Source organism: Mytilus edulis, chromosome 12 (genome assembly GCF_963676685.1).
Source record: "Mytilus edulis chromosome 12, xbMytEdul2.2, whole genome shotgun sequence".
Taxonomy (NCBI): domain Eukaryota; kingdom Metazoa; phylum Mollusca; class Bivalvia; order Mytilida; family Mytilidae; genus Mytilus; species Mytilus edulis.
In genome coordinates this window covers 67,269,553-67,341,641 of record NC_092355.1, presented here as the reverse complement: position 1 = coordinate 67,341,641, position 72,089 = coordinate 67,269,553, and the positions used below count along the sequence as shown (strand labels likewise).

The following is a 72,089-nucleotide window of genomic DNA, read 5'->3' as shown; positions in this document are numbered from 1 at the left end:
TAAGGTAGCACAATACAAAGATTTTATAACTCCAACTCCCAAGTTTTAAAATGCTGTAACTTTCTTAATAATGCTTGAAAATTTATAAAAGTGGTAGTTTTGGATAGCTAACAGATTACTCTTTCAAATTAATGCAATGTTAGTATTATGCAACAATTATGTAACCAATTATAATGTTAATTGTGTCTAAAATATTTTTCACCAAATTTCCACTTTCAAATGAAATTAGCTTCTGCATAGGTATCCCTAGAGGGTTGATTTTATTATATGTTGTTCCTATGGCCATTATCTTCAAAAGGGTGTCTCAGATTTCAGATAGAATGTATAGAACAAATTTTACACCTAATTAAACATTATCTTCTTTTATGTGGTTAGGATGTTTACACTAATTAGAGATTTATGAGAGAATGGAATACCATAGAGACAATCTGAGACACCCTTTTGAAGCCCATGATGTGTTGATTAAGATTTCGTTAAAATTTTCTGTATAGTTAAAGAGATGATAGAGCTAAATTCATTCAAGTGAACTTACCCAGATTTTGCCACTAATTACATAATAATTGATTACATAATGATTGCATAATAAAAATATTGCATTTATTTAAAAGATTAATCTTTTATCTTTGTATATATACCTCTTCTATTATTTTCTATGCATTCATAAGAAAGTTACAGCATTTCAAAGGTTAGTGATTGAAAGTAAAAAAATCTTTGTATTGTGCTACCTTAAATAATCGTCTTAACAAACATCCGTCCCATTCTTCATGTCGGGGCTTTTGAGCTATAATTAGTATACCATTATTTCATAGGCAATTAGATTATTTCCTATATACATTTACTTCGTACATGCAGATAATTTTCACTCGGAATTTTAAAGTAAGAGTTCCGTGATTCAGCTTGAACTTTGTCTGCATGATAAATCGCTGCTAAAGTTAAGCTGAGAACAGTATATATATCTGATATATAGGGTTTTAGAAAACTATACTAGTCAACAAAAGAAACAATACAAGTTAATGTATTTTCCGTACATAGTGAAATTGGATACACTGCCTGATTGGTCAAATATTTACAAAGTGTTATTGTCTTATCAAAACCCAGATCTCAGATCAAAACCAATTGATTTGAAGGAAATAAGCCAATTTTTAGGGCAATTTTGTTATTTCAAAAAATCGTCCGGCAATTCAAAAATTGATATTAGTACTCAATTAAATCTTTAACTTAAACAATATCTGCTTAAAATTTTGATAGTCTTTGCAAATATTTCAATACTTATTTCTCATCTGCAAAATGAATTAAGTGCCGACGGTCGTCATCATGTTTCCACAAAAATAGATTTTACCCTAATGGTATACAATGACATAATACTGTTTCACTTTCCAATTTGGTCAGATTCTTCTAATCTTTTAATTATAGTTCATAATAAATTGGGCTTTAATCTTGTGTACCGTTACTTTTGTTGATTAGTATATTTACCAAATATAGCGATATTGTTCCAGTACATGGATGTCCCATCCGCACTATCGATCATGTTCTATGTTCAGTGGACCGTGAAAATAGGGTAAAATCTCTAATTTGGCATTTAAATTAGAAAAATCATATCATATAAAACATGTGTACTAAGTTTCAAGTTGATTGGATTTTAACTTCATCAAAAATATCTCGACCAACAACTTTAATCTGAAGCTACACAGACGGACGAACGAACGGACGCACAGACCAGAAAAAATAATGCCCATAAATGGGGCCTAAAAATGGGACATAAATATGGGGCAGAAAAAAACAGTAAGACTAGTCCTAGAGTATACGACATCTTGCATGAGCGTTTAAATAAGAAACCCTGATAAAAATATACTGCAATTAGTTCTGTAATATATTCAATCATTTGACTGATATACACAGGAGACATATATACGTCTCTCTGTATATCCATATGTACGATTCACAAACTGCATGTATGCCACTCCCGTTAATATGTTCATAGTGTTAACTACAGTATGCACATAGATATAGGAAGATGTAGTATGAGTGCTAATGAGACAACTATCCATCCAAATCACAATTCATAAAAGAAAAATTTAGCAAATCCTTCATATTTAAGTAGCATTCCTTTGCGGATATGAGAGCAAAAACAAGTTGAAAGTAATTGCTGACACCCATGTATCGAGAACAGTTGATAAAATTTAAAAAAACTTTTGATAATACTTGAAAGTTCCGTCGATAAAAATATCCTCCATTTCACTACAAAGACATTCTAAATTAACTGAACATGAAAAATTAATGATACCAGTTTCTTGACTATATATCATTATTAAAATTTTAAAGGGGGAGGGGGGAGGGTTTACAGGTATAATTGCGGAAAAGTGGTATCTATTTATTTCGGAAAAGTATAATGCACGAAATTGCGGAAACGTGAAACTTGTTTTTTTGCTAAAATTGCGGAAACGTTATTACGCCCGCCTGGTGCAATATTTTCAATCTTTGGTTGAAACCTTTTTTCTACGAACTTCTCCTAACCTCTATATATTTAGATTAATATTCCCAAACAGTTACAGATATCTAAATTTTCTGGTGTAATTTCATGAAAACGGATAAAGGAGGGTGTTAAAGGGGGATACTGAACACAGAAACAAGTGAAATAAAAATCGCACAAAAGTTGCAAGAAAAATTAAAAATCGGGAAAAAACGAAGCCGACCAGAAATAAAATCGTAAATGTTCTTTAACTTGGAAAAAAGTACCAAAAGTTATTACTCAGTCGTTCATGGAGATCATGGGGTCAACTTTTAGCATTAGCTGCTTGCATCTTATTTGAACAAAAAATATTATTCATAGTAATTTGTAACTCGAATAATTCAAGCCCTTTCCGTGTCCGATTTTCTCCCACACGAGGGCTTGAACTCCTTGTGATCATTGGCCGCGTCGCCTGCTCTCTGTGAGAGAGAGCCAATCAGCGGCGATCAGGATAATGAGTCTGCGCAACTCTCTTGTAATTGTCTTACCAAACACGTGTGTTCAATTAACACAAATCCGATAATAATTAATTAACATCAATTAACATCAGTTTACATCATTTAACATCAATTAACATCCGGAACTCCTCCTTCTTTTGCTGCCAATTTAAATCAAAATTCCCATATTGCAAATCGGTGTGAAAATTCCGGTTGACGGTCTTGATCGAGGAAGACGTTCAGGCGTTAATGTAGCCTTCGTAGATCAGTGGAATATAACGACTGAATTATTCGGGTTAAGTAATTTGATGGACTTCATTGATATAATACATGTTGCAAATGTAGAATGATAACAACATACACGAATTACAATTAACTATTAGATTACACAAATTTTAGAAGGTATTATAACACACTGACTTTTTAATCAAATGCTGGATATGCACGAGAAATTAAGAGCACAGACACGAAACACGGAAAATAAATAAGGGGAAACACGAAGCTCGCAAATCGAGCCAAACACGCGAAAACAAGAAATAAAAGGTAAAAACACGAAAATATGGGAAATAAAAAAGGTCAAAAACGATGAACGAAAATAACCAGTTAACCAACCTCTTTAAACAACGAAACATTCAAAATGGATCAACAATGATTACTCAGTGCTGGTTTTAAATGAAATTATAGTAAAATCTCATTTTTAATATCAACATTGTCACAGTTGAAATGGTAAGCTATGAAATTCCTGTATGTATTTACGTCAATATTTGTTGAGAAAGCGACTCATGCCGACTTAGTCTGTCTCTCCGTTTCCGATTTTTATTTTACACACGTAACGTCAGACCACTGATACACATCGTCAGAAAACGACAGGTCAGCATATGGGTGGTTAACATAAAAAGGTATGATCGAATATTTCTAAAGAGCTCTCATTTAAGTTCAAAACCCAAAAAGTCTATAAATATCTATCTGTGACTCAAAATGCACTGAAATTAACAATTTAAATGAGAATCTCGATCTGTTTTCATTGATTAATTGATGATATTTATATTTTGCTCGGCACCGGAAAATAGATGATACTATGGATTGATTGATTGTTGATTACTTAATGTCCAGAGGCAAATATTTCATGCATGTCCAGGACGTTGATACATTGTGTACTATGGATATTGTTAGAATAGGCAGTGGCGGATCCAGAACTTTTCCTAAGGGACCAGTCATGCTTCAATGATTCCCTATATAATCAACCAAATTTTTCCGACGAAAGGAGGGCCCGGGCCCCCCAGCCCCCCCCCCCCCCCTGGATCCGCCTATGATAGAAGCAGGAGGGCAAATTAAAGGTACAAGACAAAATGACATACAATTAAAACAAGCATAACACAAACATCTTTAAAGATCAGGCAACATGATGATATAACAATGTAGGAAAACTATAAACATGTTTTCTAAATTTGTGTTTTCCTTGAACAGGTCACCGTCCTAAGCACTGCAGGCCACATTTAGGTAAAGCTTCTCTTTCTTCAAACAACTAGGTTTGATCCAAACTGTCAAATTTAAATAAAATTCCCCTATTATTTAAGTCAATTACTGATTCATGGTGCTTGTTTTTTTGTAAAGGAGAGTTGTATATCAATTTTTGGAAAGATTAGAACTTGTTCTAAATCTTTACTTAGGCACCGGCCTCCCTTACAACACGGCAGGTTAGCTACTGTTACTAAATGTATTCACACTGAAATATAGTGCCCTATAGTTCTCATGTATGTTCACAATATACACACATAAACTGAAAAAATGGGTATATTTTTTTAGCAGTTCATTCAAGAATAATTGTATGTCATTAATTAATGTGTGTTGATGTGCAGCTTATTTTACAACATTTTGATTAGGTAATCGGGTAATGATATCAGGCGATATCTTTTTGCGCCAAAAAGTAACTCAATTGCGCCACAACTTAATTGCGCCATTACTTCTTTTGCGCCACCTTATTTTCAAAACTGTAGGTATCATTTGCGCCAATAAAATAATCATCTAATTGCGCCAATTTTATCTATTTTTATATATTATATATAACAACTAAATGATTGACTTTCCTCCTCCATTCCGGGCGTGGGATAAAGTTGTTTGAAATATTTTGGACAAATTTATAAGTACTATCAACAAATAATTCCTCTGACATTGTACACAGAAATTTTAAATTAGCCGCGCATCCTAATAAACTTATCCTCTTTTCTGGATCGTTAAACAATACAAAGTCATCATCTTTATTTGTAACAACTCCAATATCATCCAATATTCTGTTTTTAAATCTTTCTTTTCTAAATGAGTTATGCCCTCTACAAATGAAAAATTACACTGAATGTTTGGTTTTCTTTTTTAAAATTAAGTTTACCTCAACCTAATTTACAGTTGAAACTTATTGTAAACCAACTTATTGTTGCAGGAAAGCTCTTTCTATGCCCCAGCTGTTCAGGATTTGACCTCTCACTCTGTGGTCGTATCAGTCATTATAAATCAGGCAATGTTACAGGAAGCATTTTATTGTTACATATATTTCTATTTGTATCCTTCTGATGAGTTAGGCCAGGAGTCAGTAATTCAGTGGTTGTTGTTTGTTTCTGTGATACATATTAGGTTTTGTTTATCATTTTGTATATATTAAATTAGGCCATTTAAGTTTTTGAGTTTGAATTTCAGGGCCTTTTATAGCTGTATGGGCTTTGTTCATTGTTAAAGGCTGAACAGTGACCTATAGTTGTAAATTACTGTGTCATTTGGTCTCATGGAAAATTGTCTCATACCACATATTCTGTTTTTATTTAAAGTTGGAGAGTTGCCTGATTGTGTAAGATATTTGTGTTAAAGCATTTTGTGACTCTTTAAAACCTCTTGAATAATATATCTATATACATGTATATTTTTTGGTTACACAGCAGGAACAATATAAACCTGATACACAAGATGTAAGCTCCTGTACGAAAAAATCCAGGCGTATTTTACACGGATTCCAGGCGGATATTTTAGAGGGAATCCGTTTAAAGTCCACTTTTACACGAAGAATCTTTCTTACATGGATTCCAGGCGGGTTACGGGCGGAATAGAGCCGAAATATGTAAATTTATCCGCCTGTCTTAGGAGGAAAAATTTCCGTCTGATTAAAAGGAAAAATGTTTTTCTCAAAAATATATCCGCCTAAAGAGACAGAAAATATATCCGCCTAAAGAGACGGAAAATATATCCGCCTAATGAAACGGAAAATATATCCGCCTTCGAAAAAAAATCCGCCTTAGAATATGAAAAAAAATCCGCCTTAAGAATATGAAAAAATTCTGTCTTCAATGAAAGAATTTTTTCATTCCAAAGATTCAGGTTTTTACCACTGCCATGCCTTCTTGCGAAGAAAAACTAGGCCTTCATACAATAAAATGCAAAAAATGTTATCAAACTTGATCGAATTTATTTAAGCAACTACAAATTGTTATACATGTATGTATAATTTTGACATTTTTAGTTCTTCACAATTTCTTCATTTTCAGTTATTAGTCATATTTTTAAGGTTTTTTCAGTGTTCTTTGAATATAAATTATTATCACAAGTTCCTGAATTTATTTCGTGCATAACTGATTTGCTCTGTAACAGCATCATTGATATGACCATCTTGCATGGATCTGTTGTGTTTTGTGCACCAAGCAGTAACATAACCTGAAAAAAAGAGGACATAATTAAAATTACCATGCATTATTGTTTTAACTAAATATATTATACAGGTAAATTGTGAGCTGCCTAAGTAGGTGGGGTTTTCCTTCATTTTGACATATTGACTTGAATTTACTATTTTTACCATATATCATTCAATATACATTGTACAACAGAAACATCTAAAACTTGAAATTATAAGATTAAACTATGATTAATAAGATGTTAAGCATGTTTTAAAGAGTAATTATATTTTAAGAAAAAAATCCTTGTAAAATCAAGGGCAGATAATTATAATGAATTTACTATGACCTGTTTTGGGGATTTTCTCAATAAAATAAGACCTGTGGGCTGTAACCCCTGTTTTCAATTTGCTAATTTTAAAGATATATGTCATGTTTATATCAAAAAAATATAACAGATGGTTTTACAACTTTTGATTTTTTTCAAAATGTTTTAAAAGTCCAATATGTGCAAAAGTTACTTAAAAAGCATTCATAAGGATTTCTTTCATATAAAACTACTTACTCCAAGTCTGATTGAATGTGTCCATTCTTCAGTCCTATCAGAAAACAATTTTCTTTTGTTTCACCAGTTCTGAAATATAAAAAAAAATTGTCTCATTACAATTAAACAAAATAATTATTACATATTCTGTGCATGAAGTGTATAGGTTATTCTTTACTTTGATTAGTACATGTAGTATTGGTCTTTTATTTTACTTTAACATCATAGGCCCGCATTTACATGTACAAAATGTTTGTCTTGCCATTTTAAAAATCTTAAATTTGATCCATAATCATGATAATTGAGTACATATGTACTAAATTTTAAAAGATAACACTTTTTGATTTTTCGGAATAGATGTCTATTATACATATTTAATTATTACAGTCATACAACAGATCTCCAATTTTGCCAAAACTTAACTATTAAATAATATCATATAAAAGAGATTGTCTTAAAGATATAAGTCTTGTGTCATACACAATACCACAGTAATTATGTACATGATGTAATTATGCAAAAATTGTATGGTCTTATATAGTTATTTTCTTGATCCTACATGGTACTTATATATATATGTCACAAGTTATTTGAAGGAAATAGCAGTTTCATAATATTCAAAAAGGTTGAAATACTTATATTCATAATTTCAACTTACCAGAAGATTCAATCCAAAATATATGAAAACATAAATCTTCACAAATCCAATAGTCATGTCATCAGAAGAATACATCTGCACTTTTTAATGTTAATAGAATACTTTGGCTCTTTTTAGTCCACAACTCTACATCCATGGTAAAATTCATATTTTGGTCAAGATAAATAAGACATCTTTTCTTGTAATGTCTGCAAGTTCAAATTTTGAATCTGACCTGAGTGTTGGGGTTATTTTGGGAGTTGTTTGATTCCTTGAAATGTTTCCCTAATCATACTATTAATTACCTAAATCTTAAATATTTGATAAATATAATAATAAATAAATAATATTCACCAATTTTTATATATTATTTTTATATTTTGGACTGTAGCAATTTAAGAGAAATGTACAAAGCAATGTGGTCTCCTTCATAAGGCCCCAACTCTTGAGTGTGTACATATCATTTCCTGTCCATTTCACAGAGGCAAATGGAAAACAGATGGGGGACTTACATAACATTTCTATCACTAACTGATAAGAAAGAGACTGCATGGAAATACTATTTGTGTATTATCATGATTATAACTTAATTAAATAGAGATACACTTAATAATTAATTGTACTTGAAAATAGATTAATTTTAACCTGCAATTCCTATGTTGGAAAATTCAAAAACAAATTATTGTCTTAAATACTGTTAGTGAAATATTAGTATAATTGTATTCTAGTCACTTTTTATATGTTTAAATGTATATAAATAGCAACACATAACATAAAGTTATAAATTACCTAACAATGCTATCACAATTTAAATTTAATTGAATTTAATATGCCATCTTTAAGACTCTTTAAATATAAAATTATTAAATATGTTGGATTTCAGGGGGGTACAAATACTGGCTTTATGGCCCAAATAATCACCATGCACTCTCTCATCAGTAATGATACATTTTCATTTGAAAAAAAAATTAAAAGAACAATTCTGCCTCAAAAGTAAGAAAAAATTTCTAAGTACAATTCCCGCCAGATAAATTTGAACAAAATCTTTTAAGTCCAATTTCCTCCTAACAAACTTGAACAAATATACTAAGTCCAGCATTCCGTCTATGATATTTCTTTTACTAAAGAAATCCTGTTAACTCAACAGGAAAGTAGTAAATATTTCGCCTAAGGTCTTTGATACTTCAGGCGGATTTTTTTCAATATTCCATGTCCGCCTTAATTCCGTCTATAAGTCTTAATTTTTAGGTGGATTCCGCCTGGGTTCCTGCTATTTTTAAGCGGAATCCTCCTAATATTCTCATACGGGAGTGAGCTTGGAACATCATTGAATACTGAAAACTCCATTGAACATGAATTGGGAACATCATTGAGGCTTGACAGCTCATTGTCAGTTGTAGGAGAATTGGGAACATCATTGCAATTCCTTATTCAAGACTTAAATGTGACATTATTTGATGAGACAGAAGATTGTCTTGGAATGTCTTTAGATCGAACTGTTTCCAATGGCTTAATGGTAAGAAATTTAAATTTGGACATGCAAGCTTTAAAATCAAATTATTAGTGGACAAATTATTGATGACCTAAATAGGATATAATGTATCTCAATAGAAACAATTTTAAGCTTACATATATACAATATTCTAACAACAGTTAAGGTACTGCATTGAACTTTTAAAGTTGTAAAAGATAGAAAAAATCTATTATAATAAAAAAAATCTATTATAATAAAAAAAATCTATTATAATCAGAGATTTTTTATAAATGATGAAAAATATTATGAGTTCTCACTGAAAAAATGACTGAGCTTAAATATAAGCCTTTTAAGGAGACATGTTTAAATGAAAAATGTAAAAAAAAGAATATTTTATACTGACATTTTCTAAGTGTTTTACTAATCTCAATAATTTTTTGGATTTTTTTTTCATTAAATAGTCGGCATGTGAACATGAAGAATATGACCGAGATGAAAATTTACCAACTTTGAAGCGACCAAAGAAAGTTAGAATATTATGCAGTCTGAATTCAAAAGATCCATTCAGTTTTTCTGAAAAGGAAGATCAGGTTAAGTATTTTTATACATTTGATGGAAGTAAATATATCTGTGATGATATCCTGAAACTCCTTTAATAGGTTTCATTTATGAAAGAAACAATCAGATGTGAATTAAGGGATAGTAATATTTAACATGTGTAAATAAGTGAAAAATCTTATTGAATCATTTTTTTATCATTTTTTTTTAAATTTAAATTTTCAATCGGGTCGATCTGAACATACAAATTTGGGTACAGACATCTGACTGGAGGTGTGTAAATAAAAGGGTCCAATTTTAATATTGAATATTAATGCAAAAAATCCTACCCATAGTTGAAATTTCATATTTCATAGCCTATAGGGACATCATAAATCATTTAGATGTTTCTTAGCTTCAAACTTATATATGTGATAAATTTAACTGAACATGAAAGTTTGTGATCTATTGATATATAAATTTCTGCAAATTTTTTTTTTTTATATATTTTTAAAATACCTTCATGGTTTTGCACCCCATTGATATAACTAATTTTCTCCCAAAAATTGTGTATATTAGAGGTAAGTCTGTGTATATATTTATACATGTATATCATAGGAAGAGGACCCCCTTACGACCCTTCCCCAATGAATATATAATCTAAAACAAGCGCTTTTTTTACATTTTAATATTTTATGATGTATTTAAATGAGTAGTTATTGTTGCAAACTTCATTAGAAATTTGAATTGAGATCAGTTTTGGGAAAAGGGAAAGGGGGAAGTGAAATAAAAAGGGGGGGGGGGGGTTAAATTTTTCTCATTTCAGATTTCATAAATAAAAAGAAAATTTCTTCAAACATTTTTTTGAGAGGATTAATATTGAAAAGCATAGTGGATTGCTCAAAGGCAAAACAAATATTTTAAGTTCATTAGACCACATTCATTCTGTGTCAGAAACCTATGCAGTGTCAACTATTTAATCACAATCCAAATTTAGAGCTGAATCCAGCTTGAATGTTGTGTCCATACTTGCCCCAACTGTTCAGGGTTCAACCTCTGCGGTCGTATAAAGCTGCGCCCTGCGGAGCATCTGGTTCGTAAATTTTATAAAAACATTGCAATAATTTCTGAATTTACAGTAGTTATGAGCTTGAAGAGTCCTCCTTATCTTAATAATATGTTTGAGTGTTTTTCTCATTAAATAGACATTTGAACATGAAGAATTTGACAGAGATCATCCACCAAATAAAGTTAGAATATTATCCAGTCTGAATTCAAAAGATCCATTCAGTTTTTCTGATAATGAAGATCAGGTAAGGTATTTATATACATTTGACTCTCTATATGAACAAATTATGTACAATGTTTTGTTTTTTGTTTGCTTAAATACAGTGCATTCTGATTCCTAAATACAACTTGCAGACACATCATTTTATATTAAGTAGAGTACATGCACTATACACCAACAAAAGTGTTAACATATGTACCTGTAGGCTGTATTTTAAAGCAAGTGCCTCATTTACAGGTAACAGACAAGGTTTCTTATAAGAAAATCTGAATGATGTACAAATTGGTATTTTGATTACCCTTGGGTCAGGATACCATATGAAAATGTTAAATTTGGCTCAAAATAACAATGGAAAACTGGCCCTGCTATTTTTTTTCTTACTGTAATTTGACACCCCTTCCATTGAATATTGATCTCCATGTATTAGCTTCATGCAATAAAAGATGTTTAACCCTCTGTCTAAGAATTGTATAAATTGGTTCATTTATCCAAATCTCTAAACAATATCCATGTTTTTCTAATTATAAAATTCAGGCCAGCTCGTCCTTTCTCATTTCAGAATGATTTAACTTTCAATACAAGGATAATAAGACCTTATTTCTCATCTACACCAAGGAAAGAGAGTCACATAAATCAGGATTACATAGAACATTCAGAAGAACAGGTATAACATTTAGTTAATGTGTACAAGAAAAAATAAATAATCAAAAGTTAAAAAAATAGATTTAATGAGTGATATATACATGCAGATAACACTAAGATATACAGACATATAAGATGCCCGTGCATTTAAGTTTATCACAATTTTTTTGATCCTTTGGCAGATACAAATAGTATATCATTTTGATTTTTGTTACCTAGATTTTATGGTTCCAGTATCCTTGAATACGCATAGTTGTATATATTAAATAAATCCCTTAGAGTATCAAATAAAAGGATGAATAACTTGTTAATATAAAAAAGAATATGTGGCATGATTGCTTATGTGACAACTATCCACAAAAGACCAAAATGACACAGACATTTTAAACAACTATAGGTCACTGTACGGCCTTTAACAATGAGCAAAACCCATACCGCATAGTCAGCTATAAAATGTTTGTTTCAAATATGCATCTCTCATTTCACATCTTTATGAGTTAAAGCAATGGTCATCCAAGATTACAGACTAGCATCATTGTAACATGTATTTCTGTTTGCCTCAGTGTCACATGATAAATTTTATCAGTGAAATTAATTTCTGTAGGATGGAGTAAATGGGATCCTATATTTTCTTCTAAGGTGTTGTTTTAATAATGAATTTAGAGGTTTAATAATGTATATATATGGAAAAGAAATTTAACATGTGATTCTGATTCCTAACAGTTACAGGACAATTTATTTAACAACTTAAGTATTAAAAACATTAATATTTTTATTTGATTTACTGTTGTTTGGCTGCTGTTACTTTAAGCGAGGTTAACTTATTCATAGTTTTAATAACTATTTAAAATAGCATAAAATTTCATCTTTCTTTTGCAGAATTCATTTTTACCAGATGTATTATACATCCAAGCGGATAACTGTTTTCGTGAAAATAAAAACAGATATATGCTTGCTTTTTGTGAGCTGCTGGTCAGAACAAATGTCTTCAAAGAGGTGAGATATAAGGTTAAATCTTTCATTTCATTTTCATGGCGTTGTAAGTTTATTTTCGATTTATAAGTTTGACTGTCCTCGGGTATCTTTTTTCCCTCTTTTGAGTATAAAGAGATAAACTTTACAAATGAAGCACATCAGTAACACATGTATATTTCAAGACTTCCACAAGGTACGGTATTCAGACACATTCCCAATGACAAAAGCCCTACATTAATTTTCCATAATTTTAGGAGCAAATAATATTCCAAAACAATCACAAAACTTATTTTCTTCTTTATTATTTTTGACAGTGATGTTTATTTTGTTCAACCGCTAGGTTAATGTTAAAAATTGCCAAAAAGAAACATGTAAAACATATCTGACTGACAAAACTACAAACAGTGGCAGCCATAAACTGAAATGTGGATAAATGTTCAATACAGATCAAAATCTGAGAGCGAAAAAAGCTTGTTTCCGGGTTTGCTGATGAAATACAATAAATGAATATAAACAAAACTAGGCAGGTGACAACAGCTATGATTTTGCTTGTTGTCTTATATCAGGTATGAAATTACATGAAATGGTCAGATTGTTGGCATTCCCATAATATCCCATCATTATTTTCTATTCATAATGACATTTATTTTTATACATGGATATACTAGTATACAAAATATTGCCATGTTTTATTACTTTATTTAAGAGAATTGTAAATTATCTAATATATATGTAACTTTCTCATTGCAGGTCCATCTTAGTTTTTTGTATGTGGGTCATACCCATGAAGACATTGATGCGGCATTTAGTCGCGTTTCAGAAAAACTCAGGAAAACAGAAGCAGAAACTCTGGTAGGATTGATTGATTTGCTTCCTAATTCAAAGCAGACAGGTGGATTGTATGATATAAAAGGATGGTTGGAGAAGCACATCAATCCAATTAAAGGTCACACAGTTCCATTACATTTTAAATTTTCTTTGGATGCAACTGGGAAAATATGTGTTCAATATAAAGGAAACAATCATCGTCCATGGAAACAATTGAAAAACACACTGTTAAAGAAAATTCCACCTGGCATTCCTTCAATATCAGTTCCTGATAACTTTAATAAAAAATTTAATTTTGATGCATTGGAGAAAAACATAGAAAGGAGTAAATATTTATTTTCGGACATACTTCAAAATACTCAATATAGATGGTGGAAAAGATACATTACTTTTTTGAGAGAAACATCAGAGAATGAAAATAAGCAAATATTATATGCAAAAAAAGATGCCAGGTGGTTATTACCTCTCCTACCAAAGAGCACACTCCATTCTCAAGAAGAATACCTACTGCCGCAAGAAATACAGGAAATGGTAGATCGGGAAATAGATGACCCAGAGGTAAGTCTCATTTTAAATTCTTAAACATTGTGGATAAATAGAAGGTAACCATTGATAACAAAGATAACAAGAAAAAGTGCAATATATATAGATTCCTACACTGCAACAAGTGTATTACAATATTTCTCCACTTGAGACAGTTAAATTTTATTATTTAAAGCGTGAGGCTTGCCAAGCATTTTAAATAATTAAATTTAACTGTCAAGAGTGGAGAAATATCGTAATACACAAATTATAGTGTCGGAATCTGTTTCTCTGATAACATTAATCATTCTTTTTCAAAGATTTTCAGAAATTTGAGTTCTTTATATGCGACGTCATCAGGCAAGTTCACCTTTTTCATGATGTCATAATTAAATTTTGACTGATCATTTGCCGAGAACTGATTTTTCACTACTGAGGAGAAATATTTTTCTCACACCAGTCAGGAAAAATGAAAAAAGCACAAAAATTAGAGAAAAAAGCATTCTAAATGGTGATGCCTATTATATAGTTAACTATCAATTAAATGATTGCAAACATTTTAATTATTAAACAAACATGTTTTTTATTTTTTGTGTTAGGTGGAAATGCCAGAAGAAAAGAAAAAGAAAAAGACAAACCCAAATTCACAAGTAAGACGGAGATCAACAACCCAAAATGGCCCACCAGACTCATCTGGGAAGAAAAAATCACAAAAAACCTCCAGTAAGGATAAAACCAAGAAAAACAGTGCTGCTAAAGTTAACAAAAATGGTGGAAAGAAACCAACACTTCAGCAAAGGAAAAACCTTTCTAAATCAAAAAGAAGTGGAAAAACAAGAGCAGCTCAAAGAAAGACAAATGTTAATGCAAAACATTCTGGTAGGTCTATTCTTTCTTTAATTTTATATTATAATCTGATTTTTATATGCCCGTTTAAATTTTATTTTAGTGATATTTAGTTTTTTTGAAGAAAAAAAAGAGGGGGGGTTTCAAATGTCCCTCCGTATCTCAAAAACAATATATGGTTATTGCTTATAACTTTCGAAGAAACTATTTATGATTATTGCTTAAAACTTTCACACAAGACAACGGACATATCATGCATTCATGGCGCAGCTGTTCATTCTTTCTTACAATCAACTTTTACTTAATATTTTGAGAGACTGAACTGCAGCCATCTGGTTGAGTTCGATCCCTCAATAGATGTCCTCTATACTGTCATTTACTCACCATAGAAAACTTTTGTAATGATACTTCAAAGAAACTGGTCCCTAATGCAAATTCACACTTTATTGGACACCTAAAATGCAGGTTTACCCAATACATTCTACATTTACAAACAAAATTCATGTAAATTGATAACCCTCGAAATCTACAGTTGTTGTTATTGTACAAAAGAGGCACAAAAGATACCAGAGGGACAGTCAAACTCATAGATTGAAAATAAACTGACAACCTAAAACTAGGGGTGATCTCAGGTGCTCCGAAAGGGTAAGCTGATCCTGCTCCAGATGTTGCTTATGTTATTACAAATCCCATAAATCGTCTAATTCGGTAGGTTATGCTTGGTTTCATGACTGTGTTATTAAAGATTCGATCCATTAGCTGAACAAAAGAGGACTGATCATATAAGTTTAAAAAAAAATTTGTATTTTTGAATTTTGGTATTAGCTAAATTCATGCTTTTGATACATCTTTTTTTGGCCAGAGAAAATAATTCTGTGGTACTTTACTTTTTTCAGATAAAAAGAAAAGGCAACAAAGAACCAGAAACATAGTACATTCTTATGTGTACTATTACCAGAGAACTGAAGGAGGAGACAAACTAAAAAATTTCTTGGAACTACTTTTGATTTTTGAACTTATTATATTTTTTTGTGGATATTGTATTGCAATGCATTTATCTATTGTAGAATTATTATCTGTGTTCAATGAATTGATCAGATTACATCTTGAAATGACTTTACATAGTCCCGTTAAGTCTGTTATTATTGGAGAAATTAATTGCTGTGTTGCACAATGTGCAAAACCGGCTAATAGCATGGTGATGTTAAGGAGTCTGGTTAGTGGTTGTAGTGCATAATGTAACAATTAGTTTCTTTTTTGTTATATCACTTTCTCTTAGTCTCCAACCCTCTATGTTAAAAAATGTAAGATGTATGTGCTAGCCAGTTATAATTAATTGAATTTACTTCAGCTTTCAACAAGTCTAACATGAGTTCATAGACACATAGTATCATGTATGTAATACTTGTTTTTAATGTACTTCATTTTTACTAAATTTCTTCAACAATCTTAAATGACTTACTTTTGTTGCAATAAAAGTTGATCATGATTTGTAAGTAAATAATATCTTTTTATGCCCCACCTACGATAGTAGAGGGGCATTATGTTTTCTGGTCTATGGCTCCGTTCGTCCGTCCGACAATACATGTAAAACTGTAAAATGCAATGCCTTTCTGTAATAAAGGTGATAATTTCTTCCAAACAGTGCTGGAAATTGTTCTCATTTATTTTCTTTTGGCTATTTTTTATGAATTTCTTAAGAAATTTCTTTCAAGACGTGATAGAGCATTTAAATAAAAGGAAGTTGAATAACATTTCATACTTAGACAATTTTTTTTTTAGCTAAATTAAATAAGAGAAAATGCAGCAGTGGAAAGATTATCTTTTTTTAAATTTAAGGAAAATTTCTTACTTTTGTAAAAGTAATTGGAAGAAATTTCTTCCAAGGAGTAACTTTAAATGAATTGAACTATCTGTGTTGAACAAATGAACAATAATTGTTTTAGATTTATGAGTTTGACTGTCGCTTTGGTATCTTTCGTCCCTCTTTTATAACATATTACATATTTCTATATTTGTTGGAACAAATTTTGAATAATTTGATGATACTTTTTTTAACAAAATAAACTTATTTTTCCATATGGCTGTAAATTTTTTCCTAAAATTATCAGTGGCAAATTGTAGTAGAAAAAAAAATCAAAATCTAAGGGCTGTAAAGTGTAAATACTTGGAAGAAATTTCTTCCAACCAGTATCAGTGACAAAAAATTATTATAACAAAATAAAATGATTTTTTTTCTTGTGGCTGTAAATACTTAGAAGAAATTTCTTCCAACCTGAGTGATAAAAATTTATTAGAATAAAATAAAATGATTTTTTTTTCCTGTGGCTGTAAATACTTGGAAGAAATTTCTTCCAACCTGAGTGACAAAAATTTATTAGAATAAAATGAAATGATTTTTTTTTCCTGTGGCTGTAAATACTTGGAAGAAATTTCTTCCAACCAGTATCAGTGACAAAAAAATATTAGAACAAAATAAAATGATTTTTTTTCTTGTGCCTGTAATTACATGGATGAAATTTCTTCCAACCAGTATCAGTGACAAAAAATTATTATAACAAAATAAAATGATTTTTTTTCTTGTGGCTGTAAATACTTGGAAGAAATTTCTTCCAACCTGAGTGACAAAAATTTATTAGAATAAAATAAAATGATTTTTTTTTCCTGTGGCTGTAAATACTTGGAAGAAATTTCTTCCAACCAGTATCAGTGACAAAAAATTAGAACAAAATAAAATGATATTTTTTTCTTGTATCTGTAATTACTTGGAAGAAATTTCTTCCAACCAGTATCAGTGACAAAAAATTATTAGAACAAAATAAAATGATTTTTTTTCTTGTGGCTGTAAATACTTGGAAGAAATTTCTTCCAAGGAGGAACATCAAATGAAGTGAACTATCTATGTTGAACAAATTGAAAATAATTTGTAAATATATTATGTTTCTATATTTGTTGGAAGAAATTTCTTCCAACTTGAGAGAGGATACAAAATGAAGTTAGCACCTGAGTGTATTAACTATTATTGTATACCCTATTGAAAACGAAATAATGTTTTTAATTTGTTGGAAGAAATTTCTTCCAAAGAGACGGGAATTTTTTATGAACAAAATGTATGGAATAAATTATTGCTTTCCATTTTATTAATTTAAAGGTTACTGTTTCTTCAATTCATTGTGATTGAAATGTTTTGTAAAATATGAAATTCATGTAAATTTAATATATATATCCAATAAAATTGTCATATTAATGGTGTTATTTTTCCATGTGTTCCCTTTGCCAGAGAAGAAATTTCTTCTAACACTTTTTTTTTTACAAAAAATACCTATCAAAAGCAGAGTTTTAGCATATGAATTTGCAAAATTCGGTATATTCGCCAAAACAGCAAATTTCGACCTCTAAAAAGGACATTCTTGGATTTTCCTTTTTTATTTTGGACTCTCTTGCCAAGACAATTCATCGAAAGACTTAACGGATTTTTTTTTACTTTTACGCTCAACCTTTTTAAAATTTATTTCTATATGCACTGTATGCATAAAGGGGCACTGCAAAAAAAGTCAAGTTAAGTTTCAATAAATATTTTGTAAATATTTTAGAATGTCAATTGAATTGCAACAAACGAAGCATGCCAACTTGTAACAGTTTTTGGCAAAACGTTTCGGAATTTGGATCCTCAATCACGTTTTCTTCTTCGTACTTTATTCAGCATTTACCAATAGTTGATGAAACTTTGACCATAAAAGTTGAGTTATGGTTCTTTGCCAGTATAAATGTTTGATACAATAGACCACTTTCGAGTTCATCCGTCACCGGAAAAAACTCGTCAATTAGGTGCGCCTTTGTGACGTCATTTACCAGGTAGAGGGGATCGCCTGTATTCCTGCACTATTAACGTTCATCAAGCGTCTTAGTGATCGTCATTGTACAGGGTAAACTAGACATAATTTTTGTTTTGTAAGTACTTAATCACAATTTCCCAATGACAGCAGTGCTGATTGTCAATTATGAGAATTTAGTTTGCCGAAAAGATCGTGCAAAACAGTATTGTAATTTTCCAACCACTCGCTCAACATTGGAATGGAAGTGACGATGCACGAATGCTGTTCACTAAAACCAGAGTTTTTGACGGAACTGAAAAGGTGTCTATTAGAAATGTGTTAATATACCTACCATGAATTGTATTAGGAAAAAACCCGCGACTTATCAAAATCGTATTAAGCAGAAAAATACAAAAATGTAGTATTTGTTTAAATCAATACATTTGTTATTGATTAATTCCGTTCTTGAACTTTTTTATTTACTACAATAAGTGATAAGTGACATGCAGATCGAAGCTGGAAATGCAGGGTAGTTTTAAGAGTGGCAAATGATGCATAAAGACATTCAAACTCATAGATCGAAAATAAATCACACTGCCCAGGCTAAAAAAGAAAAAGACAAACAGACAAATAATAGTAGACAATACACAACATAGAAAACTAAAGACTAAGCAACACCAACCCTACCAAAAACTAGATGTGATCTCAGTTGCTCCATTTGATATTTTTTAAATTCTATTGCCAACTGTAAATGAATTTGCAGATGAAGGAACCGCCATTGCTATTTCATATAATATTTTACCGATGTCCAAATCTTATTAATCAACAAAGAAAAGACAACTCAAGAAAAAAAGATATTATTTAATTGATTCCTAATTGATATTAAAATCTTAAAGTGTACAATTAAGAGCTTGTTGGATTTTGTGCAGTTTCCCTTAACAAACAGACAGGGATTGGTCGTAAAAGTATCTTAAAATAAATTCACAACTTCTAAAAATTATGGTTTTTAATGCTCTTTACTATGTGTTTGATATGTTTTTCCAACTGACGTACCGTAGTATAGATATGATATCTTCGAAAGATCCAATAAAATGGAAAAAATAATAAAACATTTTAAACATCAAGCACCGAGAAAAAAAGATTCAAAACGGAAATTTAAAGTCCCTTTAAGTTATTAAATAGCAAAACCAAAAACTCAAAAACGTAAAAAAAAAATGGACAACTGTCATATTCCTGACATCATGCATGCATATTTTTTATGTAGAAATTGCGAGTTAACCCTGGTTTTGTAGCTAGCTTAAATTCTCACTTACTAGGGTACAACAATCAATATTGTGTTATAATCTAAATCTCAAAAAAACAAAACAAAAATATCAACAAAGAAAAACAAAAATGGCATATAGACACTCTGAATAAAAATGAAACACAAGAATACAAAAAATAACCAAAGCACAATACCAAAATGGCAAAATGTATGAATTGATCTATATACGATGTATTGTTTATAATAATACAGTAGAAGACAGATTGACAATGACTGACAAGACTGTGAACTACTCTGCCACATGCATATATTATGAATTATTAATTTTAGACAGATATGAAGTAAGACCCCTTTTAACATTGAATTACACTGGTTCGGTGACAATGTTAGTCAAGTAATCAGTCTTAATTGATGATTGGTTAGGTGAGTAAAGGGTATAACTCAAACATAAGGTCATAAAGAAATTCATGCTTCGTCGAGTTGCCTAAATCAAATTTTGTATAGTCAAAGTACTGTTAACTTTACGGTACTTGTAACTCTATGACTTCCTTTTGATATTAACGGTTAATGTGAAACCAGTGTAAGCGGATCTTAATATACCAAAAGTACATTCAAATTCATAAGTCATAAACTGACAATGTCATTGCAAAAAAGAAGGATCTACAGATCCTCCTCCACTTCTGGCACCCGTATTGGTGCTTGTTTATAAGCTGTTCAAGAGCATCTATGAACTTGATTCTACCCATTGATACAGCATGTTACTTTGGGTCAAGGCAAGGTTAACTATTTTTTTTTTAAAGAGGCATACTTGCATATAATTACATTAGATGTATGTTTCATTATAATATTTTATTCTGATTGGCTAACTGCACATCACGTGTTATTCTGTAAGCAGTTGCAATGCTCAATACAACTTTTCACTCATGATAACACGTGCTCCAACAATAAAGTGCACAGGCTTCCGCGCTTCATACACAATGTACTTCGGTCAACGCTTTTACACCCCAATAAATTTACAAAAAGAAGCATTCAATTCTTAAATAAAATTGTTCATAAAAAAGCCCATACTATTTGGTGATAACTTGGCTAATATACAGAAGTAAATGGGCTATAGCAAAAACCAGAAAAAAATAAAAACTATTAATGTCGAATACGTTAAATTTTAAATTAATGACATGTTCAGTCAGGTTGCATATTTGGTTTAACATGCTATCGACCATATATGTGATAAATTTAATTTTAAGAAATTTTATATTTTTGTATATTATGTAAGTATCGGTTAGTGTAAAAGTATATACTATGAATATTAGAGCGAGGGGCCTGCCTCAAGCTCTTATTTTCATAGTATATACCTTTCTACACACTGTCCAATTTAGCACATATTTACAACTTGAGTAATCCTGTAATTAGTCTATTGATATGTTTTGGCTGACTAGGTGTAGCTCATTTACGTAGTTTTGTAAATCTCTATTATCATTGTAAGATTTGACTCCAAAATGAAAAGATTGTAGTTGCTGGTGTAGGTATGTTTATTGATATATTTGTATAAAGCTGTGTTTTACTTTACATGATAAATTTTGAAACATATAGATAGTTTGCAGTGGTAGATCCAAAAAGAGGGCGCTGGAAAACGCCTTTTTTGGGGGATGATCAATGTTTTGAATATTAAGAACATACAGTTGGACCCCTCCCCCTTAATTTTGGGTTGGAACCCAAAAAAATCCTTTTAAAATGGATGGATCTGCCCCTGGTATGTACCCATAGGCAGTCTAGTGAATAGTTTACGTGCATGAAATATCTGTCACTGGACATTAAGCAACCATTAATCAATCAATTCATGACGAAATAGCATCAATGGATCACATGATCACATTGCTCAGTGGCGGATCCAGAACTTTTCCTAAAGGGGGGGGGGGGGGGGGGGGGCTGACTGACCTAAGGGGGGCCCCGCTCCAGTCATGCTTCAATGATTCCCTATATAATCAACCAAATTTTTCCCACGAAAGGGGGGGCCCGGGCCCGCCAGCCCCCCCCCCCCCCCCTGGATCCGCCTATGTTGCTTTAATTTCCCTTCACAAGGTTTCATGGTTTACTCTACTTTTTGGTACAAAGTAATTACATGGAAGATAAATGATTCCAATTTTAGATGGCATTGTACTCTAATCAAGTTATAAATAACTATATTTGTTACTCTTGAAAGAAACTTTTAATTGTCAAAAACATTTTTAGATCCAAAGATTAAATAGTGGGATGTTTAAAAATTAATTTGAAAATTATTTACAGATGTTTAAAAATTAATTTGGAAACTATTTACAAACTATTTAGTTTAATTTTGAACACATTTTTTTTTCTTCAAAATAGCCAAACTGAGTAGCAATTTTTATTTCAATATCTTGATTACGATACAATGAAATCTTACCCTTGTGGTCCTTCATGCGTAGTTACCAAGTACACGGAAAAAATATGTACTATGCAAGAAAAGGCAAATTTAAGCAATTTGATTGGACGAAAAGTTGTAAGTAAATGTATGTGCTAAATGATTTAATGAGTACGTTGATGGATTATGACTAGATTTTGTTGTGCTTTGTTCAATGTTGAAATATTCAGTAACCATCTGACGTAGAAAAGTACAACATCATTATTCGTTTTCTGAACAAAGTTATCGTACTAGACTTGGCAATTGCGTAGTGGCATACAGAACATTAATTATTATTTTATTATATCCGGGTTTTTATTTATTTTTGTGAATACCACAATTCTAAAGTTTTTTTCGTATCGACAACATATTTTATGCGTTTATAGGACTGATATTTCAGTATTCGGTCAGGTATTTAAATTGTTACTATTTGTACACCACTACACTACATTTGTATTTGACGACTTATTTTGTTTTGTTTTCAAATGAAGCAAAATTTCATATAAACACGTTAAAAAAAAAAGAACACATTATCTAAATTTTCAAATAAAAACGGGAATAAAATCAGGACTGATATATATGATTAAATCACATGCTCAGTGTTATTAAAAAGAAGAAAAGAAACTTCTTCGGATTAACAAACCATTGGTAATCTGTGTTATTATACTAGTTCTATCTACATGATAAAGTCGATATGGAGGGTTGAGATCTCATAAACATGTTTAACCCCGCCGCTTTTTTGCGCCTGTCCCAAGTCAGGAGCCTCTGGCCTTTGTTAGTCTTGTATTATTTTTAAATTTAGTTTCTTGTGTACAATTTGGAGTTTAGTATGGCGTTCATTATTACTGAACTAGTATATATATTTGTTAAGAGGGCAGCTGTATGACGCCTCCGGGTGCGGGAATTTCTCGCTGCATTGGAGACCTATTGGTGACCTTCTACTGTTGTCTGTTCTATGGTCGGGTTGTTATCTCTTTGACACATTCCCCATTTCAATTCTTATTTCTATAATTCCCTTTGATGAGTTAGAATTTGTAACTTGACATCTTCCTCTCTTTCTCAGAATAATAGATGATTTATAAGTCTGTTGCTTTTGCAGAATTGTTCATTAAAAGAACATACTAATCAACACAAATACACATACACACATAATCACAAAATTCATAAAAACAGTAAACCTGTCGAATATCGGCGTGGCATATAAAAAAGATAACAAAACATCAGTTTAATCGAACGGTAAATCAATTATGCATGGGCATTGATATTTTTTTTGTCTTTTTATGGTTTTCATCTAATATTTTCTGTGTATCATGTGATTGTTTTTTCTTACTTATATTAATAATAATATATGTATGAATAATTAAAAATGATTTAAATCTTCAATTTTCAAAATCATTTTTAGTATATAAAATATCAAGCACTGAATTTTGAATGTCATCAATTCATACAATTAAACATGCACTTGTTACAAGCGTCTCCAATAAAACCTACTTGATAAACTTTTCAACTAGTTTGTAAATTTACCGTAATGGTACGTACAACAGTAATTTAATACAACCTTATTTTTAGATCATACAACTTTCCCTTGATACTATTTTCATTGATATAAATATCATGCGATAAATTTTATCAGAAGACAAACTAACATCTACGCCAAAAACAAAATGTATGTCTCAGGTGGAGCTTCAGTCATCTTTTTAATGGTAATTACGGTAAGTTGGATATTGAACATTTTACATACATATACACTGAACTAGTACACAGTTTTGTTTAGGGGCAAGCTCAGGCCTTCTTCGATGCGGGAGTTTTTTTTAAATTTCTTAATACCCATTGGTGGCCTTCGGATGTTGTCTGCTCATTGGTCGGGTTGTTGTCTCTTTGACATATTCCAAATTCTCATTCTCAATGTTATGTAGATGACAATTTTATCTGAACAAATGCATTGGCATGTGATAGATAACGGCTATAACAGTAGTATACCGATGTTCAAATTCACAAATCGCTTGAGAGAAACCAAATGCGGGTAACAAACTAAAACCGAGGGATAAGTCTTTGATGGGAAAACAGAACAATAGAAACGTTATAATAAATTAATGCTGTGCTGACGAGGTCATAAATATTTCGACTAACACATATCTTAATCCATAGACTTTCATTTATATTTACAGAACACAAATATATATACAATAAACCAAGTTATTTTCGCGGATACTTTATTTCGCGTTTAGCCCTTTCTAGTCCACTTCGCGGAGATTTAATTTCGCGATTATCTAACTTACTTGATGTATTTAAATAAGAAAAGATCCAATTTATACATATTCGCGACTATTTAGATTCGCGTTATTTTTCTTCTCGCGAATTAAAGTCTCGAAAATGAATCGATCGCGAAAAGTAGTTGGTTTACAGTATACAATAAAAGCTATAACCCAAATATAACAATGCAATTCATGACTTTTTATTATAATTTTCAGATCGGATCTCAACCTCTGTGTGAATCAGGAAGTAAAAGGAAATCATGCTGTTTTCCATCTGTTCAACCAGACTGTACATTGCAATGCCCTAGCCAATATTTGCTACTCGTAAATAGCTCAAACGTGTTATGCTCTAAACATGGAGAACTACAAACAATACAAGTGATCGATCCAACTTTTCCAAGAGAACCATTTTGCACCCGAACTTGTCCTTTAGGCTTTCAAGTTTCAGTTCTCAAGTCAACTCTCACTTGTTCTAAATGCATAACAACATGCAATATACAAAATCTTATGAAGATGGACTACACTTCTGAAACCAATACAAATTATAAAGCTAAAAGATCCGAAATGCCAACAATTGCAACTGTACTTTCAACTGCTGCCATAACGGGATGCAGTATAACATTGGCTATAATTATTCATTTTCTGAGGAAAAGGCGTCGATTGGCAAACAGTAGTTACAATAATTACAGGCAGGGAAATGAAAGAAATGTAAGTGAATGATTTTTTAAAAAATATATCAAATCTTCAATAATGTTACAATTGCTGTTTATTGACCATTAGTAAATTTCAATTATTATCAACATTTCCAGGGCGGGGGAAGAACAGAAATACGTAGGTTAATGATTTTAAATATGCTCTTCATTTACCATAAGTTCATTTTAATAATAACCAACGTGTCAATGACAGAATAGCTTGAAAATATCTTTGGTTGATATTTTATCTCGTTCATACGCATTCTTATATTAAGTGATGGAGTAAAAACTTTTTTTTATGATCCTCATTGATCCATACATTCTCAATAAATGTTCAGACGTCTTTACACTAATAAATTTATTGGAGGTGTATTGATTAAGTATTTGTATAAGATTTTGTTTTTACATTGTATCATAGATCAAATTTATTTGTTTAGTGTATGTTTACTTGTGTTAATATGTCTTTTGATTGAATTAAGCCATCTCAATTTATATTTTAAAGTGTGTCTTTCAATGTTGTGATGTAACACTATTGCTTCAGGGTAGGTTGAAGGTTGGTGCACATATATCGTTTGAACCGCTGCATTTGTTTGCAGATGTTCGAAGTCAGCAACCCGATGTTTGTCGTTTGTTGGTGTGGTTCATAATTGTTTCTCGTTTCTTGTTTTTTATATATTTTAGACCATTGGTTTACCCGTTTGAATGGTTTTACACTCGTCATTTTGGGAGCCTTTATAGCTTGCTGTTTGGAATGCGCCAAGACTCTGCGTTGAAGACCGTACTTTGACCTATAATGGTTTACTTAAATTTTGACTTGCATGCATAGTTGTCTCATTGGTACTCATACCACAGCTTCTTATATATATTTGAACAAGATTTAAGTAACAATAAGACCTGTTTAATCAGTATTTTGTTTTATTTCGTCCGCTGTTTTTTTCCGTACATCATAGCTTGATGTTCGGTGTGAGCCAAGGCTCCGTGTTGAAAGCCGTACATTGACCTATAATGGTTTACTTTTTAAATTGTTTTTTGGATGGAGAGTTGTCTCATTGGCACTCACACCACATCTTCCTATATCTATCATGTCGTTTTAATGGATGGAGACCTCTTCTTATTTGTACATGTTTTACTTACATTGCACTTTTCAATATTATAGGGAGGGTTAAGCCTGCGAACATAGTAACCTTCACTGGTGAAATTTTGAAGGAGCCTTCAATTCAGTGATTGTCACTGGCTGTTTTCTGTGATGTTTGTTTATCATTTATATTTTTTTCATTAATCCGGCCGTTGTTTTTCTCGTTTAAATTATTTTAGAAATAATTCGTACGGATTGAATTTATCCTGATTTTACCACTTCATGCAAAATATTTTACCGCGTGCGATAGCGAGGGGTAATATATGGGCATAAATGGCAAGTGACATGTTGAATTAGGTATCAAAGGTACCAGGATTATAAATTATAGAGCCAGACGCGCGTTTCGTCTTTTGACTCATCAGTGACGCTCAGATTTAAATAGTTATAAAGCCAGATAAAGTAAAAAGTTGAAAAGCATTGGGGACCCAAAATTCCAAAACGTTGTGCCAAATACGGCTTGGGTAATCTATTCTTGGAATAAGAAAATCCTTAGTTTTACGGAAAATTTAAAGTATTGCCAACAAGTTAATTTACTAAAATGATATATTTGATATTCATGTCAACACCGAAGTGCTGTGGCATCGACCCAGTGGTGTAAATAGTTTTCAAAGGTACCAGGATTACAATTTAAACCGTCAGACGTGCGTTTCGTTTTCATTAAACTTATCACTGACGCCCAGATCTAAATAGTTATAAAGGCAAACAAATACAAAATTGAAGAGCATTGAGGACCCAAAATTTCAAAATATTGTGCCAAATACGGCTAAGGTAATCTATTCCTGGGATAAGAAAATCCATAGATTACGAAAAATTTAAAGTTTTGTCAACAGGAAATTTACTAAAATGACCGTATGATTGATATTTATGTCAACACCGAAGTACTGACTAATGGGCTGGTGATACCCTCGGGGACAAAACGTCCACCAGTATCGAACCAATTTAAACTATCTACAATAACGTATTTGGATATGTTTACTTGACTTTTATGTTAAAAAAATAGTTTCACGTTCGTGCATTTTGTGCATTTTCCCGTAAAATGCTTACTTTGTAGGTCATTATTTAATGACGTCAGGTAGTTTATTCATTAAAAAGCATATGACATGGGAGTAGGATCGGAACAGCCAAAACAATACATTCATATTCAATCACGGGTGTGTACTCAAAGCGTTTGAAGAACGTCATATTAGAATTCACATTTTTGCATGTAAGGGCTTTTTATAGTAACACCAATAACGGTACCAACTGTGGAACGGCATTTACGCATCGTATGCGCATTCCGACACTAGATAATATCTTTAATATTGCTCAAGGCTAAAATAGCCGACTGCACGGTAAGGATGTATACCTTAATTGAAGTATGTATTGTGATCTAAAGTTTCGTAAAAGCTACTAATGTATTAGTTTATGTTGCAGTATAAAAAAATATTAGGTCAATGTCATAACAATATAAACTTTTTTGTACTCGGCCTAAAACTGATGAAGGGCTCGGTAAAACCTCACTCTTCCCCAGTTTCTCAGCCTAATACAAAAAAGTTAATATTTTTCTTTCATTGACCTAATATTGTATATTTATAAAGTCAATCATACACCATTTTGTGTTTCTCCGTATAACTTTAAACGATAGCAAAAAGGTTCAAATAACAAAAACGAAAAAATCGAACTCTTAATGGAATTTAAAACGGAATCGCAAAATCAAAACCTAAAACACATCTAACGTAAGGAAACAACTGTCATTTTTCTGACTTGGTATAGACATATTTTTTGCAGTAAATGGTGAATTAAACCTCTAATTTGTATGACATTTCTTTTTTTTACAGTCTGTTTTCTTCAAGATCGTCAATTCAATGAAAAGAATGAATTATAGTTATTAATCATTTAAGGCAATGCTATATTTATCAAAAAATCAGACTGAGTGTTCAATGGGGTGTACTTTTAGAACTCTAAAAGGTGAAATAAAAGACCAGAGAAGGTCATATTTACTGAGTCGCACTTAAAACTATGGCCATACATTTTTGTATAAAATATAATACAAATGAATATTCTAATAATTAAAAAAATTTAAAAATTTCATCAATAAAATAAGAATACATGTATTTGAAAATGGCCGTTAAATACAAATTGACCAACACGTTTTACCAGATTCAAAGAAGTTGGGGCACCAATAATATAAATGTTACTTTGCTTTAACAATATTTTTAGTACTCTTCATTTTCTTTTGATTTTTAATTCAGTATAGTATATTTTGCCTTCATTATATGTAGAGGACAATTATTGACTAATGTCCGTATTCAATACGTGTATTTTTACGAAACTGCATGCTAGCATGCGTTATTTTTGTACCCTTTGTTTTCCAATGAATCGACATGAAATTGGGAGGAGTGAAAGTTACACTCTGTACATGATGTGCAAAATACAGTGCATATTACTGCGAAACACCCGTGACCTGCTTCCGTAAAAAGGAGGAAGTTCTTAAAGTGTGACGTTTGACACTATTAAAGTTCAAAATATTTTGGACATCCTGTAATAACCTTTATTAAATCGTGAATCTAATAAAGATTAGTAGGACACAAATTGGCATGATTGTACCTTGCAGTGATGCTCACTGTGAATTGCATTAATTTCAGTCCTTCTGTTTTTCCTTTAATGAGTTATTTTTTGCATTGAAAAATCTTTAAAAGTGTCTTTAAACACCTATACGAACCACGAGTAAACCGTATTATTGACCGTAGCCGAAGAGCGTACTATGATATCTTCATTACCATGATACGATGTAAATGCGAGATCGTGCATTTTAACTGATAGTGAAGATTGAAAATATTGTGGTACTAAATACGAAAATAACTCATACAGGAACACATGTTTGACAAAATAAAAGTTGCAGATAGAATTTGAGTATTCTTACATTCCATTATTAGTTGTGCTATAGGTTCATATCTATCTGCTTTACGTGAAGTTAAAAGAGAGGGGCGAAAGATACCAGAGGGACAGTCAAACTCAAAGATCGAAAATGAACTGATAACGTAATGGCTAAAAAATAATAAAAAGACAAACAGACAAATAATAGTACAAAATACACAAAATAAAAAAAGTCTAATGCAAGTATAGGACGAAAAAAAATACGATTAGTGAACAGCTAGAGTGTAATCACCTGTGATTCGAAACAAAATTAGCCTGAAGTATTATAGCATGTTGTACGTCACTGAATCGATACCTCTGGTAGTAGACTTTTAGTTCCCGAGCGTATCATCACCACGGAGGTCAGTCCTTTTTTACTGACATTATTTATAACAAACCTTTTTAGAATTGTCCGTTTATGAATTAACTGTTTAGATTCTAATACATCCTTGGTTTTTAAATATTCGGCTTTGAGCGCTCCCGATGTAAAAAAATCAAGAAAAGTGCTTCCGACGCATAACATTTATAACCTGTTGTTTTCATTTTTTATACATCAAAGTGGTGTATCAAATAAAAGTTTTTCAATAAGCGGAGGTAGGGTATTAGTCCGGCTTATCGGTGAAAAAATTGCTCAAATAATAAGGAAAGCACCAATTTTTGCATGATGGTACATTTTTGTGTACTGTGCAATATAAGCTATGGACCCACCCTCAAAATTCAATATGGCGGCTTATTTCAAGATGCCCGCATTAAGTTCTAAAATATCTTCCAGTATTGCACAAACCACAGTGGATTTGATGCTGGAAGCACAAAAATCAACATATTTGAATGACTTGGTGTACAAGATTTTGTTTTGATCTATCTTTGAAATACAAAATGGCGGCTATTTTCCAAATGGCCGCCTTGAAAAATAAGCAAATATTCATTGTTGAGAATTGACCTGAATATAAGCATTTTATTGATGTAAAATGTCATTTAGTATCTGTCCTAGTTCTGTCCTTTATGATTTTGCCTTGCTTGTCATTTCATACACAAAGTAGTAGCTTTCATAAAAAGCTGTAGTAGTTGCTTTCATTAAAAACTGCACTATTTGTTGTCTTGGGTCACACATAAAAGCTGTGATTTGGGATTTATCTGCCTTAAGATATTATTCAGTGCATATCTTATTTCTTAGGTCGCAATACTTTGCAATTTGAGATATTAAACTGTGAATTGAGAATCATTTAAACACATATCAGTGAAATGGCAGGAATTGAGGACAACAAGGACAAGAACATTGAAATTCAGAAACTAAATCACTTAGGAATATGGAGAAAACCACAGACGAAGACGCTTTAACAGAGGAGAGCTCAGAAATGACTATTAAACAATTGTACCAAGAATTTTGAGCAAATAGAAAATCTAATGCTCAAAGAACAGCTGAGATTTACCGCAATATAAAATAGAGCGAAGCACGAATTGATAAAATATGTGTTGGTCTCATTACGTTTGAAGCTGAACATAAAGAGGCAATGAATATTAATAACGAACAGATGAGAACAATATATCAGCAACTTCAGAAGTCGGAATACAGGATAGACCACAAGACTAGTAAATCTTTGTGTTATAGAAATAACCAAATTATTTTTTTTATATTTTAAAATTAATTGATATTAAATTCAAAAACATGAAGTCCATTTCTAAAGAATCATCACTTTAATTTCCTAAATTATATAGAATACCTTTAGGACAATCTTGATATTTATACCTTTTTTCCGCCATCTTGAAAATGGTAGCCATATTGGATTTTTCAGAGTGGGTCCAAAGTTGGGTATATAACCAAGAACTACTAAGTTTCATGCTTTCCTCATCAAGTGAGCAATTCTGCTCTATATCTGCACCAATCGGGCGGACTATATACGTTGGACAAAATGTCCTTATTTCAAAAGAATGTGGTTACGCATTTTACAACCTTTTAAGCATAACAGAGACCCTTACCAACTCATCGTAGGTGCTCGAATCAAAACAGTTGGTAATCTTAATCAAATACTTGGGATTTATCATTATTCGTAAACGAAACAAAAACAAATGAACAACATTTGGCCAAGAGTGAAAGGTGTAATAGAATCAGTAACAATGGTTGTTTCTTTCGATTTCAAATATTTTAAGACCTTTTCTGAATAGTGACTATTTTACTCACATTGCATTTGACTTCAAAATCCTCATATGAATGTTGATTTTTTTTATTTTTGTTTTGTTAAGATAGTTGGTTTTATGTGTTTTTAAAGTCCTGATCAGTCAATTATATAAATGTTTTGAATATTAATTTTTGATTCAATTATTTGAAAATTTACTGCATAGTTATCAACTTTGAGAACCAATTACGATGAGTGTTTAATACCAATACCTTATGTCGAATTTGTACATATCAGATTCCTTTTAGCCGAATTTTGTACTGTTACAATGTGTTACACTTAAAAAAGAAATGAGCTTGATCAATCAAAAACTAATGTACGACAAATTGTATTATAGAGCTTTGAATTATCTTTTTTTCAATCGAGATCTTCAATCTTTATTTTTTTTGTCTAAATTAACAATTATGCCTGTTAAGATCATGACAACACCTACCTCATTATTAATTTCCGTTTGAAATACTTAACCCATATAACTAATAGTTTTTGGAATTTTGGATCCTCAATGCTCTTCAATTTTGTACTTGTTTGGCTTTATAAATATTTTGATATGAGCGTCACTGATGAGTCTTATGTAGACGAAACGCGCGCCTGGCGTACTAAACTATAATCCTTGTACCTTTGAAAACTAATTACACTACGGTCAAAGTATAGTCATTTATACTGCTGTATTTTTATTTTTGACATTTCTGCCTATTATATCTATTTGTTTTGTACACACCTTATTTTCAATAAAAGGGAATTTTTATGCGAGTGTAATGATATTTGAATATCATAACATAAGATAAAAATATATTAACAAATATACCGAACTATAAGGTAACTTTAAAAAAAAGCCTATAAAACATGCCAAAATCAAATGCTTGACCATATAAACCAACGGAACGCATGTAAAACAATTGTAATTGTGTAATACCACCAAATCATGGTAAGTCACATCCGGTTGTAGGTCGAAAAAAAATATTCCCTTGAATTTGACAGTTGTAGGTAATTAAACTTACATTTTATTTCAGTAAAAACAATTCTGTGGCATAAACATATGTCTAAGGTATTTCAAAACACACTTATTTTTATTTGGGATTTCTATAGACATTTTTGTAATTTTGAGGTTACATGGTGACTAAACCTTGTACCTAGATAAAATAAGGGGAGAATATTTTGATTGGTTAACTTCCAATGATGATTATTTTCTTATATGCAATGACATATTATGTGAATTTTTTTCTATAGTACAGGACAGGATAAAACTTACTCATGCCAAGTATTTCTTTATTTGAAACGAAGATAAATTCTGCACATTTTTTTTGAAAAATGCAAATTTAACAAAGATTAATAGTGAAAAATCAATGGTGGTATTACACCTAAAGTAATTTTTCAAAGAAAATTATCTTTTGAAACCTGTTTAATATTATTCATTGTATTCTTTATTTCTGTTGTTCGTTAGCGATCAAACAATAATATAGGTCTGAATTGCTAAACAATAGTTTTATTCGTAAAGGGAAGATTATAGTATCGTCAAATTATCAGAATTGTTAATAGTTAGATACAAGAGGATGTGGTAGGAGTGACAATGAGACAACTCTCCATCAAGGTCATAATTTGGAAAAGTAAACCACTATAAGTCAAATTACAGCCTTTAACACTGAGCTTTGGAGCACACCGAACATCAAGCTATAAAGAGCTCCAAACAATAACTAGTGTAAAACCATTCGATCAGGATATACAACGGTCTAATCTATGTAAAACCTCAATTTAAATTAAATCAAAAGACATATTAACCAAAAACAATTGAACATACAATGAACGAATGCATTTAAATTTATGACATAGTGGAAATGTAACATTAATAAAACTTTAGTATTAAATGTAAAACAAAAACCAGAAAGACAACCATTTACTTGGACAAACTTCCACCAGATAAAATAACGTAAATAAAAATAATTTGATAGTAGGATCTCTTGTTGAACAATTTCCATAGTTGTTAGATATGCGAGATATATTTATTCAAAATTACATACTATGAGTGAAGCTAATAATTGAGCCTTGATCGAAAGGTGTGATAGACTCAGTAACAATGGTTGTTTCTTTCAATTTAAAATACTTTGAGGCTTTCCTGACTAGTGACTATTTTTATTACGTTTCAGTTGAGTTCTAAATCCTAACATAAATGTTGCTTTTGATTTATTTTAATTTTTGTTGTTGTTTTTTTTTTAAGGAAAATATCAAACCAACATTTCTAGCAACGAATACGTAGTTACATATAGCTTAATTTACTTGTTAGTGGCCATTTTATTGGCGAATATGAATTGCCTTTTTTTATTATTTGAATACTTTTACGACCAATGGTCTAAATTAGCAAATTGAAAGGATGCTCATACCTGTAAGATACTTTGTTCATTGTTTGTATGTCTCTTTGTTTTGTGTTGGTGATTGATGATGTCTGTTGTGCTCTGTGTTTATGTGCTTCATGTTATACATTTTTTATATGCTATACTAATGTATGTATGCATTGTTTTAATCGATCCTTCTTGTATCGTTCCTAAAAAAAGCTAGGCAAAAATGGTAAGTTTCAAGTTTTGAAAAAGAAGTCCCACTCAGCCTATTATTCTCAAATATCTACTTTTGTATCAATTATTTGAAAATTTACAACAAAGTTGTCAACTACTTACGATGAGTATGATATACTTGATCTCAAATTCATACAGATCAGCTTCCGCTTGTCCAAATTTTGTACTGTTACAATGATTTACACGGAAAAAGGAAATGAGCTTAATCAATCAAAAACTGATGTAGAAGTTTTTTTTCCAATCGAGACCTTCAATCTATATTTCTATCTAAATTTAATAAGAAATAGCATTTATCAGTGTTTTCCGGTTCAGATCTTGACAACACCTACTTTATTAGTAATTTCCGTTTAAAATGCTTAACCCATATACCTAAGTGCTTATACAACGGTCGAAGTTTAACAAGACTTAAACCTGTATTTTCGTTTATACTGCTGTACCCCTATTTTTGACATTTTTACCTATTGTGTCTGTTTGTATTGTCCAAACAAAGAGGCAACAGTATTGTCCAAACAAAGAGGCAACAGTTAACAACAGATAATTCATGCTAATAATTTCCTACGCTCGAAGTGCGTGTTTTTTTTCAAAATAAGACACATCTTAGATGCCCAATCAAAACAGTTGGAAATCCAAATCAAATACTAGGGATTTCCCATTTTAGAGTTTTGACCATAGTTGTGACCAAGCCAGGGGTACGGTGTGTGAAGTTGTTATTCACAAATAGTTCCGGTCTTTTATGTACCTGTTCAATTGCCTTTTCTTTTTGATTGTTGGGTCCTATACTGTGCATGTATATTCAACTGAAGGTCTGACCATCGATACATATACAGCTGTCTTTAAAGGTTTGGTACAGCCTTTTAGGTTTCTATGAATAAATCGTAATGCTGCCTACTGTATTGTCAATGTGTTTATCCCATGTTAGGTTGTTGCTGATGATTACTAGGTATTTGCTTGCTTCTTCTATGTCAATGGTATGACCATGTAGTTGGTATTATGTTTCTAATCACTGGTCGATTTTTTGGTGATATTGTAATGACAAGGCATTTTTTCGCATTGAAACCTTTTGTTTTCCAAGTCTTTTCAATGCTGAAAAGTCTTTCTGGAGAAGTTCACTCTCTGCTTGGTTGGTGATGGTACAAAAGTGTAGTCTTTCATTCGCGAATAATTTGGTCTCTGGTGTAGATGCGGTTTCTAGCATGTCCTTAATGTAGGCCAGGAACAGTAATAGTCCTAGGGCTAACCCTTGGGGTACACAAGAGAGTACTGATATTTAAAAACATATTAAGAGACAGCCAGAAAGAAAGTTGTTTTTTTTACTTTTGTGAGTGCAGTACTAATACAATTATAAATGTAAGGTTGGAATATCACTTATAACAATTAAACACTACTTCCATTATTAATATTTATGATCATTTAAGAAGTTTTGACTTAAAAAAAAAGTACTTACAAATATACCGAGGAAAATCTAAAAAAGGAGAATCCTATAAAACTTGACAAAATTTAAACCAACTGAACGGATGACAAACAACTGTAATATATTACAGACGAGCATATGTAAAGTCCTTTCCAAAGAAAATGGTCGGTTTAAACCTGGTTCATATAATTTTATGTATTCTTTATGTCTGTTGTAAATGTTCTTAGCTTTTAAACTATAAACTATAAAGTAGGTATCACTTTTTTGCCAATGAGACAGCTCTTAATCCAAGTATTAAATTGTAAAATGTAAACTATTATAGGTCAAAGAACGATCTTCAACACTTGGTTCACAACGAACAGCAAGTTAGAAAAGGTCAAAACCATTCAAATAGGAAAAACAACGGTCTAATATATATATTAGTTGTCACTGACTCAGACATAAAACGTGAAACCCTTATGAACCCCATCAACAAACGAAATCACTGACTATCAGATTGCTGACTTAAGACAGATGCAAACAAATGCAGCTGATTTAAACTTTAAAATAGGCGCCAACAATCATCGAACCCTGAAACAATAGTTCCACACCACAACATAGTTAGACACACATAAAATATCAATTGAAATGGTTTAACTCAATAAAAAGACATATTAACAAAATCAAGCGAACATACACTGAACGAATAAATTGGATCTATGACACAATGTAAATACAAAATTGATAAAACAAGTGTGTTAGATATAAACCAATATCAGAAAGACAACCATAACTTTCGTTGTTAATTTCGATTTATTATACTTACATACACACTATTTGACTTCGAAATCCTAATATGAAGTTGCTTTTGGTTTATGTTCTATATATTTTTTAGGGGCAATGTCAAACCAATAACTCTAGCAACCACATTTATAGTTTATTAGATTCATGTAGTAGGGAGCGAATGTCCACTCTGCTTTCCTATTTATGTACATTTTTTTTTTATTACTTAGCTTGTTTTTTGGTTATTCTGTTGTTGAATGTAAATTACATGTTTTTATTGTATTAATACTTTTACGATCACTGGTCAAGATAAGCAACTTGGAAGGATTTTTAGAACGCAGTTTAGAAAGTTTGTTTATTATTATTTGTATGTTTGTTTTTTCTGAGAAGTTGTGGGTTGGTGGTTGATGTGGTCTGTTGTACTTGTAGTGTATTTGTGTGTTGCCTGGATAACCCTTTGTATTTATTATATAAATATAGGAAGATGTGGTGTGAATGCAAATGAGACAAATCTCCATCCAAATAACAATTTTAAATAAGTAAACCCATATAGGTCAAGGTACGGCCTTCAACACGGAGTCTTGGCTCACACCGAACAACAGCCTATAACGGGACCCACAAATTAGTAATGTAAATACATTCAAACGGCAACCCAACGGTCTAATCTATATAACTGTAAGTCCTAAGACAGGAATCTGATGTTTAGTAGTTGTCGTTAGTTGATGCGGTTCAAAAGTGTTTCTCGTTTCTCGTTTTACATACAAATGAGACCCTTTGTTTTCCCGTTTGCATGGTTATACACCAGTATTCTTTTTGGGGCCCTTTATAGCTTGTTGTTCGGTGTGAACCAAGGCTCCGTTGTAAAGACCGTACCGTGACCTATAATGGTTTACTTTTATAAATTGTTACTTTGATGGTGATTTGCCTCCTTATCACTCATACAACTTCCTATATCTATAGCTTTTTTTTTATTAATTACACCTTCTTTTGTAGTTCATACGAAAAGCTTAGCTAAAATTGTTAGTTTCATAATATTGAAAAAGAGTACTGATAAGTTAAGAATTTTCTTTTTATATAATTCATAATAATCTATCTTGTGCTAATAACGATAGGCGCCCTTTTAAATTAATATCAAATTCATATAAATAAATTTATCCTTGACCGAGGTTGTAACTATAAAAATGTGTTACACAGAAACAGGAAATGATACTTCATTAATAGAAATGTAATGTAGGACAAATTCTGACGGTTTCATTCATAATTCCAATGTACAACTGATATCTGAATGACAAAATCAAAATATTAGGGTGTTTCCTGTTTAGATATTAACACCAACTTATATAGTGGTTTCCGTTGTAGTCTATATACTCAACAGTTTATACTACGTTCAAGGTCCAAACGGCACTTATATATATGTATGTTAAATCATACATACAATGTTGACAGCTGTATCTCAATTTCTGACATTTTTCATAATGTGCCTGGTATTTTTTTGTTTACACATCGTTATCAATATTGTTGAATTGGATGCGACTGTCGTACAAGTGAGAGATTTAGCTAGCTATAAATCCAGGTTTATCTACCATTTTCTACATAGTTAATGTATGTACCAAGTAATGTTCGGCAAAATCAAATGATCAAACACATCAAACGAATGGATAACAACTGACATATCCCTGACTTTGTACAGGCATTTTCTTATGAAAACCTTTCACTTGTCGCTTCAAATTTCATTATATTGACAACGATACATGAACATAACAAATAACTTAGCGCTAAAACACAGATTGTAATAATTAGTAGTAAATAGCTGACTGTAATTCTTGATCGATTTATACTTTTATGACCTGTTGATTACTTTAATATAATCAATGTGTGGTTCGTTTATATCAGTGTCATTGGTCGAAATTCGATTATGGCGTCAAGTTGTTTTGCTTTCCTCTGAAATACCTAATGTGACGTCATGAGAAAGGTTACCTTGCCTAATGAGGTCACAAAGAAAGATCACATATTTTTTGCAGATCTTTAAAAAAAAAGAATTAAATTGTCTGTTAATCGTATTAAAATCATTAGAGAAACGAATTCAATCCCCAAATCTCAAAGTCTCGGATTGATAAATATCGTATCACATACGATTCATTGGAAGAATCTATTTTTACGCAAAAAATCGTTACGTGGGACATTTTATTTTATAACTCTGTTGGAACAGTTTTTATATAAGAAGAGAACATACCTATTAATGAAGTTCATATACATGTAGTGTACACTTACACACCAGAACTCTTTTAATTGGGATATGTTTACGTCATACAATGGGGCAACGATTTCTTACTCCTGAGAAATGGAAAGTTGACAATTGTAAATTTGACATTATGACGTTTGTTTAAAAAAAAAAGAATTGGAACACCTTTATTGGTTTAGAATAGAGCTATTGTTTGATGTTTAAACTCACTTGACTCATGTTGCATTAAAATTTTATCCAACCTAAAGTTTAAATTATTTTATTTTATAATATATCATTTGTTTTCGTTTTTTTAGAAACGAGACGGTGGAGATAATGAAGCGTATGAATACGTAGACAAACATGTTGTATCTGGAAACCAATACATGCGCAAACAAAGGGAAAGCGAACAGGACGATGGATACAAAGTCACAGAAGAACACTTCAGCTTAGCCTCAGCCCCAGATGACGACGATATCGAGCTACATGCAAACCAGACATATAAGATGGAATATCATTTACAGGATGAAACTGCTAATCGAACAACATCCAATAAAAAACAAACGTCTCATCGAACATCAACAGATTACATAGTAGAAAAAAATAATAGCCCATATCAGTTATCGTCAGGACATTTTACAAGTGGTGAAAATGTAGAATTAAAAGACAATAATTATGCAAACTTAACAAATCACAACAATTCAAAACAAAGGGTAAATACCACTGAAAAAAATACAATTAACATTGATCATGCTGAACACGTTAGTATACACAATACAACAAACGTACAGTTTATTCATATTAAACACGAAAAGCAAAAGTTAGAAAAATCAAACACGTGGTAATCATAAAAAACAACAATGTACATAGTATATGCAATCTTTTTGTATCAATGGTTTTGATTGGATGATTAACTATTTATGTTGTGTTTTGTATACTGTTTTTTTTTTCCTTTGAAAAGCTTGTTTTCAACTTGTAATTTCGGCATTATTCGTGAAAGGGAGCAAAGTACAAATTAAATGATACTGATTTTTCTGGACAGAAACATTAGATTGAAAAGTTTTATTTTTATGTAAAAAGTTTAAAAAAAAGTATAAGTGTGAATCTCTTTTAACTGTTTAGATACACATCAAATAAAAACAACCAACGTTAAAACATGTACAGTTGATATTGTAAAATATTGTTTTGCCATTATATATCTTATAGTTTTCCATCTTTTAAAATCGGATACCAACATCAATAGTTATGCTACTTACATAAAAGCAGGACCAATAAGTAGGTTTAACCTACGTCAAACGCTATCATTTATAGTACATGACTTATTTGTTAATACAATAATTCAAGTTTATACATATATATTGAGTCAATAAAGATTTTACCATTGTGTATTATCCCATTTATATCAGTTTGTGAAGTAAACAATGAGGTTTTATTCGAAGTAAGGGGCATAACTGTAAAACACTTATGTTTTTACTAAACCTGAAACAAATGTGATTATATGGATGCCTAAATGATCCTTAAAACCTCATTAATAATTATATATAAGAGAGAATAATTGAATACATATAGTTATTAGTGCTTGAAAGCAGATTAAAGCTATTTTTTCACATCATTATACTTCATAATTTTTCAACTAAAAAAAACCAAATATAATAGCCTACCTATATGGCTTTTTCGTTTTAAATACATACATTGTAAATGTAGTATCTAAATTATGTACTATTTGTTTTTCTGTAGGTATGTAACAGTTATATTTAAAGAAAACAGTTATCAATTAATTGTGATACACATGATATAATTAGTACTTAGATTTGTTTTGTACATGAAGTTGGTGTTTGTTTTTAAATCTTATCATAATGTCGTATTAAAGGGCCACTAGCTGTCAAATTCATATTAACCGATTTGACTTAAATTTTCATATTTGATTTATACCAATGCAAAACATTTAACCAAATTATAAAAAATCTAAAATAAACAATGTACATGCCATAGGCTCAATTATCTGTAGCTTTTTTTTCGTGTGTATTTGAATCTTGAAGCCATCTAATTAACTATCGAGTTGACCACTAACGACCAACAATGACCATATAAGCGATATAAACATAAATATATATAAATAGATATCGAAATCGTGGAATTGGATATTCGAGCTCTGTTTTATTTCATTTTATAGACTAAAACTATATGTTACACATCGTTTTTACCTGTGTATGAATGATTTTTTTGTGGATCGAATGAGTCAATCAAATGATTTACCTTTGTTTTACTTTCAATGTTGACATTTTCCCCTTTGAATAGCTTGACACGCACAATACATGCGTTATGCATCTCTTAAGCTAAGGGGTTAAATTGAAGTTCACATGAATACGGATTCAATAAGGTCAAATCGCGAACTTGCAAGTGAATAATTCATCATCAGTGTTTCTTAGCTTATTTTGACAAAATTGAAGCCGACTAGCTGCTAAAAGCCCATTATTACTACAATATTTCACTTTAATGAATGATTGAACAAAAAAATATATATTTTTTAATTATTTATATGTCTCGTACATATAGCTAGAGCCTATTTTATACAATTTTAGAATTCCAAATACGACCAAAATAACCATTTCTTTAATACATGCATGACAGAACTGGAATATATCATATTTGTTTATATTTTCACTATCTTACAGTTGATACATTAATTTTGAACTAAATGGTATATTATTTATTGCTTGCATACTGAATCTTGCCAACTCTAATGTATTATATAAACATCGTTGATTACTTATTTATAGGAAATGTTAGCTATTAATCAAGTTAATGACACTATTATCAAAATACGTGGCATCCAACGTGTGTCAATACATTTAATGAATATACATTTATAAATATTTATATGAATATTCTGAACATGTTTATGTATGTACAAGACAAGAAAAGCATTATCCATTGCCAAAGGAAAATACAGAGATCGACTAATAATTATAAAATCATATCATTATTTTTAGAATACAAACATAAAAATGAAAAGAGCAATACTTTATAAAGGTTTAGAATTCCCTTATGAAATACAGTTTAATATACATCAAGGAAAAGAAAATGGTTCATTGATCAGCGGAAATAAATTGTGATTGTTCAAGTCGTGTCTGTGAGAGGGACAATTGTCCAACAAGCAATGCCAGATTCAAAAATAAGCATTCAATGTAAGGCCTCACTACTGGAGATTTTCATTGTTACTAAGGAATATATCGTTGTTCTGTTTCATAACTAGGTTTTTCCCTACCTAATATACCCTCTTGTCATATCACAGTACAAAAACCATACACCTTACATCCCAACGGGTCTCTTTCAATAACCTTCAAATCGTCAATATTGCCCCAACTGTTAGTACGCACCGACATATAAAGGCAACAGTAGTATACCGCTGTTCGAAATTCATAAATTGATTGAGTATAACCCAAATCCGAGTTACAAACTAAAACTGAGGGAAACACCTCAAATATAAGGGGAAAACTACGACACAACAGAAATACAACACTAAAAGAGGGATGAAAGATACCAGAGGGAAATTCAAACTCAAAACTCGAAAATAAACTGACAACGCAATGGCTACAAAGGAAAAACACAAACAGACTAAAATGTAAAACACACAGAAACGAACTATAATATACAATGGCAATTTTCTGACTTACTACAGGACATTTTAAGAAAAACTTGGTGGGTTGAACCTGGTTTTGTGGCTTGCCAAATCTCGCACTATTATGGCAATGTTAAATATAACACGCAAACATGTATTTGTCACTGAACGATTGGAAAACATCAATCAAGTAATTAATAAAAAAAATTGTATAATAAAAACAATAAATGAGGTTGTTAAATTTGGTATGCCTTTTTGTTCTTCCTTATTAAATATTTGTTTGTTTTTTATAGGGATTAAGATGACTACTGCAGATAGAAATTTTTAAAATTACACATCAGGAACTGATGAAGTAATATAAATTTTACTGTTCACCGCCACATGTTAAGATTAATATCGAGGCTATTTATATCAATTTACCGTTACAAAAAGAAGATTTGAAAAAGAAACCAGTCTTACTCTTGATCTTCTTTACACTATTGATAAATTTTGATTTAGACATACCTGTTATAATGCTATATCACATCTGTTTGTTCTATTTTTAAAGTCGCATAAACCGGTGTGACAATTTTGTTTCAAACCAGGAAGTTATTCGATAGAAAAACAATGCACACGTTAACGGAGAAAATATGGAAAGTTTCCGGAAACTATACTAAAAAATCATTTATATTGCTAGATGATATCCAAATAGTATTTTTTCCTATTTATATGTATAGGTAAACAAATAAATCTCGCTGATATTTACTTGTTTATTATTTCATTGCTGATTATTTTATAACTTAGCTGTTAGATTATAATACTAATGTTGATTTAATATATTGATGCTTACCAGAAAACAACCCTGGATTTCTGGTATTAACAAACAGGGACTCTTCACTGGTATGCTGGACTGGTGAGGTATATTGTTAACAGCAGAAAGTGCAATTTGTTGTTGAATAAAAATTAAAAAAAAAAAGATGACTACTGCACCCCTATTTCTGACCTTTTTACCCATTATGTCTGTTTGTTTTGTTCACTCATCGTTGTCATTATAATGAAACTAGATGCGGCTGTCATACAAGTGAGAGGTTAAGCTAGCTATACAACCATGCAATTGTGTTAATCCAAAGGCCGTGCCTGTCGTGTTTTTTGGAGAAGCGATCGGGTTACTAATTGTTATTCTTTTGATTACAATTTATGTATATTTCATTTCTGTCTACGTTTGGATAATTAAGTGCTAAACATGTAGTAATTGTATTATTACTTGTCTATTTTTTAGACAGTACATGTATGTTCTTTTGTTTTTTCATGGTCTTTCTTGATTGTTTTGTAATGCATTTGTATCCAAGATATAAAAAAAATATGTTTGAATAGAAGTAGGCTAGTGTAAAAAGTATCAAGATATCCAACATCTATAAATATGGTATTTTAAAGCATATTGAAATATTATATTCAGCTTTAAATCACATTTACACTACAAGTATATATTTCAAGACATCCAATGCACAAAACGATACTAATAGTGTGTTTTGGTTTAAAAACTTTATGAAGCATTGTCTACTTGAGAGGTTAATATTGAAAACGTGTGTATTCACTTATAATCTCTGTCGATTTATATAAGAAGGGAAACAATCTTTTTATGAAAACTGCGATGAATTAACATATCAAAATATAACCTGACGTCATTAAAAACTACGGAAATACTTTTCTAAATTGAAATAGCTAAGTGGTCAAAAGTAACTATCCTTTTCCGCTTTATATCTGAGTCTAGACTTGATCTTTTAAAATTAAAGTTATAAACTCATCAAAGTTAAATGGTTCTTTTATCTTTAATTGTTATTGTCTTCTAGGCCCGAGTCTTTTAATTCATTCTGTAATTGTTTTAGGTGCAAACTTTCCACAAATTTCATTTTCCTTTTGGTCAATAACCAAAGAGGCAACACAAAAGGATTAAAATGTAATTTGATTTAATACAAACACATTGATAATAAATGAAATAATACTTCACACAAGTTTTCAGCGTCCGAAGCACGTTTTTAATTTACTCTTATCGGGATGGATCATAGAACACATGTTATGAGAACATAGTTTGCATACAGGACAAATGACGACGAGCTTAGTGTGTTTCTAATTTCTAATTGCTGATTTTGACTAGATAATATACATTCACACATGTGACAACATTTATTCCTTTTAATATTGCTTTTTGTTTTATGTGAATTGGGCCTCAATAAAGGTTGCAGAATAGACAATAATGGACAAAATTTGCAGAATACAGTGCAGAAAAAAATACAAATGATATAAAGTAACATAAGGTAAAATGAGGAAAGGAACAGATAAAATGATGTGCCAAATTCAAACGAGTAACGAATAAAAGACAAAAACAAAACGCTTAATTCCCTCAAAATCCCAAAAAGGATCCTCGTTCTCCATTACATACGATCAGCCATCAATTTCACATCATATTTTTATCCAAAAAAAAATAAAATAAATAAAAAGTGGTTATGGTTTGTGATTGACCTTTTTTGATAATATTAAGAGCATATACAGTTAAGTGAATGAAATGAAAATGAGTTTAAATAAAAAGAAAGATTTGTGTGGTCAGGTTCTTGTGAATTTGTATATTTGAGTCACGCCTATAAATGGAAAAAGACGATCAAGGATTTAACTGGTAATTTTATCGAAGAATAAATTTATTTTTAGATACATGTATATGATGAAGATGGATTTTGTTTCGTTCTATATTTAGATTATCAAAAGCTTCCTCAATGTAACAATTGTCAACAAAAATTGATGTCACTTTCGGCAAGTTTGATTTGAATACTTGAACTTTGATGACCAATACTGTAAGTTAAAAGCATTTTTTTATTTGAGTTCTTAAAGAACTCTTTACTCGAGACATTCTTTTCTTTTTAAAATATGTGCAATGTTTTCTTTTGAATACGATCTAAACTTTCTTGGGATAACTGGGAAATGCATATGAAGACCATGTCAAACTACAAGTAAATTTCAAAGTTAATTTAAAATTATTTTTTACTTGATTTAGTTATGTTCCTGACAACTTGGTATATGTAGTATCACTTTTCCATCATTTTTGGCAATACGTTGATGTAAAGTTTTCTGTTCTTTCTATTATTATTATTGTTTTATTTGGTTGTTATCTCATTCGCTTGTATACTTTATGAATTATGAATCTAGTTATATCCAGGATTTGTAAAGATATGATTTGTGAGCATAATAAAATATCATCTTCAGTTTTATATCACATTTACAGTAGATTATACGAGACATCAAAGGGACCAAATGATATTGAAAATGGTTTTTAAAACGACATTAAGTATTGTCAACTAGAAAGTCTAATGATGATTATAATTGACTTATTCACTTATGATACTTTCTATTTCTTCCCTTTTTTACAATGAGAAGGAGAAACATACTACTTATATGAACTGCGATGAAATAAACAATTAACATATACACGTTAGTCAAAATTACGGAAGTACTAATCTGAATAGAAGTTGCTTAGATTTATGTATTCTCCTTATTCGCTATCAATCTAAGTCTAGACATGACTTTTCCAATTTAACTTACCAGTCGTTAAAGTTCAATCACAAAAATACTAAACTCCGAGGAAAATTTAAAACGGAAATTCCCTAATCAAAAGGCAAAATCAAAGATAAAACACATCAACTGTCATATTTCTGATACATGCAAAATGGTAAATTGAACCTGGTTTTATTGCTCTAATCTTTTCACTTGTATGACAGTCACTTCAAATTCAAATTAAAGTTCAATTGATTTTTTGTTTGGATTTTTTTGGTCAACATAATTCAAATACAGTGTAAAGATTAATAGTACAAAAAACACACTGTCTTTTTTAGTATGGCAACATATGAATATTATTCCTAAGAAAATAATAGAGATGCAACATTGTTTACAACTGTCAGAGAAGTAAAAGATAAGTTGTTGATAAAGGTAGGTCACATCCGCCTTTAAGTTAAACAAAAGCTATGTTCAAGATCAAGAAGACTTGTTGATCAGATTAAATTATCAACTATTCTTTGTGTGTCTTGGATTTATTAATCAATAATATAGTATAGTCTCTGTGGTACAGTGGTATTTAACAATAACTATGAATGCATATTAAGGTTAAAAAACACTAATCTTAATGTACAATCTTTTAGAATAGAACTTATAAAGCGTTTATCTTTTCTAAATACTATTTGGCAATGGAATAAAATAAAATCTTAATATTCCCTACGAAAGAGATCCAATACTTTCAAAGTTCCATGACCCCGATTGTTGTCGAATGTTAGGCTGTCCAACTGAAGATAGCGTTAAGTTAGGGTTAGGGTTAGGGTTAGAGTTAAAAGTTAGGGTTAGGGTTAAGGGTTAGGGTTAAGGTTAGGGTTAGAGTTAGGGTAAGAGTTAGGGTTAGGGTTAGAGTTAGGGTCAGGGTTAAGGTTTAGGGTTAGGGTTAGGGTTAGGGTTAGGTTAGGGTTAGGATTAGGTTAGGGTTAGGATTAAGTTAGGGTTAGGATTAGGTTAGGGTTAGGATTAGGTTAGGGTAAGGATTAGGTTAGGGTTAGGATTAGGCTAGGGTTAGGATTAGGTTAGGGTTAGGTTAGGGCTATGATTAAGGTTAGGGTTGAGTATAGGTTAAGGTGAGGGTAGGGCTAGGGTTAAGGTTAGGTTTAGGGTAGGGTTAGGGTTGGGTTAGGGTTAAGGTTAATGACTTATTACTTATTGTATGTTGGAGATAACTACAAGTATGTAAATTGTGATGAATTGTGTTTGAGCTTTTATTATACGTGAAAGGTACATGTAATAGCATGTTCAAGCGAAACCATAATAAACTTAATAGACGTAATTTTGTTGAAGGGTTTTTGAGAGAATTTTTTTTTATAAAAAAGAAGCTGTGGTTTGCCAATGAGACAACTTTCCACAAGAGAGTGACAAAAATGACACATATATTAACTATACGTCACCGTATAGCCTTCAACAATAGGCAAAGTCTATATAAGGCATAGTCAGCTATAAAAGGCCCAGATATGACAATGTAAAACAATTTAAACGAGAAAACTAACGGCCTTATTTATGTAAAAAAAATGAATGAAAAACAAGTATGTAACACATAAACAAACGACAACCACTGAATTACAGGTACCTGCCTTGGGACAGGCACATACATAAAAAAATGTGGCGGTGTTAAACATGTGAGCGGGATCAAAACCTTCCCCTTTACCTGGGACAGTGGTATAACAGTACAACTTCAGAACGAACTATAAAATTTAATTGAAAAAGGCTTTACTCATCAGATGGACAAAAATAGAAATGAACGTGGTCGGGTACTTGTACATCCCGAAAACAAAAATAATTTAAAAAATCATGCATAAAAGACTAAACTATCAATCCGTACACATCCAACATCCAATGGATTTAGTGTAAAGACGTCATAAACAGTGGATTTAATGTAAAGACGTCATAAACAGTCATAGAAAAACATGACCATGTGCTATGCCAAAGTACAGGTATCGACAGATTGTAGATCCATGAATGTGTATATGTATATAACATACTAGTAATATTTAGTTTGCTTTTAATTTACTGATAATAAAATCAATATTTATGCCAATTAAAACAATATTCAATGATCTTATTACAGTGTTGAATTGGTAACATTTTAGAATAAGTATATTTAAAGGAGCGATAAGTCTACAAGAATCATTTTAAATTTCCGGGGACGGTTAACATCTTTTCCGTAAAAATGAGGATGTGTTATCCAGTTTGAATTAAGTTTTCTACAGGTACAACCAAATTTCAAAACCAAATCTTTATATCTGTGGACATATTTTAAGTTTTATGTAATTTATAATAACAAAATCCCTTGTTTAATAATTTACCAGTAATACATAGATTGCGTTCGTTAAAATCAAAAACGTCACAACAGACACGGGCAATTCGAACGAGCTGAGAAATATAAACACAGTAAGATGGTTCCAAAGGAACATCACCATCTAAAAATGGAAAATTAACAATAGTTTGCTTAAATTTTTTTCATGTATTATTTCCAAATTAAGAATATTCTTTTGGTGTAGACTATTAGATATGTAGTTGTGATTAGGTGTCACACCACCAATTATCTGTTCAACCAAATTTTGCAATTTTCACAGCTTTCTAAATATTTTACCTTACGTTTAACCTCATAGAAACTAGGTATATCCTGAATTGTACATGTGTCACCTTTCTGCATGCCAATTTTAAACATACATTCAAAATCATATAAGAAAGAAGAGAACTCCGAAAGGAGGTACCACTAAAAATAACCCATGGTTTTCTGGAAATCTTAAATTAGTATACCATGGAGCGCATTAACTCTCAATTCTAAATCCAAACATCTAGACAGGTAAAAGTTGGCTCGAAATGGTCTTAATATATTTCTCTTTCAACAAAAGTTTCATTTCTGCACATTTTCTGTTGGTTAGTTAAGGTGAACAATGACATCAAATGCACTATTTTTTGTCCGAGTCGGCCTACTTTCTCATACGTTCTAAATGTGAGGTAGTAATTGGTGGTATGACACCTTGTAACACAAACACATTGACCTGAACCATAATAAACTTAGTGCTGGTATATTATATTTAGCTGGTACATTTACTGTTTGTATTTTGTGAAGAGTGCAAAAACAACAACATGATTTTTTATTCGAAGAAATTATTATTTTTAGCTAGATGGGGGATTCCCCGATTGATTTTGTTTATGTATTTAAGTTTATCAAACGCTTCCTCATTCAAAAATTGTTAACATAAAAAAAATAATCAACATAAATCATTCGAAATATCGATTATTGCAGTTGTAATGTCAGCTTTTGTGTGTTGCTGGAGAAGACAGCGCCCAGCTTGCGGTCAGGGACGGACAAAAAATATAAAAGTAAGTTATTCAATCAAGGTTATCTGCAACACTGCTGCTAGAGAAACTATTATTATATAAACTTTTTAAATTACTATGGCGATTTCTGGTATTAGAACAGAAATGGTAAATTCAATATTGTGTCGAGTTCAAATATTAAAGAAACTTATGAAAGTTAAAAAATGAAAATAAGAATTGTAACTTTCTTGGATGTCTGATCATTTGGAGTAATTAGAAAATGAATGAGAAGGGTGTTTCAAACCAATTTCAAATCAAGGTTTATGCCCGGACATAACTCATAAAGAGGTCATTCTGTCAAATACTGGACGATTGAAATGTTCATACTTCTTTTGACAATTTTAAGTATCATTTTGTGTATGTGATGAAGTTTTTTTTATTAATTTTTTAGACCGTTGATTTTTATGTTTGAAATGTTTTACACTTGTCATGTTGCAACTTGTTGTTCGGTGTGAGCCATGGTTTCATGCTGAAAGCCGTACGTTGACCTATCGATGCTTACTTTTTGTACATTGTGACTTGGATGGAGAGTTGTCCCTTTGGCACACATACCACATCTTCTTAATTATAAATATTTTTTCTTAGAATGACTAACATTCTTTGGTTTTCTATGTTGTGTTTTGTGTACTGTCTTTTTGTCTTTTTGTCTTTTTCGATCTTGGTGTTTTTACTTTTTTTTTTACTCATGTGTTATGTCAATATTGTATCATTCGTCTCTCTTCTACAAAAATTAATGCAGTGGAAAATTTCAATATTCAGTTTCGTGAAAAAATGTAAGAAAGAAAAGTCTTGACTTTAAGATTTTTTTTTCTCTTTAATATTACTATTTTTAAACATATCAAAGAACTTTTCTTTATATTTTTGTTAAGTGGATCGGTATTTTAATTCAAGTTAAAAGTCAATTCGATTACTCATCTAGAGTATGACAAACTATATATGAACCTTAATTCATAATAAAGAACACATTTTAAGTGAAATGGTGTCTGTCAAAATATTAGGAAACTATAAAGGTTTCAAATTACAATAATCGAAAGTGCAAGTATGCAACATTTTACCGTTGTAAATATATGGAAAATTATCGATTTAATTGTTTTATTATCTGAACAGAAAGGAATCGTGTGGGTTTGAGCTCTAAATGATACACTACGATTAGATCAAGTTTTAAAGCAGAATTATATTAACATCTGGAAATAAAAAGGAAATATGGGTAAACGTCAATCAGAGACAGCTCTCGAAAAATAAAAGACAAAGGATAATATACAATCCCTTGTAACATCATAATTATCCTTTTGTTTGATGTAAATCTATTTCCGGTAGAAAACTTGATATCGTCTTTTACAATGAAACTAAATTTATCAATGGGTGATTTAGTCCTTTGAAAGGATTTTGTTATTAAAATTAATAAACAAACAAATTATGACATGTAACGATGTGCAATTTTATCTCTATTACCAATGGTGATAACTAATAGTCTTTAGTCCTGAGAAAAGATAAAGTTTTCTGGATTTTTGTTGTTAAAATAACAAATTTGTTTTGTGCTTTTATATCTATCATTGTTACTTACCTAAGTTTGCTTATATGACAATAACAATTAAACATAAGGTGCTTAGTAACTTTGATAAAAGGTATGAGATCTGCTGTTTAAATCTAAAAATATACATCTACACATATATTTTCATTTGTTTTGAGTTGAAAATATATGGAATTGTATGTTTTAAGTGCATTTATGTAACCATGATGTAACAATCAGGTCCGCCATGGATATACAATTATCAATTAAAATGGTGAAGATTTCTCAGCCGCACTAAAGACAAGGTATTGTACTTCACAGTGTCTTATTTAAGTACAAGAGTCAAAATTTTGTAAATGTTTCATAAAGGCACATTAAAGAGGGGCGAAATATACCAGAGTGACAACCAAACTCATAAATTGAAAATAAACTGACAACGCCATGGTTGAAAATGAAAAAGACAAACAGACAAATAGTTGTACACATGACAAAACATAGAAAACTAATGACTTAGCAGCACGAACACCACCAAAAACTGATCTCAGGGTGCTCCGGATTTTAAGAATAGTATCGATGTCTTTTAATTACAGAGGTGTCCATTGGAAAAGAAATTAGGCAACGAGAATGAAGTAAAGCTCGTAAATTTAGAAAATCCTGAAGGCTCAGATGGTCATAAGAGGATGCTTAATGGTTATGTAAAAGATCCAACTATCCATGGCAAAGTGAGTTTAATGTTAGTGTTACACGACTATTCAATTTGTGAAATTGTAACGCTGATGATAATCATACAAACACCTAAAGTTTGATTACGTCAGTAAGCATATCGATTACAAGTAAATTCAAATTTACAATCGCTCATTTTATTTTTAGACAAGAGTAAACGTTAAACTGTTTTATTTGAAATATATGTGCTAATAAATATTGTCTTGTTTCCATAATTCACCGACAGAATGAATTTTGATATTATGACAAAAATATCTTAAAAGTGTTAACATATTTTCCGCGTTGATTAAAAAAGGAGCAAATATTATATTTACAAAATATAAAGCTCTTTTTATACATCACAGTACTAGTGTTCCATATATTATTCTTTGTCATGTTTCAAATTCTCGAAATTTGGTTTATTATATCATCAAACACTACATTGACAAGCACACACATCTGGTCATTATATTGTTACAGCAACTTTTAATATAAAAAGACAACCATATTTACACAAAGAATAATTATACGTTACAACAATTTTGGTATTCTTGATTTTAGTACTGAAAGTTGCAGTTTTTTTGTTGTTTTTTTTTTGTACGTATTCGCAGTCACTGTCATTCGAACAAATGTATACTACTGTTGCCTTTAATAATAGAGTTAGTTTATACGTATGAAATGTATTTCCATATTGCCAAATCAAACTAATTTTTCAAATCATTGTAATAGACTGTAGAAAAAATTCAGGTAACATGTAACTGTGAATATCGCTATTTTATAAAAACAAATACTGATTGTTAGATCGTTTTCTTTAGAACTGAAAATTAGAATTGTCCTTGCGGAGAATGTGTCATTATGGTATAAACAAAACATGCAAACTAATTGTATTGAATAACAATCGAATTAACCCATGTGGAAACATCTTAACTATGTTCACGGAAATAGTGCAGAATATTTACAAATGAAATACGTAAATACATAAAACGAAATATGGCAGTTAACATATGAAATTTACATCTAAATTGTATGATCATAACTGAAAGAGTTTGACGTCGCGCCTTGTTTTAAATGTAATAAAATATACACATTCCAGTTTATTTCTCAAAGTTAACAATCTCATGTTACGTTTCGACACATTTTGTGACAATGTTTTGCCAGAGTGTTTTATAAAAAAAACCTGTCCAAATAGACTCATTTCCTTACTAAATATTGAATTGTCATGTTTATTTTGTACAATTAATTTTAAGAGAAGGGAAGGCATCGACAGGGAAGCATATGACTACGCAGAATTAAGAATCGTACCAAGAAAGGCATATATACAAAAGAAGAGCAACGAAGACGAAGACGATGAAGATGGTGATGGTTATCAAGTCTACACCGGTCCAGTTTCAGCAGAAACTGAAAAGAAGATAGAAGATATTTATGTAAATCAGACATTAACAACGGAGTATTGTAAGCATGATGAAATGTCTCAACGGAGATTATCAGATCACCAAACGACTGAAAATTCACAGGAAAGTCAGTCAACATCAGGAGATTTAAACTTTTATGAAAATTTAGAAAGTCAGGACAACTTCTATGTAAATAAGTCAAAAGGGATAAAGTATTCGGACTACGAAAATGTGAATATAAAAGAAACTGATATCGGGAAAATGGTGACTGTTCTTTCTAAAAATTTAAAGGTTACAAACGTAAATGAACTCATAGCTGGAAACACAAGTACAATCAATATAGATCATGTTGAGAACATGATCATTAATAATACAACAACTATACAGTTTGTAGCTGCGAAAATCGAAAAGCCGACGAAAGAAAGCGATAAAAAATCATTCACCTGGCCATGGTAATGATGAAAAACTCAATGCAACGTTTATTTGTTTAATTTGTTATGTTATATTTCATTTTTCATCTTCCAAGGCAATGTCTATATTTATATATAATACTTTTAGTTTAAACATATTCATTTTTACCAAATATTTTGTTTTCATTCTTTGCCCTTTGGTTTCTTTCGTCCCTCTTTTATTGCAACTTATAGTAATCCCTTTAAACTTTGCGGGTCCGAGTGCTCCCTTGTAGCTGCATTCGCCTGCACTTTTAAAAAAAATCTCAAAGGGTTCTTTTACATGCAAGAGATATGGCTTTCTCTTAACATTGGTCGGCCATTTATCGTACCCTTCCGACGGACTATCGTTGTTTCTCAAGACCAGATTCGCAATTGGTTTCAAGGGAGAGTCGAAAATTCAGTTCCTGAAATTTTCTCACCAAAACGGGGATGGAACCAGGCACCTTTGTGTTAGTAGTTCAATTTGCTTAGCACTACACTAAGGCTCTCTTAGTACTTTTAAACGTGAATAGTGACCATAATCATCTGCATCTGTCGAAGAAATCAGTACTGATCCCCATTACGTTAGTTTATCAAGAATGAAAACAAAAAAGAAATATTAGAAAGAAAAGTAAAACGTGATAAATATCCCGGTTTCCATTTATTGTTGACACCAACATATAATCAGAAGACAAAAAATTTGGGAATACACGCATAATACAGGCAATTAACTTCCCATTTATTAGACCACGAAATTTAAGTTTTAAACTCGTAAATTAAACCTTTGAAAACAGAAATACAAACAAAAAATATGAAAAAGGTATTCTACTTAAATATGTATTCCTTAGAATGGAATTGCGTCAAATCAAAGGTTTGTTAAATAAAGTTCTGTGACCTTTACGCTAAAAAAATGTCATGGTATGTTATTTGTGTTACTACGTTTTTTTGATTGAGTTACGCCTTCCAATCGAAATTTTATAGTACGTCTTTCTATGTTGGGATGTTATACTATTGTTTCAGCAAAGGGAGAATGTTTGGTAAGGTTAAAACGTTTAATCCCGCTGCAATTGTTTGCACCCGTCATGCATCTGATGTACAATGGTTGCAAAACACAAATTCCTTTGGTGATTTCCCGTGTTTAAATTTTTAAATCGCCATAATAAGATCTCTCATTTTTGCCGATCAAAATTTTTTCTAAATGTTAAATCATGAATAAATTTCCGAGTTGACAATAATGATACAAATAAGAAAGCATTCATTAAAGTCCATTTAGTGAACTTATTTATTTAAAATTCTGTAAATGTTGGTGTAAAGAAATCATTTGAAATTATATATAAAGTCATTTATTTGTGTTCATTTGAAGTTTCATTGTCATATTCATAATTTCAAAGTGTAAATTGTAGGCACTTACTAGCCAACTATATCAAAGTATGTGTTTGATGCAAGTCTTTTTATATCTTGGCTTCATTCATGCATCAATTTTACATTCTGGTCTACTACTATGCATCAGGTTTAATTGGGCTAGTAACAGTGAACAAACGGAAAATGACGTCACCAATGAAGTAATCAGTGATCATCTTGTCCCAGGAATAGATTACCTTAGTCGTATTTGGCACAACTTTTTGGAATTTTGGATCATCAATGCTCTTCGACTTTGTACTTGTTTGGTTTATAACTATTTTTATATGAGCGTCACTAATGAGTCTTATGTAAACGAAACGCGCGTCTGGTGTACTAAATTATAATCCTAGTACTTTTGATAACTATAAAGTCGATACAAGAATGCTGACTGCAGTGATAATAACCAAGGAAAAAAGCATTAGCAAGCAGTGGAATCAACCACTATCTAAGACTCACCAGTGCCATCAATATTCGGAACAGTGGGAAGAACAAATATATAACAACATTGAAGAGAATAACAATTCCAAAATAAAAGCAGTTTCTGATGTCGATTTGTATGGTGAAAACATTTTCTTTAAACTTTATAGGAGAAATATTTTGAAGATTGTAAAGGTGCATCCTAGTAGACACTTAAATCAAACTTCTTTTTTTGCTTGTAAAAGAAATCTTGTTTCTGCTAAATGGTGTATTGTGTTATTTCAGATAGTGTTTGTTTTGTAAATATATGTTGTAAAAGAAAAGAGGGACGAAAGATAACAAAGGGACAGTCAAACTCATAAATCTAAAACAAACTGACAACACCATGGCTAAAAATGAAAAAGAAAAACAGAAAAAACAATAGTACACATGACACAACATAGAAAACTAAAGAATTAACAACACAAACCCCACCAAAAACTAGGGGTGATCTCAGGTGCTCCGGAAGGGTAAGCAGATCCTGCTCCACATGTGGCACCCGTCGTGTTGCTTATGTGATTACAAATTCGGTAAATAGTCTAATTCGGTAGGTCACATTTTTGAAAGGGAAGGTGATTGTAATTACGACGTAAGGAACATATCCGATATCATTTGTGAAACGGTTATTCCATAACGGTCAACCAACCCGTGATGGCGTCCGTAAAATTTACGAAGAGATGATTTCAACTTCACCATTTGGAACTCTTGGTTTAATAGCTTCCTTGTGAGGAGTAACCCTCTATCAAGAAAATCATGATAGGAAATGAAAGCATGGGAATATCGTATCAATTGGGAGATATATACCCCGTATGCAGGTGCTGCTGGAATGTTGCTACTTAGAAATGAAAAGTTCACAATTGGAAAGCTGAAATCATCTCTTTTGTCGTAAAGTTTTGTTTTCAACCGACCCTCATTGTCAATTTCTAGATGTAAGTCAAGATATGAAGCCGACTTAAGTGTATCTGTAGTATCCTTTATCTCCAATTCGATGGGATAGATGCGTTCCACATAGTCACCAAGTTTTAAATTGTTTAGTGAAAGCACGTCATCTATATAGCGGAAAGTAGAGTTAAAGGATATTGCTAACTTGTTATCTTTCTTCCTAAGAAGTTCCTGCATGAAGTCAGCCTCATAATAATTAACATTCAAGTCGACAAGTAGAGGGGCACATTTTGTTTCCATTGGGATGCCGACAGTCTGTTGAAAAACACGTCCTCCGAACGTTACAAATATGTTGTCAATCAAGAAATCAAGCATCTTGATTATATCGGTTTCAGAGAATTTTTTGTTTGAATCAGAGTGATTCTTTACAAAGTATGATTTATCCCTCCCTACGACAAAATACTTGTATCTACGTTGGCCATTCTTTTTTATGAAGCAAAGTAATACCAACTCTTTCAATTTGTCTTTTAGTTTGGAATGTGGAATACTTGTGTAAAGAGTAGAAAAGTCAAATGTTTTAATACTGTTACAAGATGAAAGAGAGTTAGATTGTATGTACTCTTTGGAATTTTTAAGTATCCACATCTGATTCACGCCACCTCTAGAATAGACAGTTTCACAATAACTTTGAAGCCCGTCTTTGATTGCTGATAACATTGATGTTAATAATTTAGAAAGAGGTTTCGTGGAGCACTTGGAAGTCCCAGCAATATACCGTTGTGATATAGTTTAGGTATCCAATACAGTGATGGAAGATACAGTTCTTCATCTTTGGTTGAAATACCAAAGGAACAAAGAACAGACCTATGATTATCCAGGATTTCCTCTTTGGTAAGTGTCGTGAGGGTATATGTTGAGTTTCCAAGTGAATTGTCTATACCTAATTCGTTTATCAAGCAATTAATGTAGTGACTTTTACAGACAAAAACGATGTTATTTGGGGCTTTGTCTGCGGGGACAACAACATATTTATCATGGAGGTCGTAACAGTTTCAGAAGACGAATATTTTTTAACTTGTGGACTATTCCACTTTTTGGACGTTTCTGTCGTAAATAGTAATTTCTATCGCGCAAAGCGGCATAACTCATACACGAATTCCAAACAATGTGAGTGTTTACCAACGTTTTTGTACATTTTGTATTTGGAAATTAAACACAAATTTTGAAAGAGTAAATATCATAACGGTACTTAAATACATAACTAAATAGAGTAATTTAATTTTCATAATAATTTCGACTTTCTGGAGAATGACAGCAATTTTTGTATTCTTATACTTCATTTTAAGTTTTAGAATATGGTTTTGAAATAACATAGCGTATGCAATGATAATCATTGTATATGCCTGATATTCATATGATGAAGACATAATCTTTCAATCATTCAATTTGAAGTCTGAAGCTGGCATGTCAGGTAACTGCTAGTAGTCTGATGTTATTTATGTACTAGTGTCATTTTGTTTATTTTCTTTGGTTACATCTTCTGACATCAGACTCGGACTTCTCTTGAACTGAATTAAAATGTGCGTATTGTTATACATTTACTTTTTCTGCATTGGCTAGAGGTATAGGGGGAAGGTTGATATCTCATAAACATGTTTAACCCCACTGTATTTTTGCGCCTGTCCCAAGTCAGGAGCCTCTGGCCTTTGTAAGTCTTGTAGTATTTTTAATTCTAGTTTCTTGTGTACAATTTGGAGTTTAGTATGACGTTCATTATCACTGAACTAATATAAATATATATATGTGTGTGTGTGTGTGTTTAGGGGCCAGTTGAAGGACACCTCCGGGTGCGGGAATTTCTCGATGCATTGAAGACCTGTTGGTAACCTTGTGCTGTTGTCTGTTCTAAGGTCGGGTTGTTGTCTCTTTGTCACATTCCTCATTTCCATTCTAAATTTTATATATTTCACGTTGGGCCACCTTAATTGGTCTAAAAGTTTAATGTGGGAAGTATAAAACAGGTTTAATCCACAATTTTCTAAATAAAAAGTGCCTTTACCAAATCATGAATTTGACAGCTGTTTTCAATTTTTTTTCTATAATGCCTAAGTAACATAAGCCCTTTTAAAACTGGAGTTGATCTCAGGCGATTCAGAATTGGGAACTAGTATCTCATTTAACAGAAGATTATTTGAGACACCGAAGGCTTCAAGTACTGACAAAGAGAGGTGCTTTTAATATAGTTAATCTAGTATTATTATGTTGAAACAAGTATCATATCCTTCTTATATTGTATATCAATAATATTAAGAAGAGAACATAAGTTACAAAATCAGCAACAGATAAAATTTGACAAATATACACGTTAGTCAATAAGTATTACGAAAGTACTTTGAATAGAAGTAGCTACGTGGTGGAAGCTTAATGCACTAAACATTCCATAAAATTGAGAAAGGAAATGGTGAATATGTCAAAGCGACAACCACCCGACCATAGAGCAAACAACAGACGAAGGCAACCAATGGGTCTTCAATGTAGCGAGAATTCCCGCACCCGTAGGTGTCCTTCAGCTGGCCCCTAAAATATGCATAATAGTACAGTGATAATGGACGTCATACTAAACTCCGAATTATACACAAGAAACTAAAATTTAAAATCATACAAGACTAACAAAGGCCAGAGGCTCCTGACTTGGGACAGGCGCAAAATTGCGGCGGGGTTAAACATGTTTATGAGATCTCAACCCTCCCCCTATACCTCTAGCCAATGTAGAAAAGTAAAAGAATAACAATACGCACATTAAAATTCAGTTCAAGAGAAGTCCGAGTCTGATGTCAAAAGATGTAACAAAAGAAAATAAATAAAATGACAATAATACATAAATAACAACAGACTACTAGCAGTTAACTGACATGCCAGCTCCAGACCTCAATTAAACTGATTGAAAGATTATGTCTTCATCATATGAATATCAGGTACAATCCCTCCCGTTAGGGGTTTAGTATCATACTATCATAAAATATATGAGAAGAACATAACCCGTGTCATGCCAACAACTGTTTTTTAGAAATAAATTTGTTTAGTTCCGATGCAAAGACCCTATCAGTGAATCAATGTTAAAGCCAAAATATGCAATCTTTAATGACCTGACAACAGTATCGTAACTATATCCCCTTTTAATAAGTCTATTTAAAGGTTTTGTTAGTTTCTGAGGAGAATACTGACATTTTTGTGCTTTATAAAGAATATTTCCATAAAATTTTGGATGTGAAATACCTATATATATCTATTTAAGTACAGTCATAATCTTTGTTTAACACAAAATAATCAGTTTACTAGTATTTTAATTTTATTGATACTTACATCTCTAATAGGTATATCGTTTGGGTTTTTGCCTTAGTTATCTAAGGTAAAATGTATTTAACAATTTTTGTTATGTCAATAGTTAAAAGGAAAATCAATCAGATTTAAACATGCAATTTTGATTGAAAAATAGAAATATAGTTTTTTATGCACAAACAAATAACGTAATGATATTAGCATATGATCTTATCTTCTTATTGCTTATAACATCATAAATACTTTTGCACATGTCTGTACATTCATCCGAATTTAATTTTACAGGATAGGTCTATCGTTAATCTCTTGTGTGACCAGTCAATGCAACTTTCTACTTTTTGATTAACTTTATATAATTTAATTTTGGATGTAACCCGTCTTCTGATGGGCTGACGTTGTTTTGTTTATCAGCTCATTAGCATAATTTAGTCATGTGACTGTGACGTCATCAACGTTTTTTCATGGTTTACTCAGGTTTAAAGTGGAATTAAGAATATGATTATCAGAAATAACTTTAAAATTTTATCTGTCTATTCGAAATAAAATTATACAATTATGGCCCGCTGTGGATTTGAATATTAGTTCGGTATAATAAAATAATTGTGGCCCATTTAGTCGGTGATTATCCAAAATTGTCAACCCGAGTCAGGTTTATTTGATGAGGGCTTTAGCCCGAGGGGAATAACTTGACAATTTTGGATAATCACCGACTCAATGGGCCACAATTATTTTATTATACCGAACTAACAATGGATGGGTATTTTGAATCATTGTAAAAGCACTTAACCTTACTTAAGTCAGTAACAAACACAAGTTGACGTTCAAAAAATTTTCTACTTCTAAATAATTACAGTAAAACAAACAAAACATGGTCTTTTTATGTTTTTAGACATCTTATCAATTTAGATAGTCTGACTGAATTCTCTCCTGAACTATATGTATATCACAAATCAAAAAGTACCATTGATATACTTTTATGATATTTTATTGTACATTAAGCTTCCGTATATTTGCAATCTTCACTTATCGCGTTTCGACAGATAAATTAAGGTTAAATATAATGTGTACATATTGAGAACGCACGATTTCATTTTAAGTAGAATATTATTTTTAAAAAAATTATAATTTCCTTATTACGATTCTCAAGCTATATTTTTGGTTTCTCAAAACTCTCATTTAACCATTGACAACATTAACAAAATGCCACTTTCACGGTTTTGATTACTTTTACAGCTTTAATGGCAAACACGTGTGAAGTTTACCTCAATTGTGTTGTTGCATTATTGAACCTTTCAATTTACTGATAAAGATTGATATACACTGATTAGTTTTTACAAGGATGAGAAAAAAACGACGTATTAATTAACGCAGAAAAAAATAGATACTCAATCCGTCAAATCTTGGATAAATAAACTTAAGACATTCTTCTATTATTCACATATCATATATCAACCACTCTATGTAAGAAAGACTCAGGGAAAGAAAATAAATCGTGATGTGTTCCGATTTGCAAGCAATACTGTATATATTTTTGCACAGAGACCTATTTTCTACTTCAAGACAATTCGGTAATGACATGCTCAAAAAAAAAAGGAAAACGTAATGTTCAACACACTCTTTTTAAAGAACCGTTTTGTGTAAGAACTTGTCCTGGAGACTTTCAAACTTCACACAATGAATCGATGTTAACTTGTATTTAGTGCAAAGGAAAGAAAATTGTGAACATTCTGAAACAAAGTGATTAGCCAAGCTAAATGACAGTTCAATACACATAGATGAGTGTGAAAAGGTGCTGAAAACTTTTTGAAAGGGATATAGAAAAATCTGATTTAACAGATAAGTCTATAAATAAAAAATAGTTGAGAGGTAAATGGAGTTCACAGCGTCTTAACGTGTAGGGCTAGATTAAATTTTGATGGCTACTAACATGTTAAAACATCTCTTTGTCAATATTTTGGGAAATGAGATTCGCAGGTGTAGAATTAAATATTGTCTGCTCTTTGCAGTAAATTGTATCCACGAACTGAAGGTTATTATGAAATATCGTTCGGATGATATCGTGTCCAAAGATGTGAACAAAAGTCCTTTAAAAAGGTCAATATTAAACATGAAAAGGTGTCTTTCATAGACAAGACAGTATTACACGCGGAAAAGTGTTTACTCTCAGACACTACAAAATATATATTCACTGGTTTAGTTCTTGATCTAGGTTGAAATTTTTAAATTAGCTTGAGTTGGTTGATTTTGTTTTTGTAAAAATACAAATTTAGTATTTAAACAGGAGAATTGAAATCATATAAAATGTGATAGTTCATATTTGTAATCAAATATGTATTTACAATAAATAATTGAAAATGCCGTGGTATCAACCCACAGTTTTGCATTTGTCCCAAGTCTGTCTTTGTAAGTATTGTATGTTTTTTTTTTATTTTAGTTAATCTTTGTAATTCGGGGTTAAGTGTGTTGCCCTTTTTCACTGATCTCATACATGTAATAAACATTTTTGTGTAGGGGCAGCTGATGTCCGCCTCGAAGTGCGGGATTTTCGAGAAAATGTGTAGAAGACACATTGTTGGCTTTGGGCTGTTTTCTGGTCATTGGTCAGGTTGTTATCTCTTTGACATATGCCTTATTTCCATTTTCATCATTCTCAATTCTTATGAATTATTTGCGCATATTATATTTAAATGTTCACAATATAACTGGTTCTTAGTTGATTTGTTTTAAAAATATTGTAAAATGCTAAACAAATGATCATAGATACCAAGATTAGATTTTATATTTACGCGTGTTTCGTCAACAAAAGACTCATCAGTGACACTCGAATCCACAAATGTTAACAAAGCCAAATAAAGTACGAAGTTGAAGAGCATTTAGGACCAAAATTCCAAAATGTTTTCCCAAATAAAGCTTATGTAATCTTTTGTGAGGTAAAAAAGCCTTAGTATTTCAAAAATTCAAAAGTTTTGTAAACAGTAAATTTATAAATATGACCATATCAATGATAACTAAATAAATATCCCTATCATTTCATAATATAATGCTTTAAAAATTGAATTCTAATGCAATCATTTTGTAACAATGGTTCTGATTGGATGACAGTAAGCGTAAAATTCTCTATCTCCTTGTCTATAACTAAGGAAGCCGACATTTTGAATTGCTGAATATATTGACTCCGGGTGCGGGAATTTCTCGTTGCATTGAAGACTTGTTGGTGATCTTCTGCTATTGTCTGGTCTATGGTCGGGTTGTTGTCTCTTTGGCACATTCCCTATTTCCATTCTTAATTTTATATGTAATTTCTACAATAATAATGTAATTTTTACAATAATAAGAAAATGTTAAACTATATATTCGGACTTAAACTTTAACAATCATATATCTGACATACATGTATGTAAAAAGGCATCAATACAATTAAATATTCTAAAACGTATGGGTAAATATTTAAACAACTAGGTAGGTTAACAGCATACTACTCATTCAATCTTTCAGATTTTAAATATTGTACAATAATTTGGCACTACTGTAGTGACAAAATATTCTTTAAAAATGGAAAAAATTCAAGAAAGAGCTCTAAAATTCATTTATGAAGATTATGATAGTCCTTACGAAAAGCTGCTCGAAAAATCTAAAGTACCATCTTTTAAATAAAGAAGAATAAAAACAATTGCAATAGAAACATTTAGAATAATTCACAAAAAAAGTCCGAGCTACCTTCCTGATTTGATTGGTATAGAAATTAACAAGTATGATTTAAGATCACAGGAAACAGCAGAACTCCCAAGAGTTCGAACTACTAAGTATGGCTTAAGGTCGTTTCGCTATAATGCTGCACAAATGCAATGAGCTACCGAACCATTGTCGAATGGAAACATCTTTTGACCAATTCAAAAAATTGGTACAAACATGGGATCCAAGTAACAGCTCATGCCAGAGCAGTACATGCATTTAGTGATTATGCCTGTTTTATCTTACTTTTTATTTTTTGTGTGACTATCCGATTTGTGCTATTTTATTATTAACTAGTTGTAAGTGTACTATGCTTTTAATATGTCATTTATATGATTTGGTATCTTACTATGCATTGTATGATGTTATAATTGTCTTGTTTTCATGACTTTTATGAGTGTGTATTGTATTGTGTGTGTGTGTTATGTATTTTGTTTTTACGTCGATTTGAAAAGCTCAATAGAGCTTGTGTGTATGTAGTTTATTGAATATCGTCTCTAAATAAAACTTTTAATATTAAATCTTGAATCTTGAATAGAAACAAACCCTTTTTTAGGAACTATGTGTATTAGATGTACTGAAAATTGCATATTAACTTTTTTCCTAAGACAATAATAATTCAATTTTCAAACAAAGTTTTAAAATGACCACGTTTTATCATAAATAAAAGGGGGACGAAAGATATCGTAGGAACAGTCAAACTCATTAATTAAAAATAAACTGACAACGCCATGGCTAAAAATGAAAAAGACAAACAGACAAACAATGGTACACATGACACAACATAGAAAACTAAAGAATAAACAACACGAACCCCATCAAAAACTAGGGGTGATCTCAGGTGCTCCGGACGGGTAAGCAGATCCTGCTCCACATGTGGCAAACGTATCAAAAGCAAACACACATATTTGACTAACCACCATATCAAACAAACCAAGAGCACCCGATTCCTCTGAGGATATAGACTTACAAATGAATACAATATAGTACAAATTTTGCTGGCTTTTGTGCAAAGACATAATGTTTTTGGGTTTAATCATTGTTACGTGCACAAATACACACCTGTCAAAACCATAAGTCGTAACTAGTCACTAGTCGGCGAATTATTTTAAGAAATTCTTTCCTTTTACATTATGATATTGTTTGATTTTACTATCGAAATATTGAAATTTCTTACAGACAGATGCATCGGTAATGGAAAATGGGAAAAAGAATGAAAACTCAGCAGAAGTTTGGAAATAGTTATGTTACAGATCCAACAACCGGAATTAAAGTGAGTATATAATTCATTTAAGATAATCATATTATATAAAAATGAATCCAGCGCTTGTATTTCGACCTTTGGGATAATGTCGAAAATACGCCAGTATTTCCCTGATGTATTCGATAAATTATTGAAAAATAAATAATTAAAAAAAACTTCCATGTTTACAATTTATGTAAGTGAGCCACGCATTTTGTTTTATCAGTGACGCTATAATCAAAATATTTGAAAATTCTAAATAATGTACGAAACTGTAAAGTACGTGTATATAAAACGTAAAGGTTCAAAAAGTTTTGAAAGATACAGGTTATTGACAAAAGATATACATTTATGTGGTATCTTAAATTTTATTAACAAATACATTGACACGCGCCTTTCATATAGTATCCGAATGTTTTGATTTCTGTCTCGCCATAACGGAGTCAAAAAGCGAGACAAAGATATTATGTTTTCGGCATCGGCGTAGGCGTCAACAGTTGTATAAGTTTGTGATGAAGTCTACTTTGTGGTGAAAAACTTCAGTCATGGTCTACTGACTCATAACTCGTAAGTTAACTGACAGCGCCACGGCTAAAAATGAAAAAGATAAACATACAAACAATAGTACACTATAAAACAACATAGAAAACTAAAGACTGAGCAACAAGAACCCCACCAAAAACTGGGGTGATCTCAGGTGCTCCGGGAGGGAAGCAGATCCTGATCCACATGTGGCACTTGTCATGTTGCTCGTGTTTTTACAAACCTGGTAAAGAGTCTAATTCGGAAGGTCAAATTCGTGAAAGGGAAGGGGATTGTAGTTACGACGTAAGAAACGTATCCGATATAATCTTTGAAACGGTTATATCATAACGATCAACCAACTGGTGACGGCGTCCATAAAATTTACGAAGGGGGTGATTCCAACTTCAGCATTTGGAACTCTTGATTTAATAGCTTCCCTGTGCAGCAAACCTCTATCAACGAACTCATGATAGAAAATATAGGCACGGAAATATCGTATCAATTGGGAGATATATACTCCGTATGCAGGCGCTGCTGGAATGTTGCTACACAGAAATGGAAAGTTCACAACTGGGAAGCTAATATCATCTCTTTTGTCGTAAAGTTTTGTTTTCAACCTACTCTAAATATCAATTTTGAGATGTAAATAAAGATATGAAGCAGACTAAACTGTATCAGTTGTATCCTATATCTGTAGTTCCATGAGATAGACGCGTTCAACATAAACCCCCAAATTTTGAATTATTTAGTGAGAGAACATCATCTTTATAGCGGAAAGTAAAAATAAAAGATATTGTTAACTTCTTTTTTGTTCATCATAAAAAGTTCCTGTATGAAGTCAGCTCCATAATGATAAAGAACCAAGGCGGCAAGAAGAGGGACACAATTGGTTCCCATTGAAATGCCGAAAGTCTGTTGAAAAACACTTCCTCCAAACGAAACAAATATGTTGTCAATCAAGAAATCAAGCTTCTTGATAATTTCAGTTTCAGAGAATTTTTTGAATCAGTGTGATCCTTTACAAAGTAGGATTTATCCCTCCTTAAGACAAGATACTTGTATCTACGTTTGCCATTCTTTTCATGAACCAAAGCAGTACCAACTCTTTCAATTTGTCTTTGAGTTTGGATTTGGAAGTTCTTGTGTATAGTGTAGAAAGGTCAAATGTTTTAATACTTGCAAGATGAAAGAGTCTTAGATTGTATGTACTCTAAAAAATCTTTGAAATGTTTTAGCACCCTCCTCTAAAATAGGTAGTTTCACAGTAACTTTGAAGCCCGGACTTGATTGGTGATACAATATATATTAATATTTTGGAAAGAAGTTTCCTGGAGCACTTAGAATACCCAGCAATATACCTTTGTTTGTAAGGATACTTATGTTGTTTAGGTATCCAATACAGTGATGGATAATCCAGTTCTTTATCCTTGATTCTTCAAAAGTTAATTTGTGTGTTAATGTTTATTTAGAAGAAACGATTTATGATAGGTCAATGATATTTGGTATACAGTTGTACTAAAATTAGTAAATCTCATTTCCATGGAGATTTTTTAAACATCCATGTACCTCCAGTCATGGTACATTGACTTTGATTATTTGCATAACTTACATGTTAAATAACAGTTCTTTTACATCAATTATAACAAAAAGGCGAGATATGTATATGTGTTACAGCCGATTTCACTGAGTGTGTAGCTAAAGATAATATCTTTGGTTAGCTTGCTTGCTAGATGAACCATGAAGTCATTATTAGGTAAGGTATACTACCCTCCTTTCGAAGTAGCCTAGTCCTACAGACAGATATATTGGTTATCAGTCGGACTAGTCTATTCTTATAAGAGGGTAGTTTACCTAACCTAATAACGACTTCACGGTTCAGCTAGCAAGCAAGCTAACTCAATGTTTTACCTTTAGCTACACACTCAATGAAATCGGCTGTAACAGTTTATTTATTTTATAAATTGTAAAAGTACATTTTTATATTTATTATTTTTTACGGCATTGTTCCACTCATCAACTGCAGTATGAAATCCAGTTTGAATAGTTGAGCTAGTCTTAAATAATGTTAACTAATTTCCTCAGTATTTTCGTTTTCATTAATGAAGCTTTTTTTACCTTTTATTTAAGAGAGAAAACGGCACAGACGATAATGCATATGATTACGCAGTAGAAAATTGTGTGTCTAGAGATGCATATTTACAATAGGAGAGCACCCAAGGCGATAATGAAAGTGATGGGTATGAAGGGTAAATGGAAAGCATTTGTGCAGCTTCAGCAGCAACTGAACACAATTTGACAGATTGCAAAGCCAAGCAAACATTAACATCGGATTATCATAAACATGATAACACTTCTCAGCAAAATCCATTATATTTCCCAGAAAACAAAAATGACATTGAAAATTAGGCCATATCTGTAGAATCTAATTAAACGAATGATTCAAAAGAAATTGAAACTGAAGACTGTCACTATGTTAACCAGTCACCATTGAACAATACTGACTACGAAAATACAAAATTTAATGTAGATGCCTCTGAAAAGGTAGTGGCTGTTAATTCAAACTGTGTAAATGTTGAAAGCGTCAATGATATGACTGCTTTTAACACAAATACAATTAAATTAAATCATGCTGAGAATATTTTATACAAAATACGATACATGTGCATTTTTCGAATGATAAGGACTCTAAGTCGCAGAAAATTGACAAGAAAGCAAACACGTGGTGATGATGACAAACAAAGATTATACAGTTGTGTATAAAAGAGGGACGAAAGATACCAAAGGGACAGTCAAACTAATAAATCTAAAACAAACTGATAACGCCATGGCTAAAAATGAAGAAGACAAACAAACAACAGCACACACGACACAACATAGAAAACTAAAGAATAATCAACACGAACCCCACCAAAAAACTAGGGGTGATCTCAGGTGCTCCGGAAGGGTAAGCAGATCCTGCTCCACATGTGGCACCGTCGTGTTGCTTATGTGATAACAAATCCGGTAAATAGTCTAATTCAGTAGGTCACATTCATGAAAGGGAAGGGGGTTGTAGTTACGACGTAAGGAACATATCCGATATCATTTGTGAAACGGTTATTCCATAACGGTCGACCAACTCGTGATGGCGTCCGTAAAATTTTCGAAGGGATGATTTCAGCTTCACCATTTGGAACTCTTGGTTTAATAGCTTCCTTGTGAGCAGCAACCCTCTATCAAGAAAATCATGATAGGAAATGCAAGCACGGGAATATCGTATCAATTGGGAGATATATACCCCGTATGCAGGTGCTCCTGGAATGTTGCTACTTAGAAATGGAAAGTTCACAATTGGAAAGCTGAAATCATCTCTTTTGTCGTAAAGTTTTGTTCTCAACCGACCCTCATTGTCAATTTCTAGATGTAAGTCAAGATATGAGGCCGACTTTATCAATCATAAATCAAAATATATATGTATACATTATGTTTGGTGTTATGATCCTAGTGAAAGGTATTTTAACCAAATTGATCTTCGAAAGTAAATATAGGGGGAAATATTTTAAATTGCATTTTTGAATGTGAAAAAAAAAATATAGTTTCCTTTGTCGGGTCGTTGTTCTTCTTATGACGAAATTTTACGAAACCTTGAATATATCATTACATAAAGAAAAGTTATATAATAATATGGAACGCATAAAGCACATTAATAGATAATCACAGTTTATCGGCGACAATGATAGATTATAGGTCGACCATTATAGATGTACGGCGTAAAGTATACTTTACGGTCGACCATCATAGATGGTCGAATTAATGTGACTCGCGCGCAGACAATGATAGTTACTTCTTTGATAATGCATTTACAGTCGACAAGGTGAATTGTTTCGACAATGATAGTTAACGTCGACCAAGTGAATTAAAATACGAGTCGTAAATCCGTAAATTATAAATAAAACCGGAAATACTTGTCGAATGTTAAATCAATTTTGATTGGCGGTCAACTTTTTCTACTTTCGTTTTTAAACTTAGGATCATGATGATGAAGAAACGGTTTTGAAAAATGATACAATGACTTTAAAGGTGAGTGACAGTTGTTATTACTAACCTTATGTTATTTAAGGACATATTTGCTGTTATTTGTAAAACTTATATCTTGTAAGTTTTATAGATATATAGGTCTGAATCAAGCGATATAATTTCTAAGTCCGAGATTACGAACCCGGATTCACGTCCAACGACTGTTTTGCCAGACAAGCTGGGACCGGCTCTAGCAGTATTCCTGAAATAACTATAACCAGCATTTACCTTTTGAACCCATCATCCATAGGCATGGCATGTGCCTTAAAATAATAAAATTGAGTTTGTGTGTTGGGGAAGTGGGTTTTGAAGTTCAATAATCGATGTTGGCAATTTATACTAGTGATTTCCAAAATTAAGTAAACGGACAAACTGATCAGCATACTAGACATGTTAGGCATGAAACAGTTTTGTAAATAAATAAAATGCAGGAGCACATAGTCGTTTTTCTAGACCATGCAAATCCAGGTCTGTTCGCCTTATACACATGTTATAGTTCATGTAGATAGATACAGTAATTCATATTTTTAACTATTAGTTAGTATTTTGTAACATGAATTAGTATAGATATATGTATTTTAAAAGTTTCTCATAATTCTTTTAAATAAGAATGGCATAAAGATATTTTAGTGTTTTAATTATTTTGTATGTGGTGAGACTTTAATGAACAGAGGCGAATTTAGGGGGGGGTCTTTTTGAGAAAAAAGTTTGTTGCTTATATAGGGAATCACTGAAGCATGACTGGTGCGGGCCCTCTTATACAATCAGTGGGCTTCCACTTATAAAAATTTCTGGATCTGCCACTGATGATATATTGAATTAAATTGTGTTTTAGACAGATATATATATTGGAAATAATAACATTATGCACCTTGATGTATGAAATATTGTAGCAATATTTACTAAAAAAATATATATCAATATCAAATAGAAATTAAAATATTCTGTGTAAAATAAAATGGGTTACAGATTGCTCTAAAAAAATCACAAGAAAAAATGGGCATCACAGGAATAATCTAGAATGTGTCCATAGTTCACTGATGTACCACTTAATTTAGTTTAAACATATTTTATTGTCGAAAAACATGCACCACCTGCACTTGCATCTTCTATGTTCAGTGGATCAAACCTCTAATTTGTTATTTCTTTTTGGGTATCATCATGATCATGTAAAATAAGGTTAAAATCTTAACAAATAATATCAGTTACACTAATTATGATCATGATGATTGTGGCAAAGTTTGGTTTATTGAGGTCCAGTTGTTGAATTAAGAGTAGATGACTTTTCAAGTAGTTTACAAAAATTATCAACAAATTGCAAAAAATGGCTGTTAAGGACAATTATACCAATCAGATTTTGATTGATTAATAAGGTTATTTTGACTTATCTGCATATCTTGCTTTGCTCTTTATTATTGCTCTTTACAGCATATCTTCATCTTACAAGATTCAAGATTCAAGATTCAAGATTCTTTATTTCTTAAACACCATAAAGATACAATGGTACAAAGAAGTTCTTCAAAAGTCATATAACATAACACAAACACACATGACAAGATGAGATGAAAATATCAAATAATACATGATAAACAGTATAGTAAAGAAGAGTGGTGATTAACCAGGAAGACTCACTTGAAAAGTTAAATTTGCACAGCAATTACTGCAAAAGATCGAAAAACGGACAATGATTTTCGGTCAATTTCCTGAATGAAAACAGGATTTTTTTCTTAGTAATTTTTTGACTGATTGGCCTAAAGTTCTGTTTTTTACACCTTTGAAATGTTTGCTGTTCATCTATAATAAAATTTATTTGATAAATATTCTATAAAGCTGCAGTTATTTGGTTTTAAATAGATGTGTAAAAACGGCAAATATGTGTCCCCCATTGACAAAACATCAGGGAATTTCATATCCCCTTTCATCTAACTTTACGGATGATTATTTTCAAACAAACATGTTTTCAAGCATAGGAATGTTTTGCATTTGAAGTTATCTTCATATAGAAATATCAGTATACTTAAAAAACATATAGACCTGAACATGAACTGTAGAAAACATGGAAAGATATGGCGAAAATGAGCACCCCACTCTACATGTTAAGTACACATGTACATGTACACTTTGAAATCATAAATAACAGTTCGCTTCATAGGGTGGACAATATTTGTTACGGATGGACAGACATGACTTTATGGTTATCACCACTAGGCATCTCCCTAATTACAAGATTGAAAAAAACGGGTTCTTAGATGAACCAGAAATGACCACATATGACTATAATCATCATAATCATGATGATTGGTCAAACATTTTAAGATAAAAATGTGTCTTTTTTTATATTTTAAATCTAAGTATTTGCAGAACTATATCAGCCAATCATGTCCCAGTCATGTCTGTTATTCTTGCACACATTTATAACAATTTAACCATTTGTTAACTGTCAGATTGTTTCATTTTTAAGTCTGATAGTATATATATAGACCATAATTGTTTTGTCTTTTATCTATGTTCTTGTCTGCCATGTTGGAAGTAAGGTAGGGTCATCTGACTTTTTTTTTAAAACTAGATACCTAATCATGCTTATGGTGATTATGGACAAGTTGGGATAAATTTGTCTCCGTAGTTTACAAAAATGTAGAAAAAAATTGTGAAAAAAAATGACTGTAAAGGGCAATAACTCTATATGGGGTCATATGATAGTATTTAACCTGATGAACATTTTTGCCACTGTCAGATTTGCTCTAAATGCTTTAAATTTAGTTTCAGAGATTTAAGCCAAAAACTGCATTTTACCCATGGATATGTTTTATTATTAGCCATGGTGGCCATCTTGGTTGGCAGACTGGATCATTGTACACATTTTTTAGATTAAATACCCTAGTGATGATTTTGGCCAAGTTTGGTTTACTTTTGGCCCAGTAGTCTGGTAGTTTCAGAGGAGAAGATTTTTGTAAAAGTAAACAGACGACAATGACGGATGAGTGATTAGAAAAGCTCACTTGACCTTTCAGGTCAGGTAAGCTTAAAACAAATTATTTTATGCAATGTTTGATTAAAAATATCAACACTATACTCATAATTTACTTACCATATCTGTTAATAAGGTCTTGTTCTGGTATCAGATTTGGAAGATTCTGCTTTAGATCATTTATTGACTGTATTGACTTTTTTATCAAATCTTCTGGAATGTTGGTCCCACTGCCTGAAAGTTAAAAAAGAAAAAATGTAATATAAATGATAAAGGAAAAAAATGTGATTTGTAGATATATTTTTTGTAAATCAAAAATACATGTATGCAAGATATATATTTGAAAATATCAATAGGTTTAGCATGTTTAGCCAACAATTCCTTATAACAAACAGAAGTTTCACAGGTCGGGAACACTTCCTTGTAAGG

General features: G+C 31.4%; 3 protein-coding genes and 1 long non-coding RNA gene across 5 annotated transcripts; 3 read left to right on the top strand and 1 right to left on the bottom strand.

The window, feature by feature from the left end:
- The first annotated feature begins 5,872 nt into the window (after window positions 1-5,872).
- LOC139497788 (uncharacterized) lies at window positions 5,873-11,749 on the top strand. The gene is made up of 5 exons (XM_071286021.1): window positions 5,873-5,910; window positions 9,091-9,296; window positions 9,716-9,844; window positions 10,997-11,104; window positions 11,639-11,749. Exons 2-5 carry the CDS (start codon window positions 9,261-9,263, stop codon window positions 11,747-11,749), a joined length of 384 nt encoding a protein of 127 aa, XP_071142122.1. The 5' UTR covers window positions 5,873-5,910; window positions 9,091-9,260.
- On the bottom strand, window positions 6,470-8,437 carry LOC139498961 (uncharacterized). Of its 2 annotated transcripts, XR_011658058.1 has the most exons (3): window positions 7,802-8,437; window positions 7,165-7,233; window positions 6,470-6,642 (listed from the first exon to the last, which is right to left on the bottom strand). It is a non-coding gene; the product is annotated as an uncharacterized lncRNA (long non-coding RNA). The 2 variants fall into 2 exon arrangements; XR_011658057.1 differs by lacking the exon at window positions 7,802-8,437 and having other exon boundaries at window positions 7,165-7,735.
- An 856-nt stretch (window positions 11,750-12,605) lies between the features above and the next one.
- LOC139498960 (uncharacterized) lies at window positions 12,606-18,048 on the top strand. The gene is made up of 4 exons (XM_071287553.1): window positions 12,606-12,717; window positions 13,447-14,082; window positions 14,646-14,925; window positions 15,789-18,048. The coding sequence occupies exons 1-4, from the start codon at window positions 12,670-12,672 to the stop codon at window positions 16,127-16,129; spliced, it is 1,305 nt and encodes a 434-aa protein (XP_071143654.1). The 5' UTR covers window positions 12,606-12,669; the 3' UTR covers window positions 16,130-18,048.
- Window positions 18,049-44,829: 26,781 nt separating this feature from the next.
- LOC139497970 (uncharacterized) lies at window positions 44,830-53,153 on the top strand. The gene is made up of 4 exons (XM_071286226.1): window positions 44,830-44,943; window positions 48,951-49,027; window positions 51,125-51,256; window positions 52,484-53,153. The coding sequence occupies exons 2-4, from the start codon at window positions 48,956-48,958 to the stop codon at window positions 53,081-53,083; spliced, it is 804 nt and encodes a 267-aa protein (XP_071142327.1). The 5' UTR covers window positions 44,830-44,943; window positions 48,951-48,955; the 3' UTR covers window positions 53,084-53,153.
- Window positions 53,154-72,089: the final 18,936 nt, after the last annotated feature.

What these genes read in the sequence shown, in the direction of transcription:
- LOC139497788 (XM_071286021.1), top strand. Translation starts at nt 9,261, where the DNA reads ATGTCTTTAGATCGAACTGTTTCCAATGGCTTAATG. An exon ending in CTGTTTCCAATGGCTTAATG is followed by an intron (nt 9,297 to 9,715) that starts GTAAGAAATTTA and finishes TTCATTAAATAG; the next exon opens with TCGGCATGTGAACATGAAGA. An exon ending in TTTCTGATAATGAAGATCAG is followed by an intron (nt 11,105 to 11,638) that starts GTAAGGTATTTA and finishes TTCTCATTTCAG; the next exon opens with AATGATTTAACTTTCAATAC.
- LOC139498960 (XM_071287553.1), top strand. Translation starts at nt 12,670, where the DNA reads ATGCTTGCTTTTTGTGAGCTGCTGGTCAGAACAAATGTCTTCAAAGAG. An exon ending in GAACAAATGTCTTCAAAGAG is followed by an intron (nt 12,718 to 13,446) that starts GTGAGATATAAG and finishes TTCTCATTGCAG; the next exon opens with GTCCATCTTAGTTTTTTGTA. An exon ending in GGGAAATAGATGACCCAGAG is followed by an intron (nt 14,083 to 14,645) that starts GTAAGTCTCATT and finishes TTTTTGTGTTAG; the next exon opens with GTGGAAATGCCAGAAGAAAA.
- LOC139497970 (XM_071286226.1), top strand. Translation starts at nt 48,956, where the DNA reads ATGTCAGCTTTTGTGTGTTGCTGGAGAAGACAGCGCCCAGCTTGCGGT. An exon ending in GACGGACAAAAAATATAAAA is followed by an intron (nt 49,028 to 51,124) that starts GTAAGTTATTCA and finishes TTTTAATTACAG; the next exon opens with AGGTGTCCATTGGAAAAGAA. An exon ending in ATCCAACTATCCATGGCAAA is followed by an intron (nt 51,257 to 52,483) that starts GTGAGTTTAATG and finishes ATTAATTTTAAG; the next exon opens with AGAAGGGAAGGCATCGACAG.